We start from the raw sequence: 72,089 nt of genomic DNA on the forward strand, positions 1-72,089 counted from the left end.
AGAAAATGCAGTTTTCTGTAAAAGCTTTAGAAAGACAACTTTAAGCGCAGAATCTCATAATTACCTTCATAAAACACTTAGGGAGTGGTAAAAACATATTAGTGAGGCAAAGATAAATAAAAGATAAAAAGTTGAAGAAAAGATAAAAATCGAAGAAAAGTCTGTAAAGTTTTAATGACAGAAAAACAGACAGAGACTAGTGAACGAACTAGGGCAACATAGTTAGTCCTGGAATTGCGAATAGGGTTAGGTATTATATGAAAAGTTAAACTGTTTCAGTATAGACTTAATGAACCTATACTTGGGACAGACTAACTATTCATACCAAAATTTACATAAGCTTTAAATACATACGTTAAACAGAGAAATCAGAACAGAGTAAAGAAACACAGAGAATAGAGTAACCAGAGCAGAATAAAGGGATACAGAGAAAAGAGTAACCAGAGCAAAGTAAAAAGACAAAGAGAAAAGAGTAATGTGATAAAGAGAAATGGTTTGAGTTACGATGTTGTAAAAGTAAAAGCTGTAAAGTTTGTATAGCATGATTGAACAGAGAAAGAAAAAGGTACTGCATAAGAATGTGAAAGTGATGATGATAATGAGAATGATTATGTGATGATCTGCTGCGTGAAGGCAGTCAGATAGATGGTGGTACGACCACTGAGAGTGCTTTCCTGGGATACTTAGCTATAATGCTATTCTGTAAGTCAGAGGACTCTTACAGAGGTATCGAGAACACACGACTAGCATATACTCCTGTAAGTCAAAGGACTCTTACAGTGAGAGTGTGTGTGTATGCTCCTGTAAGTCAAAGGACTCTTACAGTGAGAGTGTGTGTATGCTCTTGTAAGTCAAAGGACTCTTACAGAGAGTGTGTTGGGCAGATATAAGTTAACTAGCTCCGCCATGCAAGTCAAAGGACTCTTGCAGTGGTTTGCCTCACAAGTCAAAGGACTCTTGCGAGGGACATTGCCAACAGGAAAGCCTTACCTGGTCAGAGGACTCCGGGTAACGTCGGGAGCGGGTATGTAACCGACAAATGAGCTCATTACCTGCGCTAGGGCTAGACATGCATCATACTTGGTAGTGCATTTCCTTTGTTATGATTGTGGTATGAATGTATGTTTTCCTTGTTTGTATTCTATTCTCTGTGTCTGTTTTGTATTTTCTTGTATCCTTCTGTTTGTGTTCTGCTATCTGTTTTCTCTATCTTCTCTATTTATCTGTATCTTCTATTTACTGTTTTTTTGTATTCTGCTATTTACCTGCTAAATAACACAGAATTAATGAACTTAACTAATAACCCCGACCCTACTAAGAACTCCCCAGTTCTTACCCCTTCTCTCTCCCTTCCCCCTTCAGATGGAAGCATGAGTACCCTTCCATAGTTCGCTGACGATCGTTCACAAAAAGGATTCCACTCTAAATAGTCTTCTGAGTCTAGAGTGAACTCCGTTACCTATTTATATGTATATACTATGAGGCCAGCCAACGTCTGCACTCTGCTTTTCTACAAACTTTAGCCTAAGTCCTCCGTACGATGTTGCTATTATGTGGCCATTCGATGAAGTACTTGAGAGACGCTCTTTGATGACATATGATCGTGCAGAGGAGTATCAGATGATGTTCTACCTTTTGGTGACGTTCCACCTGACTTGAGTTTTGAAGACTTAGAGCGTACTTTCCCTCGCTTTAGTAGTTTAGAGGGAATAGGTGAGTATAGAGTCTAGACTAGCCTGGGTGCCAGCTTAGGGACTTCTTGAACAGGTCAGGGCCTGGGATGTTGTATGTATATATATGTATATAGTTATTATCTAGCTATATCTAGGGGTGTTCTAACTAAAAGTCTATACTCTAGTAAAGGCTGGATCACTAAATGTTGTTAGTTGCTTGTGATGTATTTATGTGTGGTTGCTTATAACTGTTTTATCTGTTATTATTTGTGAATTGATTATAAATGATTCTGTTTATTAATTCAAACATTTTCAAAAAAGTAAAAAGTACCTCGCTAACTGGTGCACGAATTGTGAATCACACTTTTCACAACGCGTACCACTAACCAGCAAGTGCACTGGGTCGTCCAAGTAATACCTTACGTGAGTAAGGGTCGAATCCCACGGAGATTGTTGGTTTGAAGCAATCTATGGTAATCTTGTAAATCTTAGTCAGGAAGTCAATTATGTTTATCAGTTGAATTGTGAATAACCAGTAGAGCATAAATTAAAAGTTACTTGTTGTGCAGTAATGGAGAATATGTTGGAGTTTTGGAGATGCTTTGTCCTCTGAATCTCTGCTTTCCTCTGTCTTCTGATTCACGCACGCACGTCCTCCTATGGCAAGCTGTGTGTTGGTGGATCATCGTTGTCAATGGCTACCTTCCATCCTTCCAGTGAAAACTACGCTCACGCGCTCTGTCACAGCACGGCTAATCACCGGTTGGTTCTCGATCCGGTTGGAATAGGATTTACTATCCTTTTGCGTCTGTCACTAACGCCTAGCCTTCAGGAGTTTGAAGCTCGTCACAGTCATTCAATCATTGAATCCTACTCGGAATACCACAGACAAGGTTTAGACTTTCTGGATTCTCATGAATGCCGCCATCAGTTCTAGCTTATACCACGGAGATTCTGATTAAGGAATCTAAGAGATACTCATTCAGTCAGATACAGAACGGAGGTGGTTGTCAGGCACACGTTCATGGTTTGAGGAAGGTGATGAATGTCACGGGTCATCACCTTCATCACAGTTAAGCGCGAATGAACATCTTAGATAGGAACAAGCGTGTTTGAATGGAAAACAGAAATACTTGCATTAATTCATTGAAACACAGCAGAGCTCCTCACCCCCAACAATAGGGTTTAGAGACTCATGCCGTCAGAGAATACAAAGTTTAGATCTGAAATGTCATGAGATACAAAATAAGTCTCTAAGGTAGCGTTTGTTTTGAGGTACTGAGACAGAGACTGAGAGACTGAGACTCAGTATCGTGTTTGTTAGTTCAGAGACTGGTACTAAAATTTCTGTCTCTGTCTCTAAAATTTCAGTATTTCAGTACCTCCAAAAAGTAGGGACACAGGGGACTGAAATTTTTAGAGATGGAGATTGAAACTTTAATAACATTTTATACCTAAAATACTTTCATTTCAATTAATTAATTCCAATTTTACCCTTTGTGCAAATTAAATTAGAGTTTCATTCTTGTTTTAATTCCTGTCTCCCATTTTGCACCAAACAGAATACTGAGATTTATTTCAGTCACTGTCTCTTAGTCTCTGTCTCTCAGTCTCAGTCTTTTCGTCTCTGTCTCTCCACCAACAATGGGGTTTAGAGACTCATGCCGTCAGAGAATACAAAGTTTAGATCTGAAATGTCATGAGATACAAAATAAGTCTCTAAAAGTTGTTTAAATACTAAACCAGTAGCCTAGGGTTACAAAATATGAGTGGACTATGATGGATGATGGAGATCCACTTCTGGGGCCCACTTGGTGTGCTGGGGCCCACTTGGTGTGTGCTGGGGCTGAGACTTTAAGCAATTCACGTGCAGAGGCCATTTGTGGAGTTGAACGCCAGTTTTTGTGCCAGTTTGGGCGTTCAACTCCAGTTTTTGATCCTTTTTTGGCGCTGGACGCCAGAATTGGGCAGAGGACTGGCGTTGAACGCCAGTTTACGTCATCTATTATTGTGCAAAGTATGGACTATTATACATTGATGGAAAGCTCTGGATGTCTACCTTCCAACGCAATTGGAAGCACGCCATTTCGAGTTCTGTAGCTCCAAAAAATCCACTTTGAGTGCAGGGAGGTCAGAATCCAACAGCATCAGCAGTCCTTTTTCAGCCTAAATCAGATTTTTGCTCAGCTCCTTCAATTTCAGCCAGAAAAATACCTGAAATTACAGAAAAACACACAACTCATAGTAAAGTCTAGAAATATGAATTTTTCCTAAAAACTACTGGAAATAAACTAAAAACTAACTAAAACATACTCTAAACTATATGAAATTATCCCCAAAAAGCGTATAAAATATCCGCTCATCACAACACCAAACTTAAACTGTTGCTTGTCCTCAAGCAACTAGACAAATAAAATAGAAGACTAATAGGTTGAGAAGCAATAATATCTCAGAGTTTTTGATTGAAGCTCAGATCCTAATTAGATGAGCGGGACTAGTAGCTTTTTGCTTCTGAACAGTTTTGGCATCTCACTTTATCCATTGAAGCTCAGAGTGATTGGCATCTATAGGAACTCAGAATTCAGATAGTGTTATTGATTCTCTTAGTTCAGTGTGATGATTCTTGAACACAGCTTCTTTATGAGTCTTGGCCGTGGCCCTAAGCACTTTGTTTTCCAGTATTACCACCGGATACATAAATGCCACAGACACATAACTGGGTGAACCTTTTCAGATTGTGACTCAGCTTTACTAAAGTCTCCAATTAGAGGTGTCCAGAGTTCTTAAGCACACTCTTCGTTTCGCTTGAACCTTGACTTTAACCGCTCAGTCTCAAGTTTTCACTTGACACCTTTACGCCACAAGCACAAGGTTAGGGACAGCTTGGTTTAGCCGCTTAGACCAGGATTTTATTCCTTTAGGCCCTCCTATCCACTGATGCTCAAAGCCTTGGGATCCCTTTTATTTGCCCTTGCCTTTTGGTTTTAAGGGTTATTGGCTTTTTCTGCTTGCTTTTTCTTTTTTCTCTCTTTTTTTTTCTGCAAGCTTTGTTCTTTGCTGCTTTTTCTTGCTTCAAGAATCATTTTTATGATTTTTCAGATTATCAATAACATGTCTCATGTTCATCATTCTTTCAAGAGCCAACATATTTAACAGTCTTAAACAACAAATTCAAAAGACATATGCACTGTTCAAACATTCATTCAGAAGACAGAAAGCATTGCCACCACAATTAACTAATTAGAATTTCTCTTATTAAACTCGAAATTTTATTGCCTCTTATTCAAAAGATCTACTATTTTATTCATGTTTGCTGATGATGAGAAAAATAGACTATAACTTAATTGGGGATAAAATCAAACTAGACACTAATTACTACTAATGATCATGTAATGAAGACACAGACATAGATAAGCACTTATCATAGAGAAAGCGAAAAACAGAGAAAGCAAGAACAAGGAATGAGTCCACCTTAGTGATGATGGCATTTCCTTCTTGAGGCACCAATGATGTTCTTGAGCTCTTTTATGTCTCTTCCTTGCCTTTGTGGCTTGATTCCTAGTGATTCTTGGTATTTCTATCCTCAGTTGCTTCCAATAATTATGTGGAGGGAAGTGCATCCCCTGAGGTATCTCTTGATTTGCAGCCACATGTTCTACCACTGAGCTATAGATCCTTTACATAATTGTTTTACCACACCAAACTTAGAATGTTGCTCGCCCTCGAGCAAAAGAAGAGGGAATTGCACACAACTCTGGGCGTTCAGCGCCAGGTTGGTGCCCATTTTGGGCGTTCAACGCCCATTTACTAGCCATTTCTGGCGTTGAACGCCAGAACCATGCTCTGTTCTGGCGTTGAACGCCAGACAGGTGCTTCCTCCAGGGTGTGATTTTTCTTCTGCTGTTTTTGATTCCGTTTTCAATTTTTAATATTTATTTTGTGACTCCACATGATCATGAACCTAATAAAACATGAAAAATCATGAGAATAAATAAAAATTGGGTTGCCTCCCAACAAGCGCTTCTTTACTGTCCTTAGCTGGACTTTGCTGAGCTTTTAATCTAGCTTCAGCCTTGAGCATTCTTGCTCAGTGTTGCCTTCAAGATAATGCTTGATTCTCTGTCCATTGACAATAAACTTCTTATCAGAATCAATATCTTGAAGCTCCACATAACCATATGGTGATACACTTGTAATCACGTATGGTCCCCTCCACCGGGATTTCAGTTTCCCGAGGAATAGCCTGAGTCTAGAGTTAAACAACAGAACCTTCTGTCCTGGTTCAAAGATTCTAGATGACAGCTTTCTGTCATGCCACTTTTTTTATTTTTCTTTATATAGCTTGGCATTTTCGAAAGCTGTGAATCTGAACTCCTCTAGCTCATTTAGCTGGAGCAATCTTTTTTCTCCTGCTAATTTGGCATCAAAGTTTAGGAATCTGGTTGCCCAGTAGGCCTTATGTTCCAGTTTCACGGGCAAGTGGCATGCCTTACCATACACGAGTTGGTATGGAGAGGTCTCTATAGGGGTCTTGAATGCTGTTCTGTAAGCCCACAGAGCATCATCCAAGCTCCTTGCCCAATCCTTTCTACGGGTATTTACTGTCCGTTCCAGGATTCTCTTTAATTCTCTGTTAGAGACTTCAGCTTGCCCATTGGTTTGTGGATGATATGGTGTGGCCACTTTGTGGCGAATTCCATACCGAACCATGGCAGAGTAAAGCTGTTTATTGCAGAAGTGAGTGCCCCCATCACTGATTAACACTCTAGGGACACCAAACCTGCTAAAGATATGTTTCTGGAGGAACTTCAGCACTGTTTTAGTATCATTGGTGGGTGTGGCAATAGCCTCAACCCATTTTGATACATAGTCAACTGCCACCAGAATATAAGTGTTTGAGTATGATGGTGGGAAAGGTCCCATGAAGTCAATTCCCCATACATCAAACAACTCTATTTCCAAGATTCCTTGTTGAGGCATGGCGTAACCATGAGACAGATTACCAGCTCTTTGGCAACTGTCACAATTACGTACAAACTCTCGGGAATCTTTATAGAGTGTGGGCCAATAGAAGCCACATTGGAGGACCTTGGTGGCTGTTCGCTCACCTCCGAAATGGCCTCCATATTGAGATCCGTGGCAATGCCATAGGATTCTCTGTGCTTCCTCTCTGGGGACACACCTACGGATAATTCCGTCTGCACATCTCTTAAAGAGATAGGGTTCATCCCACAAGTAGTACTTTGCATCAGTAACTAATTTCTTCTTTTGTATTCTATTGTACTCCTTGGGTATGAACCTTGCAGCTTTATAGTTTGCAATATCGGCAAACCATGGTGCTTCCTGAATGGCAAATAGATGCTCATCAGGGAACGTCTCAGAGATCTCAAGAGAGGGGAGGGACGTCCCTTTCACTGGCTCTATCCGGGACAGATGATCAGCCACTTGGTTCTCTGTCCCTTTTCTGTCTCTTATTTCTATATCAAACTCTTGCAGAAGCAATACCCATCTGATGAGCCTGGGTTTTGAATCCTGCTTTGTGAGTAGATATTTAAGAGCAGCATGGTCAGTATACACAATCACTTTTGATCCTACTAAGTATGATCTGAACTTGTCAATGGCGTAAACCACTGCAAGTAGTTCTTTTTCTGTGGTTGTGTAATTTTTCTGGGCATCATTTAGAACGCGACTGGCATAATAAATGACATGCAGAAGCTTGTCATGCCTCTGTCCCAATACTGCACCAATGGCATGATCACTGGCATCACACATTAACTCAAATGGCAATGTCCAGTCTGGTGCAGAAATGACTGGTGCTGTGACCAGCTTAGCTTTCAGCATTTCAAACGCCTGCAGGCATGCTGTGTCAAACACAAATGGCGTGTCAGCAGCTAGCAGATTGCTTAGAGGTTTTGCGATTTTTGAAAAATCCTTTATAAACCTCCTATAGAATCCTGCATGCCCCAGAAAGCTTCTGATTGCCTTAACATTGGCAGGTGGTGGTAATTTTTTAATTACCTCTATTTTTGCTTGATCCACCTCTATTCCCTTGTTTGAGATTTTATGCCCAAGAACAATTCCTTCAGTCACCATGAAGTGACACTTTTCCTAGTTTAAAACTAGGTTGGTTTCTTGGCATCTTTTCAGAACAAGTTTCAGGTGATCAAGACAGGAGCTAAATGAGTCTCCATATACTGAGAAGTCATCCATGAAGACTTCCAGAAATTTTTCCACCATATCAGAGAAAATAGAGAGCATGCATCTCTGGAAGGTTGCAGGTGCATTGCATAGCCCAAAGGGCATCCTTCTATAAGCAAACACTCCGGATGGACATGTGAATGCTGTTTTCTCTTGATCCTGGGGATCTACTGCAATCTGGTTATAGCCTGAGTAGCCATCCAAAAAGCAGTAATAATCATGACCTGCTAGTCTCTCTAGCATCTGGTCTATGAATGGTAAAGGAAAATGATCCTTTCTGGTGGCTGTATTGAGCCTTCTGTAGTCAATACACATGCACCACCCTGTAACTGTTCTTGTAGGAACCAGTTCATTTTTTTCATTATGAATCACTGTCATGCCTCCCTTTTTTGGGACGACTTGAACAGGGCTCACCCAGGGGCTATCAGAAATGGGATAAATAATCCCAGCCTCTAGTAATTTGGTGACCTCTTTCTGCACCACTTCCTTCATGGCTGGATTTAGCCGCCTCTGTGGTTGAACCACTGGTTTGGCATTATCCTCCAGTAGGATTTTGTGCATGCATCTAGCTGGGCTTATGCCCTTAAGGTCACCTATGGACCACCCAAGAGCTGTCTTGTGTGTCCTTAGCACTTGAATAAGTGCTTCCTCTTCCTGTGAATTTAAAGCAGAGCTTATGATCACTGGAAAGGTGTCACCTTCTCCTAGAAATACATATTTCAAGGATGGTGGCAGTGGCTTGAGCTCTGGTTTAGGAGGTTTTTCCTCTTTCAGAAGAAAGTTCAGAGGCTCTTTCATGTCCCCTGAATCCTCCAAATCAGGCTGAACATCTTTAAAGATGTCTTCCAACTCTGATTCGAGACTCTCAGCCATGTTGATCTCTTCTACCAAAGAGTCAATAAGGTCAACTTTCATGCAGTCTGTTGATGTGTCTGGATGCTGCATGGCTTTGACAGCGTTCAACTTGAACTCGTCATCGTTGACTCTCAGGGTTATTTCCCCCTGTTGGACGTCAATGAGGGATCGTCCAGTTGCTAGGAAGGGTCTTCCTAGAATGAGAGTGGCACTCTTGTGCTCCTCCATTTCCAGCACAACAAAGTCAGTGGGAAAGGCGAATGGCCCAACTCTGACAATCATGTCCTCAATCACGCCTGATGGGTATTTAGTGGAACCATCAGCAAGTTGGAGACATATCCGGGTTGGTTTAACTTCTTCAGTTAAGCCAAGCTTCCTGATAGTGGATGCAGGTATTAGGTTGATGCTTGCCCCAAGATCGCATAAGGCTGTCTTGGTGCAATCACCTTCCAATATGCATGGTATCAGAAAACTCCCAGGGTCTTTAAGCTTTTCAGGAAAGCTTTTCAGAATGACTGCACTGCATTCTTCAGTGAGGAGAAATCTTTCTGTTTCTCTCCACTCCTTTTTATGACTCAAGATCTCTTTCATGAACTTGGCATAAGAAGGTATTTGCTCAAGTGCCTCTGCAAAAGGAATCTTTATTTCAAGAGTCCTTAGATAATCTGCAAAGCGAGCAAATTGCTTATCCTGCTCCTCTTTCCGGAGTTTTTGAGGATAAGGTATCTTGGCTTTATATTCCTCAACCTTAGTGGTTAAAGAAGCCTTTTTAGAGGGGTTGTTATCAGCACTTGTGTGTGTCTGATCCCTCACTGGCAATTGAGTACCAGAGTCAGAAGCTAGAGTGAAGTTAGACGCCAACTCACTGTCTGTTCCTGGCGCCTGAACGCCAGAAATGTGCCCATTTTGGGCGTTCAACGCTGGATTATGCCCCCTTTGGGCGTTCAACGCCAGATTCTGCCTTGTTTCTGGCGCTGAACGCCAGTTTTGGGCATGGTCTGGGCGTTCAGCGCCAGCCTTCCACCCATTTTCTGGCGTTTTAGTGCCAGAATTATTTTTCCCTGGGCTCTTACTGTCCTCAGGGGAATCTTTGGTGGGTCGCTCATTTCTTGAATTTTTGATGCCTTGAGGTGGGGTATTTAATGTTTTCCCACTTCTTAATTGAACTGCTTGGCATTCTTCTGCTATTTGCTTTGATAGCTGCTGCTTTGTTTGCTTAAACTGTTCGTCCATATGTATATTAGCTATCCTTGTCTCCTGTAACCTGTCTTTGAATTCAGCTAGCTGTTTTGTTAGAAAATCTAATTGCTGATTGAATTCAGCAGCTTGTTTTACAGTACTGAATTCAGCAGTTACTGTTTTAACCTCTTCATTCATGGAAGGGTTGCTGCTTAGATACAGATGCTGATTCCTGGCAACTGTATCAATGAGCTCTTGAGCTTCTTCAATTGTCTTTCTCATATGGATAGATCCACCAGCTGAGTAATCTAAAGACATCTGAGCTCCTTCTGCAAGCCCATAGTAGAAGATGTCTAACTGAACCCACTCTGAAAACATTTCAGAGGGGCATTTTCGTAGCATCTCTCTGTATCTCTCCCAAGCATCATAAAGAGATTCATTATCTCCTTGTTTAAAGCCTTGGATGTCCAGCCTTAGCTGTGTCATCCTTTTTGGAGGGAAATATTGATTCAGGAATTTTTCTGTCAGCTGTTTCCATGTTCTTATGCTGGCCTTAGGTTGGTTATTTAACCACCTCTTAGCTTGATCTTTTACAGAAAATGGAAACAGTAATAGTCTGTAGACATCCTGATCTATTTCCTTATCATGTACTGTGTCAGCAATTTGTAAAAATTGTGCCAGAAACTCTGTAGGTTCTTCCTGTGGAAGACCGGAATACTGGCAACTTTGCTGCACCATGATAATGAGCTGAGGATTCAACTCAAAGCTACTGACTCCAATGGAGGGTATGCAGATGCTACTCCCATATGAAGCAGTAGAGGGGTTAGAATATGACCCCAGAGTCCTCCTGGACTGTTCATTTCCACTTATGTCCATGATGGATCTATGGATATAACTTGGACTGATTTACCTTTTTATTTATTTTATTTTATAAGAAGTAAATACTTAAATAAAATAAAATAACTAAAAAGAATTTGAATTTTGAAGTAAAATTTTTTTTTTCGTAAAAAAAATAAAAAATAATTAGTTAAAAAAAAGGAAATTTTTGAAAAAGAGGGAAGATATTTTCGAAAATTAGAGAGAGAGAGTTAGTTAGGTAGTTTTGAAAAAGTTAAGAAACAAACAAAAAGTTAGTTAGTTAGTTGAAACAAATTTTGAAAAGATAAGAAGTTAGGAAGTTAGAAGAGATATTTTGAAAAGATATTTTTGAATTTAGTGAGGAGAGAGAAAAACAATAAGATAGTACAAGATTTAAAATTTTTAGATCTAATGCTCCTTGTTTTTGAAAATTTTGGAGGGAAAACACCAAGGAACACCAAACTTAAAAATTTTAAGATCAAGACACAAGGAAACTCAAGAACACTTTGAAGACTCACAAGAACACAAGAACATGAAGGAAGAACACCAAACTTAAAATTTTTAGAAAACCAAACCAAAATTTTCGAAAATCAAAGGGAACTCAACAAGAAAACACCAAACTTAAAGTTTGGCACAAGATTTAATAGAAAAAATATTTTTGAAAAAGAAGGTTTTGAAAAGAGTATAAAAGATTCTAACCCAATTACCAAGAACACAGATTAACGCTCTAGCCAAATGAGTTATGGGACCTTCAAAAATTTTAAGAAAGATTATTTTTGAAAACACCAAACTTAAAGTTTGGCACAGGATTTAATAGAAAAATTATTTTTGAAAAAGGTTTTAAAAAAATATGATAGCCAATTATCATGAACATAAACACCACGTTCTAAATAACTGAGCTATAAGTTTAAAGTATTTTAACAAGGGATAAATAATAAAAGACTCTAAACCAAAAAAAAGAAAGATTTTTCCTAATCTAAGCAACAAAATAATCCGTCAGTTGTTCAAACACGAACAATCCCCGGCAACGGCGCCAAAAACTTGGTGCACGAATTGTGAATCACACTTTTCACAACGCGTACCACTAACCAGCAAGTGCACTGGGTCGTCCAAGTAATACCTTACGTGAGTAAGGGTCGAATCCCACGGAGATTGTTGGTTTGAAGCAATCTATGGTTATCTTGTAAATCTTAGTCAGGAAGTCAATTATGTTTATCAGTTGAATTGTGAATAACCAGTAGAGCATAAATTAAAAGTTACTTGTTGTGCAGTAATGGAGAATATGTTGGAGTTTTGGAGATGCTTTGTCCTCTGAATCTCTGCTTTCCTCTGTCTTCTGATTCACGCACGCACGTCCTCCTATGGCAAGCTGTATGTTGGTGGATCACCATTGTCAATGGCTACCTTCCATCCTTCCAGTGAAAACTACGCTCACGCGCTCTGTCACAGCACGGCTAATCATCGGTTGGTTCTCGATCCGGTTGGAATAGGATTTACTATCCTTTTGCGTCTATCACTAATGCCCAGCCTTCAGGAGTTTGAAGCTCGTCACAGTCATTCAATCATTGAATCCTACTCGGAATACCACAGACAAGGTTTAGACTTTCCGGATTCTCATGAATGCCGCCATCAGTTCTAGCTTATACCACGGAGATTCTGATTAAGGAATCTAAGAGATACTCATTCAGTCAGATACAAAACGGAGGTGGTTGTCAGGCACACGTTCATGGTTTGAGGAAGGTGATAAATGTCACGAGTCATCACCTTCATCACAGTTAAGCGCGAATGAACATCTTAGATAGGAACAAGCGTGTTTGAATGGATAACAGAAATACTTGCATTAATTCATTGAGACACAGCAGAGCTCCTCACCCCCAACAATGGGGTTTAGAGACTCATGCCGTCAGAGAATACAAAGTTTAGATCTGAAATGTTATGAGATACAAAATAAGTCTCTAAAAGTTGTTTAAATACTAAACCAGTAGCCTAGGGTTACAAAATATGAGTGGACTATGATGGATGATGCAGAGATCCACTTCTGGGGCCCACTTGGTGTGCTGGGGCCCACTTGGTGTGTGCTGGGGCTGAGACTTTAAGCAATTCACGTGCAGAGGCCATTTGTGGAGTTGAACGCCAGTTTTTGTGCCAGTTTGGGCGTTCAACTCCAGTTTTTAATCCTTTTCTGGCGCTGGACGCCAGAATTGGGCAGAGGACTGGCGTTGAACGCCAGTTTACGTCATCTATTCTTATGCAAAGTATAGACTATTATACATTGCTGGAAAGCCCTGGATGTCTACTTTCCAACGCAATTGAAAGCACGCCATTTCGAGTTCTGTAGATCCAGAAAATCCACTTTGAGTGCAGGGAGGTCAGAATCCAATAGCATCAGCAGTCCTTTTTCAGCCTAAATCAGATTTTTGCTCAGCTCCTTCAATTTCAGCCAGAAAAATACCTGAAATTACAGAAAAACACACAACTCATAGTAAAGTCCAGAAATATGAATTTTTCCTAAAAACTACTGGAAATAAACTAAAAACTAACTAAAACATACTCTAAACTATATGAAATTATCCCCAAAAAGCGTATAAAATATCCGCTCATCACTAACTAACTACGCTTTTAACAACGAATCAGGCTCATATAATAAATAATAGATAATAATTAGGATGACAAATTGGTAGCACTCAGTTTCTGGTATGTCCTAGGCGTACTGAAAATTGGGTCGTTACAACGTACACGTCCCTGACGCGTGCGCGCCATTTTTAAATTCTGACCACCCACGCGTACGCATGGGCGACGCTTACGCGTCACATGGTTAATGTAGTTTTCACGCGCACGCGTGCCCTGCGCGCACGCATCGTGTCCCGTTTTTAATTTCCCTCCCTTTTATTCTATCTTCTCTCCTTCTTTCTTCCTCCTTTCTTACTTTCTTCTTCTTCATCCCTTTAACTTCTCATCCTTCTTCACTTCTATTCTATTTTTTTAAATTTATTTGCATACTTTCATACATTGCATTTTAATTTTGTGCATATTTTTATTTTCTTTTCTAAATTTATTATTTTTCCATTGGTGTTAAATGTCCTTATTCAACTGTTACATCTTTTCTTGAATTATTTTGGTGCTTCATGACTTGTTTTATTCTGATGGGGTATTATTATGCATAAGTCAATACTAATCTTTTATGATACTTGCATTCCATTTGTATTGCTATGCATTTACACTGTCTTTCATTGTCCACACTCTTCCCCCATTGTTGCAATTTTTGCACTGTTGATACGCCAATTGCTTTTACTGTTTTCTCACTTGCATGTTGTAGCTACCATGTAATTGAGACCCTTATTATTTGGCATTAACCCAACCATATTTTATTTGTTTCCTATCTTTGTTTTTGGGTTACTTTTCTTCTTTTTTTCCTCTTCTTTCAGGATGGCCACCAAGAAGGGAGAGGAAAAGCTTCTCAATGGGACGAGAGACAAGTCCATCTGCACATTCTTTGGAGAAAGGCGTCAGTTGTAGCAACCCGTCCACTTGCACATCTCAGCATGCACCAAGGACGGTGCAATCTTTAAGTGTGGGGAGGTCGATACTGACTTCCGTGGGTTAGTTACCTTCTTCTCAACACCAATGTTTTATTTTTTTTGTTTGTTCATTGTTGCATTTGAATGTTTGATTGCATATTTGTTTGATTTTGTGCATATTTTACCACCACTTGGTTAAAGTAATATTTTCTTTTTCAAGAAATTATTTTATAATATTTCACTAATTTAAATTGAAAATTTTTGATAAACTTGTTTGAAGGAATATTATACTAGAACATGGTTTAGAGCTCGAACACACAAAACCTGTGAGATTTTGAGCCTATTTGAATTGGTTGCATTTTATCAACCAATATTTTATTTTTGGTGTGTGTTTTTCTCTCTAAAATTGTAATCTTTGTCTTGCTTAATTCTATATTTCCATGGTTTGATGTATGCATGCACTTATATGATTGAGGCCTTTGTTTCACTGAGCTTACATACCCATATGGCTTTAACCCTTCATTATCTCTTGCAAACCAATTTGAGCCTATTTTACCGCTTTTATTCTTTATTTTAGCACATCATTAACTCTAAGCAAAAAATAATAATGTCCTTAATTTGAATCCTTGGTTAGCTTAGACTAGTGAGAGTGCTCATGAATTAAGTGTGGGGAAATTGGGTTTGCCAATATTTGGTTTGAGAATTGGGTGTTGTGTATTCTTGAGAAAATATGAACAAGAATGTTAAAGAACATGTTTATGCATTCAATACCTTAATCATATGCATTGAAAAAGAAAAAAAAATTAAGAAAAGAAAAATAAAAAAAAAAAGAAGAAAAAGAGAAAAAGAAAAGAAAAAGAGCAATTAAGTAAAAGGGGACAAAATGCCCCAAAGTAAATGGTGAAAGCAATGCATATGTGCTGTACTCGAAATTAGGATGCATGAATATGTGGAAAACATGGTTAATGGATAGTTAGATGTAGTATTATGATTACATGGATTGTCTAAAGTTAGGTGGAAAGTTTAAGTTAATTAAGGATTCAGATTTTAGTCCACTTGACCAAATACAATCCTACCTTGACCCTAACCCCATTACAACCCTTAAAAGACCTCTTGATATGTGTATTTGTGCATCAAATTAGTGTTGATTGGTAGAAGAAAAGCAAGTCTTAGAAAGCAAGATTAGTAGAAAATTGAGAGAATCGAACCTCAAACACCTGAGCGATTAGAGTGTATACACTTCCGGTGAGGGTTCGATGCTCGATTCCTTGTTCCCGGCTTTCATGAGCTATTTTCTTCTGCAAGTTTACTTGTTTTTATTTTATGATTTGAATTAGTGAAATCCAGTTCATATTTGTTCTTGAAAGATTTATTTACTTTTCACCAAGTAGGTAGAAGTATTTTTGCATTTAGCTGCATTCATACAGATAGGTTGCATTTCATGCATTCTACCATTCCTCTTCACTCTTATAGCTTCTCTTGAGCTTAGCATGAGGACATGCTAATGTTTAAGTGTGGGGAGATTTGATGCACCACTATTTTGTGGTACATCCTTGTACTTAATTGAGTGGATTTTATCCACTAAACTCACACTTATTCATAGATTTCGCATGTTTTACATTTTCCTTTCTGATTTTGTGCTATGATTGGAAACATGTTTCCTGGGCCTTTAGATTGCTAATTATTAATCCTATCTTATTACCATTCAATGCCTTGATATGTGTGTTAAGTGATTTCAGGGTTTATAGGGCAGGAATGGCTTAGAGGATGGAAAGGAAGCATGCAAAAGTGGAAGGAATACAAGAAACTAAAGGAACTGCTAAAGCTATCCAGCCTGACCTCTTGGTACTAAATCGACCATAACTTGAGCTGAAAAGGTCCAAATGAGGCGGTTTTAGTTGCATTGGAAAGCTAACGTCTGGAGCTTCGCAACGATATATAATTTGCCATAGCTGCTCTGAAGATAGGTGACACGCATGCGTGGATTACGCGGACGCGTGACCTGGAAAAAATGCAATCCGCACGAACGGGTGGACGACGCGTACGCGTGGCTCTACAGCGACCTGTACGTATCAGAAATCGCTTGAGGCAATTTCTGGGCTGTTTCTGACCCAGTTTTCAGCCCAGAACACACAGATTAGAGACTATAAAGTGGGGAAATCCATCCATTCATAAGAATATACAACAAACACAACATTCATAATTCACAATTTTAGGTTTTAGATGTAGTTTTAGAGAGAGAGAGGCTCTCTCCTCTCTCTTAGGTTTTAGAATTAGGATTCCTCTTAATTTTATGGTTATTTCTTCATTCCAAGTTCAATGTTCCTTTAATTTATGTTTCTCTTCTATTTTTATTTACTCTATTACTTTAGTTGCTCTATTTCTCTTGGTAATTATTTATTTAGCCAAATTGGCTTATGAACTCTTCATGTTAGATTTGAATTTATGTTTAAATGTAATTTGAGGTATTTCAGATTTATGATTTTAATTTAGCTTTTTTACATTCTTAGCTTTAATTGATGAATCGATTAAGAGGAGACACTTGAGTTGGAATGCTCAAGTGGATAGTTAATTTGGAAGTTGTTGGCTAGTTCTGTATTTACTAACGCTAGACCTTCCCAAGGGAGAGGACTAGGATTTGCGAATAAGAGTTAGCTCAATCATTTGACTTTCCTTTATTTAGTAAGGGTTAAGTAAGTGAAAATAACAACCTCTTTATACTACACTTGAGAGAATTCCAACAAGGATAGGACTTCCAATTAATCATTCTTTCATTCAAGGCTTTTTATTTTAATTACATAAATCTCTTGTTATTTTTCATTGCTTTAAATTATAATAATTTTTGTGCCCATTGCCCAAACTCCAAATTTTTCAGAAAACTCATAACCAATAATAAATACACCTCCCTGCAATTCCTTGAGAGACGATCCGAGGTTTAAATACTTCGGTTATAAATTTTATTGGGTTTTGTTACTTGTGACAACCAAAGTTTTTGTACGAAAGGATTCTTTGTTGGTTTAGAAACTATACTTACAACGCGATTATTTTCATAAAATTCTTTATGAGCAAGAATCTAATCGTCACTGGCTCTAAGACAAAGGCCAATGAAGAGCTAGTTGAAAAGAATGCTCCGGAGGAGAAGAAGGAAGAAGTGGAGCACGCCCCTCCAAAGCGTGCAGACAACCCGTTCCCTGACTCTCTTGACACGTACCCTACATTGCCAAAGACTCCTGAATACAAGCCAAAAATGCCATTTCCTCAGATGCTTCAGAAGGCTTCCAAAGAAAATCAATTCTCTAAATTTTTAGATGTCTTCAAGAAGCTACAGATCAATATTTCTTTTGCAGAGGCTCTTGAGCAAATGCCCCTTTATGCTAAATTTATGAAAGAATTGTTGACTAACAAGAGGAATTGGAAGGAACAAGAAACTGTGGTGTTAACCAAGGAATGCAGTGCTATTATTCAACATAAACTTCCTGAGAAAATGCAAGATCCAGGGAGTTCTGTGATTCCTTGCACCATTGGAGATGTCACCATTCAGAGAGCTTTATGTGATCTTGGAGCTAGCATCAATCTCATGCCACTTTCAGTGATGAAAAAGCTTCAAATTGAGGAGGTAAAACCCACTCGTATTTCTCTTCAACTTGCTGATCTTTCTATTAAATTACTTGTGGGTGTTGTTGAGGATTTACTTGTGAAAGTAGGACCCTTTATTTTTCTACTGATTTTGTTATATTAGACATAGAAGAGGATGTAAAATCTTCTATTATTCTTGGTAGACCCTTTTTAGCTACATGTAGAGCTCTGATTGATGTGCAAAAGGGTGAATTAACCCTGAGGGTCAATGAAGAGCAGGTAGTCCTTAATGTTTTTGAAGCTCTCAAGCACCCTAATGATTCTGAAGGGTGTATGAGAATTGATGTTGTTGAACCACTTGTTCAAGAAGTATTGGAAGCTGAGGTACTTGATGACATTCTGGATCCTATTTCAAAATATGAGTTAGTTGAATTTGATGATTCACCACCCCAAAAGGCACTAGTTCACACGCCTAAAGCAGAGGAGGAAGCCCCCAAGCTTGATCTCAAACCTTTACCTCCTTCTCTGAAATATATGTTCTTGAGTGAAAATGATTCCTATCCAGTGATTATTAGCTCTTCCCTGAAGCCTGAAGAGGAAGAGGCGCTTATTTCAGTGCTCAGGAGCCATAAAACAGCTCTTGGGTGGACCATTAGTGACTTGAAGGGGATTAGTCCAACCAAGTGCATGCATAAGATTCTTTTTGAAGATGTTGCTAAACCAGTTGTGCAACCACAAAGGAGACTCAATCCAACTATGAAAGAGGTGGTCCAAAAAGAGGTAATTAAACTATGGGAAGCAGGTATTATTTACTCTATTTCTGATAGTCCTTGGGTAAGTCCTGTGCAGGTAGTTCCCAAGAAAGAAGGGATGATAGTGATCAAGAATGAAGAGAATGAGCTTATTCCTACAAGAACAATCATCGGATGGAGAATGTGTATAGACTACGGGAGGCTCAACACTGCTACAAGGAAGGATCACTTTTCCTTGCCTTTCATTGATTAGATGCTTGAGAGGTTAGCTGGTCATGCATTTTATTGCTTTTTAGATGGATACTCTGGATATAACCAAATTATAGTGGACCCTCAAGATCAAGAGAAGACATCATTCACATGCCCCTTTGGAGTATTTACCTACAGAAGAATGCCTTTTGGACTTTCCAATGCTCCAGCAACTTTTCAGAGGTGTATGCTTTCAATTTTTCTGATATGGTTGAAAAGTTTATTGAGGTATTTATGGATGACTTTTCTATTTTTGGTAATTCTTTTGAATCCTGCCTTAAGCATTTATCTCTCATCTTGAAATGGTGTCAAGAATCAAACCTTGTTTTAAATTGGAAAAAATGTCATTTTATGGTTACAGAAGTTATTGTTCTTGGACACCAGATTTCAAGTAAGGGAATTGAGGTTGATAGAGCAAAGGTGGAGGTAATTAAAAAATTACCACCACCAACTAATGTTAGGGCAGTCCGGAGTTTCTTGGGTCATGCAGGATTTTATAAAAGATTTATAAAGGATTTTTCTAAAATTGCTAAACCACTAAGCAACCTATTGGTTGCTGATGTTCCTTTTGTCTTTGATTCTGATTGTCTGCATGCTTTTGAAACTCTGAAAGTAAACCTTACCTCTGCTCCCATTATAGCTCCCCCTGACTGGGATTTACCATTTGAATTAATGTGTGATGCTAGTGACTTTGCTATAGGAGCTGTTTTAGGACAGAGGCATGGTAAGCTTGTACATGTCATTTACTATGCTAGTCGTGTATTAAATGATGCCCAAAAGAATTACACAACTACAGAAAAGAAATTATTAGCTGTTGTGTATGCTATTGATAAGTTTAGGTCCTATTTACTTGGTTCTAAGGTTATTGTTTATATTGATCATGCTGCTTTGAAGTACCTTCTAACCAAATAGGATTCTAAACCAAGATTAATCAGATGGGTGTTGCGCCTTCAGGAGTTTGATATTGAGATAAAAGACAGGAAAGGGTCAGACAATCAAGTAGCTAACCATCTCTCCAGAATTGAGCTTGAAGCAGGCGTTCAACCACCCACAGCTGTGACTGAGACGTTTCTGGATGAGAAATTATTCCTTATTCAGCAGGCTCCAAGGTTTGCAGACATTGCCAATTATAAGGCCATGAATTTTATTCCAAGGGAGTACAGTAGCTAATAAGTGAAGAAGCTATTGACTGATGCAAAGTACTACATTTGGGAGGAACCATACCTTTTTAAGAGGTGCTCAGATGGTATCATCCGAAGATGTGTTCTAGATGAAGAAAAACAGCAGATTCTTTGGCAATGTCATGGTTCTGAGTATGGAGGCCACTTTGGTGGTGAAAAGATAGCTACAAAGATCCTTCAGAGCGGATTTTACTGGCCGACTCTCTTCAGAGACTCAAGAGCATTTGTGAAGCACTGTGACAGATGTGAAAAAGCCAAAAATCTCCCAGCCAACCGTGAAATGCCACAGCAGGGGATTCTTGAGATTGAGTTGTTTGATGTGTGGGGTATTGATTTCATGGGACCTTTCCCACCCTCACATTCAAACAACTATATTCTAGTGGCAGTTGATTATGTGTCCAAGTGGGTGGAAGCTGTAGCCCTGCCCACCAATGATGCCAAGGTAGTAATGAGCTTTCTTCAGAGATATATCTTTAGCCGGTTTGGTGTCCCAAGGACACTCATTAGTGATGGTGGAAGCTACTTTTGTAACAGACAGCTGGACTCACTTATGTAGAGATATGGAGTCCGTCATAAAGTGGCAACCCCCTATCACCCTCAGACAAGTGGACAGATTGAAGTTTCCAACAGGAAACTCAAGCGGATTCTAGAAAAGACCGTCAGTGTTTCAAGAAAGGACTGGTCTAGGAAGCTTGATGATGCTCTCTGGGCATACCGAACAGCTTACAAGACTCCTATTGACATGTCCCCTTATCAGTTGGTCTATGGCAAAGCCTGTCACTTGCCAGTTGAGTTGGAGCATAAAGCTTACTGGGCAATCAGATATCTGAATCTTGATTCAGAAGCTGCAGGAATTAAGCAGATGCTTTAGTTAAATGAGCTTGACGAATTCAGATATTCAGCCTATGAGAATGCCAAGATCTATAAGGAGAGAACCAAGCTACTGCATGACAAGAAGATTGCCATCAGAGTCTTTGAGCCAGGACAGAGAGTGTTTTTTATAATTCAAGGCTCAAACTCTTTCTCGGGAATCTGAAATCCCGGTGGTCAGGACCGTTTGTGGTTACCAGAGCTTCATCATATGGTTATGTGGAAATACAGGAGGAGAATTCTGATAGGAAATTTACAGTGAGTGGCCAGAGGTTGAAGTACTATCTTGGAGGCAAGATCGATCGCCAGAGGTCCGCTCATCTGCTGACTTAGCAGAACTGACCGTCAAGCTAGTGACGTTAAAGAAGCGCTTGTCGGGAGGCACCCCGATAATTTCCTATCCTTAGTTATTTTTCGTAGTAGTAGTTTTATTACCTAGTTGATTTATATTGAGTTTTTACTATTTTTCTGATCATGCAGCTATCTTAGAACAGGAGCCGGATTTATAATTTAAAAAAAAAAAGAGCACCCGACGCGCAAGCGTCGCTGACGCGTACGCGTCAGATGGGTGTGCATGAAAAATAAAAATGAAAAGAGAGTTGCGCGCGAGTGGCGCAGGAATGATTCCTTTCGCACAAACAAGCCCACGCGTATGCGTACCCCATGCGTACGCGTACCCCACGCGTACGTGTGACCTTAAAAATCGACGTAAATAAGTGTTTGGGCAGAGAGTTGTGCTGGCTTGGGGCTGGAAGTGTGCTAGAAGCACAAAACTAGTTCACGCGTACGCGTCCCTGACGCATGCGCGTCATCTATACAAATGGCCATCCACGCGTGCGCGTGCATGACACGCATGCGTGCGGGTGCATGGCGCGCACGCGTCGCATGAAATTATTGGTTCCCAAGCCACGCGAACAGAGAGTTGTGCGTGTGCGCGGCTGGCTTCACGCGAATCGCACAAATCATGGGCACGCGGACGCGTGCCTGGTGCACGAAATTGTGATCTCCAGGCTCGAACAAATCCTGGTAATGGCTCCAAAGCTTGGTGCTCTGATCTTAATTCATAATTGTCACAACTTCGATACAACTAACCAGCAAGTGCACTGGGTCGTCCAAGTAATACCTTACGTGAGTAAGGGTCGAATCCCACGGAGATTGTTGGTATGAAGCAAGCTATGGTCACCTTGTAAATCTCAGTCAGGCAGATATAAAGTGATAATGGTGTTTTCGAATATTATATAATAAAATAGGGATAGAGATACTTATGTAATTCATTGGTAGGAATTTCAGATAAGCGAATGGAGATGCTTTTTGTTCCTCTGAACCTCTGCTTTCCTGCTATCTTCATCCAATCTGTCTTACTCCTTTCCATGGCTGGCTGTATGCAAGGGCATCACCGTTGTCAGTGGCTACATCCCCTCCTCTCAGTGAATAATATGCTCACGCACCCTGTCACGGCACGGCTATTCATCTGTCGGTTCTCGATCATGCTGGAATAGGATTCACCCTCCTTTTGCGTCTGTCACTAACGCCCAGCACTCGCGAGTTTGAAGCTCGTCACAGTCATTCAATCATTGAATCCTACTCAGAATACCACAGACAAGGTTTAGACCTTCCGGATTCTCTTGAATGCCGCCATCATTCTAGCTTACGCCACGAAGATTCTGGTTAGGAGATCTAAGAGATACTCATTCTAGCTTAATTCATGTAGAACAGAAGTGTTTGTCAGGCACGCGTTCATAAAGGAGAAGGATGATGAGCGTCACACATAATCATCACCTTCATCACGTTCTTGGGTGCGAATGGATATCTTAGAAGAGAAATAAGAAGAATTGAATAGAAAACAGTAGTACTTTGCATTAATCTTTGAGGAACAGCAGAGCTCCACACCTTAATCTATGGAGTGTAGAAACTCTACCGTTAAAAATACATAAGTGAAGGTCCAGGCATGGCCGAGATGGCCAGCCCCCTAAAACGTGATCAAAGGATCATAAGGTAATCCAAAGATAGCATACAACTGATCAAAGATGCCTAATACAATAGTAAAAGGTCCTATTTATAATAAACTAGCTACTAGGGTTTACATGAGTAAGTAATTGATGCACAAATCCACTTCCTGGGCCCACTTGGTGTGTGTTTGGGCTGAGCTTGAGTGTGGCACGTGTAGAGGTCCTCCTTGGAGTTGAACGCCAGTTTTAGTGCCAGTTTGGGCGTTCAACTCTGGTTTTGGCTCCTTTTCTGGCGCTGGACGCCAGATTTGGGTAGAAAGCTGGCGTTGAACGCCAGTTTACGTCATCTATTCTTGGCCAAAGTATCGACTATTATATATTGCTGGAAAGCCCTGGATGTCTACTTTCCAACGCAATTGGAAGCGCGCCATTTCGAGTTCTGTAGCTCCAGAAAATCCACTTTGAGTGCAGGGAGGTCAGAATCCAACAGCATCAGCAGTCCTTTTTCAACCTCTGAATCTGATTTTTGCTCAAGTCCCTCAATTTCGGCCAGAAAATACCTGAAATCACAGAAAAACACACAAACTCATAGTAAAGTCCAGAAATGTAAATTTAACATAAAATCTATTAAAAACATCCCTAAAAGTAACTAGATCCTACTAAAAACATACTAAAAACAATGTCAAAAAGCGTATAAATTATCCGCTCATCACAACACCAAACTTAAATTGTTGCTTGTCCCCAAGCAACTGAAAATCAAAATAGGATAAAAAAGAATAGAATATACTATAAATTCCAAACTATCAATGAAACAGAGCTTCAATCATATGAGCGGGACTTATAGCTTTTTGCCTCTTGAATAGTTTTGGCATCTCACTTTATCCATTGAGGTTCAGAATGATTGGCATCTATAGGAACTTCAGATTTCGAATAGTGTTATTGACTCTCTTAGTTCAGTATGATGATTCTTGAACACAGCTTCTTTATGAGTCTTGGCCGTGGCCCTAAGCACTTTGTTTTCCAGTATTACCACCGGATACATAAATGCCACAGACACATAATTGGGTGAACCTTTTCAGATTGTAACTCAGCTTTGCTAAAGTCCCCAATTAGAGGTGTCCAGGGTTCTTAAGCACACTCTTTTTTTGCTTTGGACCTTGACTTTAACCGCTCAGTCTCAAGTTTTCACTTGACACCTACACGCCACAAGCACATGGTTAGGGACAACTTGGTTTAGCCGCTTAGACCAGGATTTTATTCCTTTAGGCCCTCCTATCCACTAATGCTCAAAGCCTTGGGATCCTTTTTATTTGCCCTTGCCTTTTGGTTTTAAGGGTTATTGGCTTTTTGCTCTTGCCTCTTGGTTTTAAGAGCTTTGGCTTTTTCTGCTTGCTTTTTCTTTTTCTTTCTATTTTTTTTTCGCCTATTTTTTTTTTCTGCAAGGTTTGTTCTTTGCTGCTTTTTCTTGCTTCAAGAATCATTTTTATGATTTTTCAGATTATCAAATAACATGTCTCCTAGTCATCATTCTTTCAAGAGCCAACATATTTAACATTCTTAAACAACAACTTCAAAAGACATATGCACTGTTCAAGCATACATTCAGAAAACAAGAAGCATTGTCACCACATCAATATAATTAAGCTAAGTTCAAGGATAAATTCAAAACTTCATGTACTTCTTGTTCTTTTGAATTAAAACATTTTTTATTTAAGAGAGGTGATGGAGTCATAGGACATTTATAACTTTAAGACATAGTTACTACTACTAATGATCATGTAATGAAGACACAAACATAGATAAGCACATAATATAGAAAACGAAAAAAACAGAAGAAATAAGAACAAGGAATGAATCCACCTTAGTGATGGTGGTGTTTCCTTCTTGTCCTTGAGCTCTTCTATGTCTCTTCCTTGTCTTTGTTGCTCCTCCTTCATTGCTTTTAGATCTTCTCTGATTTCATGAAGGATGATGGAGTGCTCTTGATGTTCCACCCTTAGTTGCTTCCAATAATTGTGTGGAAGAAAATGTATCCCCTGAGGTATCTCAGGGATCTCTTGATTTGCAGTCAAATGTTCTACCACTGAGCTATAGACCCTTGATGGAAGCTTTTGTCTTCCCTTTCCTCTTTCTAGAGGTTTCTCTGGCCTTAGGTGCCATCAATGGTTATGGAAAAAAACAAAAAAGCTATGCTTTTACCACACCAAACTTAGAATGTTGCTCGCCCTCGAGCAAAAGAAGAAAGAATAGAAGAAGAAGAGGATATGGAGGAGATGGATGGCTGTGTGTATTCGGCCATATGGGTGGGATTAGGTGGGGAAGAGATGTTGAATTTTTGAAGGTAAGTGGGTGTATGGGTGTGAGTGGTACATGGAAGACAGAAGGGATGAGTGTTTATTGGGAATAGAGGATGATTGAGAAGAGAGAAGAGAGTGGGTGAAGGTAGGTGGGGATCCTGTGGGGTCCACAGATCTTGGGGTGTCAAGGCATTTACATCCCTGCACCAATTTAGGCATGCAAAATGCCCTTGCACAAAACTCTGGGCGTTCAGCGCCAGGTTGGTGCCCATTTTGGGCGTTCAACGCCCCTTTGCTGCCATTTCGGGCGTTGAACGCCAGAACCATGCTTGTTCTGGGCGTTCAGCGCCAGAACTATGCTCTGTTCTAGCGTTTGAACGCCAGACAGATGCTCCTCCAGGGTGTGATTTTTCTTCTGCTGTTTTTGATTCCGTTTTTGATTTTTTTTTGTTTATTTTGTGACTCCACATGATCATGAACCTAAGAAAACATGAAAAACAATAAAAATAAGAATTAGATAAACATTGGGTTGCCTCCCAACAAGCGCTTCTTTAATGTCAATAGCTTGACAGTGGGCTCTCATGGAGCCTCACAGATGTGCAGAGCTTTGTTGAGACTCTCCAACACCAAACTTAGAGTTTGGATATGGGAGTTCAACACCAAACTTAGAGTTTGGTTGTGGCCTCCCAACACCAAACTTAGAGTTTGACTGTGGGGGCTCTGGTTGACTCTGCTTGGAGAGAAGCTTTTTCTGCTTCCTCTCCATAGTTGCAGAGGGAGATCCTTGAGTTTTAAACACAAGGGAGTTCTCATTCTATTGAAGGAATATTTCACCTCTGTCAACATCAATCACAGCTCTTGCTGTGGCCAGGAAAGGTCTTCCTAGGATGATGGATTCATCCTCTTCCTTTCCAGTATCCAGGACTATGAAATCAGTAGGTATGTAAAGGCCCTCAACCTTTACTAATACATCTTCTACTTGTCCATAAGCCTGTTTTCTTGAGCTGTCTGCCATCTCTAGTGAGATTTTAGCAGCTTGCACCCCATAGATTCCCAGTTTCTCTATTACAGAGAGGGGCATGAGGTTTATCCCTGAACCAAGGTCACACAGAGCCTTAAAGAGCATGGTGCCTATGGTACAGGGTATTATGAACTTTCCAGGATCCTGTCTCTTCTGAGGCAATGTCAGTTGATCCAGATCACTTAGTTCATTGATGAACAAGGGAGGTTCAACTTCCCAAGCATCAATGCCAAACAATTTGGCATTCAGCTTCATGATTGCACCAAGAAACTTGGCAGTTTGCTCTTCAGTAACATCCTCATTCTCTTCAGAAGAGGAATACTCATCAGAGCTCATGAAGGGCATAAGGAGGTTCAATGGAATCTCTATAGTCTCTAGATGAGCCTCAGAGTCCTTTGGTTCCTCAGAGGGAAGCTCCTTATTGATCACTGGATGTCCCAGGAGGTCTTCCTCCTTGGGATTCACGTCCTCTCCTCTCCTCACAGGTTCGGCCATGGCGCTTATGTCAATGGCCTTGCACTCTCCTTTTGGGTTCTCTTCTGTATTGCTTGGGAGAGTACTAGGAGGGATTTCAGTGATTCTTTTACTCAGCTGGCCCACTTGTGCTTCCAAATTTCTAATGGAAGATCTTGTTTCATTCATGAAACTTACAGTGGCCTTAGATAGATCAGAGACTAGAATTGCTAAATTAGAAGCATTTTGTTCAGAGTTCTCTGTCTGTTGCTGAGTTGATGATGGAAAAGGTTTGCTATTGCTAAACCTGTTTCTTCCACCATCATTAAAGCCTTGTTGGGGCTTTTGATCCTTCCATGAGAAATTTGGATGATTTCTCCATGTTGAGTTATAGGTGTTTCCATAAGGTTCACCTAAGTAATTTACCTCTGCTATTGCAGGGTTCTCAGGATCATAAGCTTCTTCTTCAGAAGATGCCTCTTAAGTACTGTTGGATGCAGCTTGCATTCCATTCAGACTCTGAGAAATCATATTGACTTGCTGAGTCAATATTTTGTTCTGAGCCAATATGGCATTCAGAGTATCAACTTCAAGAACTCCTTTCTTCATAGGCGTCCTATTACTCACAGGATTCCTTTCAGAAGTGTACATGAACAGGTTATTAGCAACCATGTCAATGAGTTCTTGAACTTCCGCAGGCGTTTTCTTTAGGTGAATGGATCCACCTACAGAAGTGTCCAGTGACATCTTTGATAGCTCAGATAGACCATCATAGAATATATCCAGGATGGTCCATTCTGAAAGCATGTCAGAAGGACACTTTTTGGTCAACTGTTTGTATCTTTCCCAAGCTTCATAGAGGGATTCACCTTCTTTCTGTCTGAAGGTTTGAACATCAGCTCTAAGCTTGCTCAGCTTTTGAGGAGGAAAGTACTTGGCTAAGAAAGCCGTGACCAGCTTATCCCAAGAGTTCAGGCTGTCTTTGGGTTGAGAATCCAACCATAATCTAGCTCTGTCTCTTACAGCAAAAGGGAAAAGCATGAGCCTGTAGACTTCAGGATCTACTCCATTAGTCTTAACAGTATCACATATCTGCAAGAATTCAGTTAAGAACTGAAAGGGATCTTCAGATGGAAGTCCATGAAACTTGCAGTTCTGCTGCATCAGAGAAACTAATTGAGGTTTCAGCTCAAAGTTGTTTGCTCCAATGGCAGGAATGGAGATGCTTCTTCCATGTAAATTGGAATTAGGTGCAGTGAAGTCACCAAGCATCTTCCTTATATTATTATTATTATTTTCGGCTGCCATCTCCTTTTCCTGTTCGAAAATTTCTGAAAGGTTATCTCTGGATTGTTGTATTTTAGCTTCTCTTAATTTTCTCTTCAGAGTCCTTTCAGGTTCTGGATCTGCTTCCACAAGAATGTTCTTATCCTTGCTCCTGCTCATATGACAAAGAAGAAGGCACAGAAAAATAATAATAATAATAGAGAACCTTTATACCACAGTATAGGGATCCCTTTGTGAGTGGAAGAAAAGAGGGGGAGACAAAGAATGTGATGTAAAGGAAGAAGCACAACTATACGAATGGAAGAGATGTGAGATGAGATGTTAGGATATGAATGAATAAATAGAATAGGATGGGGGAGGTATAATTTTCGAAAATTATTTTGAAAAAGAGTTAGTGATTTTTGAAAATGGTTTTTGAAAAATGTTAGTAATTTTCGAAAATTTTTGAAATCAAAAATAAAAAATAAAAATAATTAGTTAATTAAAAAGAAATTTCTGAAAAAGAGGGGAGATATTTTCGAAAATTAGAGAGAGAGAGTTAGTTAGGTAGTTTTGAAAAAGTTAAGAAACAAACAAAAAGTTAGTTAGTTAGTTGAAACAAATTTTTGAAAAGATAAGAAGTTAAGAAGTTAGAAAAGATATTTTGAAAAGATATTTTTGAAAAAGATAAGATAAGAAGATATTTTTGAAAAGATATGATTGAGATTAGTTTTTGAAAAATATTCGATTTTTAAAATCACAATTAATGACTTGATTCATAAGAAATCACAAGATATGATTCTAGAACTTAAAGTTTGAATCTTTCTTAACAAGCAAGTAACAAACTTCAAATTTTTGAATCAAAACATTAATTGATTATGTTATTTTCGAAAATTTGGTATAAAAATAAGAAAAAGATTTTTGAAAAATATTTTTGGAATTTTCGAAAATAACTAATAATTTTGAAAAAGATTTGATTTTTGAGAAAGATTTTGAAAAAGATAAGATTTTCAAATTGAAAATTTGATTTGACTCATGAGAAACAATTTGATTTTAAAAATTTTTGAAAAAGTCAATCCAAATTTTCGAATTTGATGAGAGAAAAAGGAAAAGATATTTTTTTGATTTTTGAAATTTTTATGATGCAAGAGAAAAACACTAAAAAGATGCAATGCATGAAATTTTTAGATCAAAACATGTGATGCATGCAAGAATGCTATGAATGTCAAGATGAACACCAAGAACACTTTGAATGTCATGATGAACATCAAGAACATATTTTTGAAAAATTTTTAATGCAAAGAAAACATGCAAGACACCAAACTTAGAATTCTTTAATGCTTAGACACTAAGAATTCAAGAATGCATATGATAAATATGAAAAGACACAAAACAAAAAATCATCAAGATCAAACAAGAAAACTTACCAAGAACAACTTGAAGATCATGAAGAACACTATGAATGCATGATATTTTCGAAAAATGCAAGATGCATATGCAAGTGACACCAAACTTATAATGTGACTCAAGACTCAAACAAGAAACAGAAAATATTTTTGATTTTTATGATTTTCTAATTTTTTTGGATTTTTATTTTATATCTTTCGAAAATTATTGTGAAAAATAAAAATAAGGATTTCAAAATTTTTAATATGAATTCCAGGAATCTTGCCATGTTAGTCTTAAAGCTCCAATCAAAGGGTCAGGCATGGCTTAATAGCCAGCCAAGCTTTAATAAAAATATGAGTGTAATTCAGACATGACAAGCCTGACATACCCTATCCAGAAGGATTGGGCATGACTCCACTGAAGTGATTAGCCAATCCCAAAGCAGTTTGGGCATGGCTTTACAGCCAGATAGGCTTCAACATGCTTCATGAAACACTAGAATTCATTCTTAAAAATTTTGAAGCCATAGAATAATTTATTTTTGAAAACATTATTTTTAGTAAATTTTTTTTTTTCGAAAACAAGTGAGGAATTTTTGAAAGGTTTTTGAAAAATTTTTTTTGAAAAGAAAACAAAAAGAAAATTACCTAATCTGAGCAACAAGATGAACCGTTAGTTGTCCAAACTCAAACAATCCCCGGCAACGGCGCCAAAAACTTGGTGCACAAAATTGTGATCTCCAGGCTCGAACAAATCCTGGTAATGGCTCCAAAGCTTGGTGCTCTGATCTTAATTCATAATTGTCACAACTTCGATACAACTAACCAGCAAGTGCACTGGGTCGTCCAAGTAATACCTTACGTGAGTAAGGGTCGAATCCCACGGAGATTGTTGGTATGAAGCAAGCTATGGTCACCTTGTAAATCTCAGTCAGGCAGATATAAAGTGATAATGGTGTTTTCGAATATTATATAATAAAATAGGGATAGAGATACTTATGTAATTCATTGGTAGGAATTTCAGATAAGCGAATGGAGATGCTTTTTGTTCCTCTGAACCTCTGCTTTCCTGCTATCTTCATCCAATCTGTCTTACTCCTTTCCATGGCTGGCTGTATGCAAGGGCATCACCGTTGTCAGTGGCTACATCCCCTCCTCTCAGTGAATAATATGCTCACGCACCCTGTCACGGCACGGCTATTCATCTGTCGGTTCTCGATCATGCTGGAATAGGATTCACCCTCCTTTTGCGTCTGTCACTAACGCCCAGCACTCGCGAGTTTGAAGCTCGTCACAGTCATTCAATCATTGAATCCTACTCAGAATACCACAGACAAGGTTTAGACCTTCCGGATTCTCTTGAATGCCGCCATCATTCTAGCTTACGCCACGAAGATTCTGGTTAGGAGATCTAAGAGATACTCATTCTAGCTTAATTCATGTAGAACAGAAGTGTTTGTCAGGCACGCGTTCATAAAGGAGAAGGATGATGAGCGTCACACATAATCATCACCTTCATCACGTTCTTGGGTGCGAATGGATATCTTAGAAGAGAAATAAGAAGAATTGAATAGAAAACAGTAGTACTTTGCATTAATCTTTGAGGAACAGCAGAGCTCCACACCTTAATCTATGGAGTGTAGAAACTCTACCGTTAAAAATACATAAGTGAAGGTCCAGGCATGGCCGAGATGGCCAGCCCCCTAAAACGTGATCAAAGGATCATAAGGTAATCCAAAGATAGCATACAACTGATCAAAGATGCCTAATACAATAGTAAAAGGTCCTATTTATAATAAACTAGCTACTAGGGTTTACATGAGTAAGTAATTGATGCACAAATCCACTTCCTGGGCCCACTTGGTGTGTGTTTGGGCTGAGCTTGAGTGTGGCACGTGTAGAGGTCCTCCTTGGAGTTGAACGCCAGTTTTAGTGCCAGTTTGGGCGTTCAACTCTGGTTTTGGCTCCTTTTCTGGCGCTGGACGCCAGATTTGGGTAGAAAGCTGGCGTTGAACGCCAGTTTACGTCGTCTATTCTTGGCCAAAGTATGGACTATTATATATTGCTGGAAAGCCCTGGATGTCTACTTTCCAACGCAATTGAAAGCGCGCCATTTCGAGTTCTGTAGCTCCAGAAAATTCACTTTGAGTGCAGGGAGGTCAGAATCCAACAGCATCAGCAGTCCTTTTTCAACCTCTGAATCTGATGTTTGCTCAAGTCCCTCAATTTCGGCCAGAAAATACCTGAAATCACAGAAAAACACACAAACTCATAGTAAAGTCCAGAAATGTGAATTTAACATAAAATCTATTAAAAACATCCCTAAAAGTAACTAGATCCTACTAAAAACATACTAAAAACAATGTCAAAAAGCGTATAAATTATCCGCTCATCAGTGCCTGATGCTCACGCATCATTAAGGAAAATTCGCGACCCACGCGTACGCGTGCCGCATGCGTATGCGTCGCCTTCGCCGCACAACTACACTAGTTCGCCGCCCAGTTTTAATTTTCTTTCTCTCTCTCCCAATCCTAATTCTCTGTTGTTCTTTTATTCTTTTATTCTTCTTTCATCATAATAGTTGTTTCTTTCTGTTTTCAGTTCTTCTTTGCTTGAGGACAAGCAAACTTTTAAGTTTGGTGTTGACGCTTTGCTTAGAAGTTTTCTGTTTATTCTTATGACACCAAAGGGAGGCGAATCATCTTGATAAGAGGAGCACAACCTGAAGAATAAAATGACCACTAGGATAACTAAGGTGGTTGAGTTCCTTTCATTCTATATTCCTTCCCACTTTACTGTATCATGTTCCGGTTTTCTGCTATTTTGCTTTGTTTGTTGCATGATCCTTTATTAGTTAGAATCCTAGGCCTAGTTTAGTTTTCTCTTAATTGCTTTAATTCTGAAAAGATGTCTCATGTATTACTCACTGAGCTTGAATTCAAATAAAAAATACAGAAATGATGTATTGCATGAGAAAGTGAGTTTATATTGAAGAATAGTCTTATTTACTTAGATGTGGTGGTATTTTCTGTAACTCTAAATGCACCATGCATATTTAAATTTGAATCAAAGAATACTGGTGTACTAGGAACAGGGATTTAGATAATTATTATGACTTCTCTTAAATAAGTAAAAAGTTTAATCCTTGAAGAAAAAGAAACAGCAAAAAAAAAAACCAGGTCCAAGGCTCTGATCATCGATGACTAGGGAGGTCAGACATGATTAAAAGCTCAAAGAGTTGTTTCCCTAATTACATGCTTGTGGTGTTCTTGTGTCAAGTAATTCTTGAGACAAAACATTTAGAGTCGAGATCAACCGCAATTAGAAGAGTATGCCAAAGGCTTTGCGCACCACTGTCTGGGAGTAGCTAAAAGAAAAAATCAAAACTTCAAAAGAGTTCCCCAGTTAAGTGCTTGTGGTGTTTCTGTGTCAAGTAAACTTGAGACAAAACATTTAAAGTCACGACTAGGCTCAAGGTGCAAAGCACCAAAGAAAAGAAAATAGATGTGTTCACGGGTTAAATTAAGTTACAAAAGATCAGCGAATTCATAATATTATCCGAATTCTAATTCCGAATGACAGTAACATTCTTCTAATTCAAAGGAGAGTGAGATGCCAAAATTATTCAGGATTACAGTTGTAAACCCCACTATAAGAAGAGACATGAGCTTAATTGAACTCTCATTCTCATGCAAATTCACATCCTAAGCATATATTAGTTATGGTTGCTTGAGGACAAGCAACAATTCAAGTTTGGTGTTGTGATGTGTGAGCATCTTTCCTATCTTTTCCTAGTGAATTTGCATCTAATTTGTTGAGTTTAATAAAGAATTAATTATCTTTTAGCCAATATGGATGCTACTTTGAGTCTTTTTCCATTTTTTTTATTTTAGGTAGCATTCGACTGGATTTGATGAAGTTTCTGTAGCACAAGAACAAAAGGAGATGGCAGCGAGGAGCGACGCATACGCGTGACTGACGCATGCGCGTGATTTGGCGCTTTCCATGGCGACGCATGCGCGTGACTGACGCGTACGCGTGATTTGAAGATTTGCTCAACGATGCGTACGCGTGACTGACGCGTATGCGTGACATGCGCCACGTGCAGAAAACGCAGAAAAATGCTGGGAGCGATTTCTGGGCTGTTTTGACTCAGTTTTCAGCCCAAAAAACACAGATTAAAAGCTGTAGAATGGACAAAATAAGTGGTCCCCACCCATCAACTGAAGACTTGTTAATTAATTCTAATTTAAATTTAAATATTATTTTTAGGAAAAGATATTATTTTAGTTTTAGAAGATAGATTTTAAATTAATTAGGATTAGAAATAAAAAGGGGATTCCAACAGGGTGATTTGAAGACAACATTATTCCAATTCGCAATTTACAATCCTAGTTTTCTCCTTTGGACCATGAGCAACTAAACCTCCATTGTTAAGGTTATGAGCTCTGTCTATTTTTATGGATTGATTTTATTGCTTTTTCTATTTTAATTCATGTATGGATTTATAATTTAAGAATTGTTTTCGCTCTTTATCTTATGAATTTGGATGGAACGGAAGTATGACCCTCTTTCTATTTGAGTTCTTGTATAACTTGGAAAAGCTCTTTACTTGAACAACAGCTTGAAAACATATTCTCCTAAATTTCAATTATCTGGATTTAACGGGATACGTATTTTTGGGTAATTAGAGTTTTTGTGGCATATAAACTGGAATTTGATCATCACCCTATAATTGGAATTAATTGACCAAGAAATTGGCTGTTGATGAATTTTAGAGGAGACTAGAAAGGTCTAAGAAATTAGGGTCTAGTCACATATAATTTGCCATAAATTAAATCCTATATGATTGAAATAGTTAGTAAGAAAAGTTAATCTGGAAAAATAGATAACTCTGAAACCTTAACTGCCTTCTCCATACTTTACTCCCAACCCATTCACTTTACTATTTTAATTTCTGTACGATTGTTTAATGCTCTTTGAATATTGAAACACTTTTTTTTGCTTGCCTGACTAAGTTCATCAATCAACCATTGTTGCTTGATCCATCAATCCTCGTGGGATCGACCCTCACTCACCTGAGGTATTACTTGGTACGACCCGGTGCACTTGCCAGTTAGTTTGTGGTTAGAAATACCGCACCACCTATCCCGGCAATATAAAGTTATTATTTTATTAAAGCGGTTTTACGTGAAAACTCCAGTTTTTACATTAACAAAAAAAATCTTACTCTAGTTTCGCCCTCCGTTATCCTTACCACGCATAGTTTTCTATTTATTTGTAATCACTAATAAATAACTTATGTAACCACTAATATAACCACTTATATAACAACCCTATCTAACTTAACAATGGTAAATAATGATTACCATTATAACAAACAAAAGGCAAAAATATAAAAATAACACATTAAATCCTATTTTAAAAGGAAAAGTTCGCACTAACCTCTTCATTGATGATACCAGCTATATCGGTGACCCCATCCAAAAGATAAAGTCGGTCCGGGTTATCCCCCATCAGCTGAATATTCTGTTGAACACTTTGTTGGAGTCGTAGAGAAAGAGTTTTCTCTGGAATATAGTGGGGCAGGGGTTTAAGATGATAGTTCAAATGAGCTTAATTCGAACTCTTTTTATAGGGAAAGGCTTTGTAATTCGAATGGGTGCAATTCAAATTACCATGGGTATCCTAAACCGTGTGTAATTTGAAACAGCCTATTTCGAATTACTATGTGCACCAAACCAGGGCTAGTTTGAATTAGGCTGATTCGAGCTAGCAGGGAGTCGTGTGTGTGTAGTTCGAATCAATATGATTCGAATTGCCATTATGAAGAGCATTCATGCATAATTCGAATGTAAGTGATTCGAATTACTATTGGTTTGTGTAATTCAAATGAACCTCATTCGAATTATATGAAATTGTCATTTTAGTAGATCCTTGTTACGTTTTTCTTTTTAGTAGAATCGTGTGATTTCTGCCTCTATTTAATTTAATTATGTCATTTTTACTATTATATATTTATATAAATTAGCTTATACTCTCTTTGATTCGCAGTTTCATTTTGATATTTTTTTAAGTATATTCATAAATTAATATATTTAAATAAGTTGTAACGATGATTATGAATAAAAGATAGAATAGAAATCACTGAATTAAGGCAAGGGGAGGAAAAAATTACAGGAATCAGCTAAATCAAAAACTGGTTCATGGATCAACCAAGGCACATTTCTATATAGTTTGAATCAGCCTAATTCAAACTTCATTTCCATGTAATTCGAATCACACTGATTCAAATTACACACACATGCACACATCTACTAATTCGAATCAACCTGATTCGAATTACTCACACACAGTAATTCAAATCAGGGTGACTTGAATTACACCCACGCATGCGTTTCTAAGTAATTCGAATTCAGCTTATTCAAATTACACAAGCTATAATTCGAATTAGACTAGTTCGAACTATACTGGGCCAGACATGTATAAATATGGTGTGAACGTGAATTGATCTCATTAGAGTAAGAAAATGGCTAGTGAGGAGAGTTTTATAGTGTTGGTTCATCACAAAGGATCGATTAAGAGGAAAACACGATCTGGTGTGAAGTTCATTAATAAAGATCCTCTCAGTATTTTTATCAGGCCTACAACGAGCTATGATGAGTTTGTGAATTCTATACTATAGAAACTTGGTCTGCAAGGCATGAAACGGGTTCACAAGTTATTCTATCGTATTCCGATCTTAGTGCTGCAAGAAATAGTAGAGGTGGAGAGGTTGGAATAACGGATGTTGTGCCGACTTCTTTACAGTGTGCTGCACCGGCTGGTCTGGGCGATGCATTGCTGGATGATGTTGACGATGATGATGTGGAGCCGAATACCATTGCAGATGGAAGTGGCGATGATATTAGAGCGAGTGATCCAGCTGGGGCTGGAGGTGGTTATAGCTCTGGCACACAGTAGTACCCTCCGCACTTTTCATCGTTGGACTTGGATGCCATGACACAGGAGGGGGTTCCTGGGGAGCCTACTAGATTTGGTGCTAGAGATGGCCAGGGGTCTGCAGGTCTCACAGAGTTTCAGGTTGGTCAGCAGTTTTAGGATAAAGATGAGGCTGTGTTAAGTGTGAAGACGTATAGCATCCGACGCGGGGTACAGTACAAAGTGGTAGAGTCTGACTATTGCCGGTATATTGGGAAGTGTTTTGAGTTTGGGAATGGGGGTGCACATGGTTGATTAGGCTAAGTCTCCGGCAGCATAAGGGTATTTGGTAGGTAAAACGGTACAACAGACCACATACGTATCTTGCGACGTCCATCTCTAGCGACCACAGGAGTCTGGATTATCATGTGATCTCGGAATTCATCATGCCAATGGTTAGAGCTGATGCATCCGTCAGCATCAAGGTGCTCCTGAATGCGACGGTGGCACACTTTTGGTTCAGGTCGACGTATAGGAGGGTTTGGTTGGCGAAGCAGAAGGCCGTTGCCCACATCTATAGTGATTGGGATGAGTCGTACAACGAGCTCCCGTGGTGGGTGTTAGGAGTTTAGTTGACGATGCCTGGTACTGTTGCAGTCCTTAGGACCAGTACTGTTCGAGTTGGGGGCCAGGTCGACAACTCGCAGGCTTATTTTCACCGGCTCTTCTGGATGTTTTCACCATGTATTGAGGCATTCCATTATTGCAAGCCGTTGGTGAGTATTGACGGCACCCACCTGTATTGTAAGTATGGGGGTACGTTGCTCATCGCGATTGCACAGGACGGGAACTCCAACATACTGCCTGTTGCATTTGCATTAGTTGAGGGTGAGAATGCGGAGTCCTGGTCTTTTTTTCTTTCCCATCTCCAGCAGCACGTGACCCCGTAACCGGGTCTGCTAGTTATATCAGATAGGCGCAACATCATCAAAGCTGCGCTTGAGGCTCCTGACGGAGGCTAGCTACCTCCTGCTGCCTACCGTGTATTCTGTATTCGACATGTGGCATCAAATTTCGCCCTGACCTTCAAGGGCAAGGACGCAAGGAGGCTTCTTGTGAATGCAGCTTATGCTAAGACTGAGGTGGAATTCGATTACTGGTTTGATATTCTGCGATCTGAAGACCCTGCCATGTGTGAGTGGGTGAACCAGATCGAGAATTAATTGTGGACCTAGCATCGGGATGAGGGTAGGAGATTCGGTCACATGACGACAAATATCTCCGAGTGTGTTAATTCAATTATGAAGGGGGTCAGGAATCTCCCGGTGTGCTCGCTAGTGAAGGCTACTTATGGGAGGTTGGCAGAACTATTCGTTCACAAGGGGAGAGAGGCAGAGGCCCAATTAGGCACTGGACAACAATTCAGTCAACATCTGGTGAAGTGTATAGAGGCCAATCTAAAGATGGTGAGGTGCTTCACGGTGACTTTGTACAACAGAGATAACTCGGAGTTCACCGTCTCAGAGACGACTCCTACTGGTTCGTTCTCACTTGGTAGCTACAGAGTCTCACTCGGGTCTCAGACATGTGACTGCGGATATTTTCAGGCACTTCATTACCCGTGTCCTCACGCCTTGCCATGCTGTGCCTATGCACGGCTTACTTGGCAGCCGTATGTCCAACAGGTGTGTCATCTTAGCTCCGTTTTCAGTGTATACCAGATAGGGGCGGGGCTGTACTCCACCAAACTGCGGTAGCACCTGATCAATCTGGTGCCACTCTACGACGGCAAAATATATCAATGCCGTCACACACCGCCATAACGCCGTATGCCGAGGCTCCAACACCTCCGGATGCACAACCTGACGGACGTCGGGAGAGCTATACGGCATCCAAATAAACTGCAAGTATATAGCATCAACGTTAGGCCATACCGTGATGTGAACTATGAAAGATTACTTAATTAAAAAAAGTGGTTCGTATACTTACATCTCCAGCCTGTAGCAGGTTTATCCTCAGCCTCCACATCTGCACTCGAGGTCCCTTTTCGCTAGCAGAAGGATTGTGACCTGACCACCTGTAACTCACATCGGTGGTATAAAGAAAGCAAGGTATCACACATAGTATTACATTATAAGCAGACACGGAATAAAATAATTTTAGACGAAATAAAAAAATAATAACAGTACCTCGAGGCCAAGGGCCAGCTGAACGTATCATACCCAGCAGGTCTAAACCCAGGAATGCGCCAGAAGATCCAAGACTGAAGTAGCTGTAACGGACCGGCTAGCTTCACCACATGTCTGTTGGCCACTCGGCACATGCACCGGTACAACCACGCGGGTGCTGCCGACCCCCAGCTGTAGCCACCCATATCCTCAAGCCTAGCCACGTAGGGTAGCCACCTAATGTGAATACGGTTGCCAAACTTGTCGGTAAAGAGCTGAGTGCCTAACAGAATCATGATATACGCCCGAGTATAGCGCCTGACTGTCTCCTTGTCGGCTCCCTCAGGGCACTCTCCAAACGTCTCCTGGAACCAGCTGCAGTCTGCAAACTTCTAGATTTGGTTCATAGGAGGTAACACACAAAGCAACTCATGGAACCACACCTAAGCTGGACGGCCACCCTGGATGTATGTCTGGAAATCCGTCAAGCAACCACTGACATAACGTCCGTCGACCGGCAACCCCAACGGGTACGTTACGTCCTGCAGTGTGATCGTGCACTCCCCAAACGGCATGTGAAATGTGTGCGTCTCCGGACGCCACCACTCAACGAAAGCACTCACAAGGGGTTCATCCAATCTAAACCATCTCTCATTCAGTCTCGCAAGATGGTATAATCCCGCCATCAGCAAGTACGGAACGTACCTCTCGTCTAATCGCATGCTCAAGATGCATCGTTGGGGATGCACATATAATGGACCAGATAATTAAAACCACTTACAAAACCAATTACAAAACCACTAACAAAAACCACTAACATAAAATCACTTGCAAAACCACTAACAAAACCACTAACGAAACCAGTAATATAAACCACTTGCAAAACCACTAACAAAACCACTAACATAAACCAATAGCATAAACCACTAATATAAACCACTTGCAAAACCACTAACAAAACCACTAACATAAACCACTAGCAAAATCACTAACATAAACCACTTGCAAAATCACTAACAAAATCACTAACAAAACCACTTGCAAAATCACTAAGAAAACCACTAACAAAATCACTAACAAAACCACTAACAAAACCACATACATTATCACTAACAAAATATAAAAAATCGGTCACATACAATGTTACCAACGTCATTTACCATCAAAATCACTAACATAGCGTACATAAACAAACGAATAAGTTACCTAATCCTACTTTAAAAAAAAAAAAGATTACGTACTAACCTCCTCGTTGATGACCCCGACTATATGAGCTACTCTATCCAAATGATATAGTCTATCCGGATTATCCCCCATGGGCTGAATATCCTGCTCGAGCCTTTTTTGGAGTCGTGATGGGTCCTTTTCTCTGGAATTTGGTAGGGTATGATAATGGAAAGGTGGTTCGAATGAGATTGGTTCGAACTCCTTTTATAGCCGAAGCAAAAGTAATTCGAAACACCCCAATTCGAATTACTACTAAAGACAAAAATTGAGTAATTCGAGTCAGCCCAATTCGAATTACTTAGAAATGCGTGCGTCTGTGTAATTCGAATCACCCTGATTCGAATTACTGTATATGTAATTCGAATCAGGTTGATTCGAATTAGTGGGTGTGTGCGTGTGTGTAATTTAAATCAGTATGATTCGAATTACATGGAGATGAAGTTAATTAGGGTGATTCGAACTATATAGAAATGTGAACTGGTTGATTCATGAACAAATTTTTTATTTGGCTGATTCGTGTAATTTTTTTCTCCACTTGACTTATATAAGTGATTTGCCCGATAGAATATATATAATAGTTTTGCCAAAGGTTAATTTGTTAAAACTCTTAAAAAATGTTAATTAGTCACCCTTCTTGTCCTAGTTCCTATTAATGTATTGAATTCAGTTAAGAAACAATATTAGATATATTTCATATAATTCGATATAGGATTTATTTGCGTAAATTTTTACGAAAAGATATTTTTTAAGTGATTTTTTTAAAAATTTAAAAAAATAAAAATAATTTTATGTTTGAATATTTTATATAAATTTTTTTTATTTAACAATTATATTTAGATACCACAATATAAAAATTTTTTTTGTTATTTATAATGTTAAAATCATCTTTTTTTTAGTAAAAAGATTTTTTAATAAAAAATATAAATTATAATTTAAAAAAAAAGAATTTTTTTAGTATTTTTATTAACTAAAATTTTGTTAAATACATTAAAAAATAAAATAAAAATTTATTAAATTATTTTTTTAATAACTTAATGACACTTAAATAAATTTATAATCTTTAAAAATTTTACAAACAAATAATAATTGGGACCAAAAAAATTTTTGACCAGATTCTGTACATTGATGGCTGGCAATTTTTATCACTTTACATACTTTTCAATTAAATTAAGTACTCATAATACATAAAGAAAATAGCATCCGGTGACATATTCAGGTAGGTTGTTTATAAATAGATAGAGAAGTAATATATCCTCTTTGTATATTTCTTGCACATCAATCACATCATGTTAGAACCCACAAATCCCTTGACTTAATTCTCTTTAAACTTTCCCTGCAAAATGGACAAGATTTTGATCTTGTGTTCCTGTAAGAGCAAAAAAAAAAAAAGTGAAATGGAAAAAGACGGGTTGACATTTAAAATTAATTCCACGTGTTTATTCTTATAAAAATTAAAGGATTTAAGTGTACCTATTATATTTGAAAAGTTAAAATATTGTACCAATTTATATTTAATCTAACGAAAAATTGAATAATGTTTAGAATGTTAGGGAGCTAATAGTTTGAGTAAAAAAAAATATAGAATTTATGTTGGTTCAAATATAAATTTTAAAATAAAATAAAGAAAAGTGTTAATCACCTAACATTTTCTTAAATTAATAGAATATTTCCTATAACTTATAATAAAGTAATGTAATTTTGAACACATAACATAATTACCAATCATTGTAGCAATTTATACACATGGCATGGCAGCAAGCAACTAGGTAAAACTATCTTGGTGCAAGGCTCTACTAGGCAAATGCCACATTCATTTTCTCTCTCCATGTCAGAATCATAAGGTTTTCTATTATCTTCAGTACTACTATTGATGCTTCCCATTTGGTACCCTTTCCTGAGTAATGTCAGCATCTACTAAATCACCCGGAAGTTGCATGAGAGAAGGTAATATAACACCTGTAGTTATGGATTTGATTTGTGCAGATTTGTGCAGCCTAGTTAGTAGCAAAGACCGGAGACTAATACAGAATGCAATTTTTGAATATAAAATAATATTTATGGAGTTTAAATTAGTAAAAGGGTATATTAGACTGAGTTCTCTTTGATATTAGACAATACTTATTACATATTACACTTTTCTAGAAGTATATACTAACATGTCATTTAAGTTATATAACATTTAATTGTCTTGTATTTTAAAAATGCAACACTAAGTCACTAGCCTTCCTTGTAAATAAGATATTTATCTATGTAACTCTGACCAATCAAATAGTAAGATGTATATACCACTTCATCTCAGAGAAAGTAAAGGACATCTTCCTCTATAAAAATGGTGCCTTCTATGGTATCCAACATGAGTTGTCAAACTTATAAAAAAGGATTAAAATTTTATTATTTTCAAAAACAAAGTAATGAGCCCACATTTACAACATTTTCAAAATGATAAAGAAGACAAAATTTAGGCAATTTCGACATTAAAATAAAAGACAATAGAGAATTCTCCTATGAAAATTGATGGTGTCAACTAGTTAGAGTAAAGTAAAATGCAGAAATATGAGGGTTGCATGGCATCAAATATAACCCTTAGCTTTATGTTATTTAGAGAAGTTTGAGTAACAAAGAGGTACATAATTAGTACTAGGGATAAGTACTTTTTTCGTCCCCAAGGTCTGGAGTCAAAATTAAAATCGTCCCCGATCTTTTTTCATTATTAAAATCATCCTCAACGTTCAAAAGCGCTTTAAAATCATCCTTTCCCGAATTCTTGGACCAAAATACCCTCATCATCATCATTCTCCTCTTCACCTTCCTCACCCCACCACCTCCACTGCCACCAACATTACCACCACAACCACCACCAGCACCAATACCCACACCAACACCACCAACACTAACACCAACACCAACACCAACCAACACCAACACCAAGAACACTAAACAATAGCAACAACACCAAACAACACCAACACCAAGAAGCAGAAATAGAAAGTTAGAAAGCAGAAACAAGAAAGCAGAAAAGCAAGAAAGCAGAAGTAGAGGCGGAGGCGGCGAGGCGGAGGCGGCGAGGCGGAGGCGGCGATAGTGGCTCCCCTCCCCCTCCCCCCTTTCCCCTTCCCCCTCCTCCTCCCCCACCCCCACCCCGCGTCCTTTCCCCTTCCCCACCCCCACACGCGTCCTTTTCCCTTTCCTCCTTCGCCAGTGCCATCCCCCTCCCCATTCCCCTCTCCCTTTTCCCTTTTCCCTTCTCCCTTGCCCCATTCCCCTCTCCCTTTTCCCTTCTCCCCTGTCCCCTCGCCCTTCCCCGTTTCCCTTCCCCCCTTCCCCCTCATCCTTTTCTTTTTTTTTAATGATGATGAGGGTATTTTGGTCCAAGAATTCTGGAAAGGATGACTTTAAAGCGTTTTTAAACGTTGAGGATGATTTTAATAACGAAAAAAGATCGGGGACGATTTTGATTTTGACCCCAGACCTTAAGGACGAAAAAAGTACTTATCCCTTAGTACTACTTATAGTTAGTTCTTACAGTAGAACTCCTTTATGGTTGTTTTCCTTCCATGAGAATAGATACTGGATTTCTCAATGGTGGAAACCTGAAGAAAGGAATAAAAGTTATGAAATTGCAGAGGAGGGATGCTATAAACTAATTTGTAGAGAAAGAATAAGGAGCAGAGACACAAACCTTAAACACAATCATATGAAAAAGTTCCAATTAACTGATAAGTAGGCATGGACAAACACATTCCATCCATCCCAATACACACAGAAAAATTGGTGCCAATTTATTGTAAACTAACTTCATTTGAAGGCAGGCTTTGTTGCCATTTTCCCTTGGAATAGAGGCTGCCCTACAATATACAGTTTCAGATTCAATTCATTATGCCTTGTAAATTGAGAGGCATAATCAAATAGCCCAAATAGTCCCATCTAATTTTCAAGAGTTACTTTTAAGGAGAAATAAAGAATATAATTACATTGATATCCATTGTATGTAGGTGTCGTCTCTAGTGGTATGGTAAATTTGGTGGTTAGACTAGCTATACCTACTAGGCATTGACATACAATAGTGTGTAAGTGATGAGCGGATATTTTATACGCTTTTTGGGGTTAATTTCATATAGTTTTTAGTATGTTTTAGTTAGTTTTTAGTTTATTTTCATTAGTTTCTAAGAAAAATTCATATTTCTGGACTTTACTATGAGTTGTGTGTTTTTCTGTAATTTCAGGTATTTTTCTGGCTGAAATTGAGGGAGCTGAGCAAAAATCTGATTCAGGCTGAAAAAGGACTGCTGATGCTGTTGGATTCTGACCTCCCTGCACTCAAAGTGGATTTTCTGGAGCTACAGAACTCGAAATGGCGTGCTTCCAATTGCGTTGGAAAGTAGACATCCAGGGCTTTCCAGAAATATATAATAGTCCATACTTTGCTCAAGGATAGACGACGTAAACTGGCGTTCAATGCCAGTTTTCTGCCCAATTCTGGCGTCCAGCGCCAGAAAAGGATTAAAAGTTGGAGTTCAACGCCAGAAATGGATCCAAACCTGGCGTTGAACGCCCAAAATGGCCTTATGCACGTGAATTGCTTAAGTCTCAGCCCCAGCACACACCAAGTGGGCCCCAGAAGTGGATCTCTATGCCATCTGTTATAGTTTACTCAATTTCTGTAAACCTAGGCTACTAGTTTAGTATTTAAACAACTTTTAGAGACTTATTTTGTACCTTATGACATTTTTAGATCTGAACTTTGTACTCTTTGACGGCATGAGTCTCTAAACTCCATTGTTGGGGGTGAGGAGCTCTGCTGTGTCTCGATGAATTAATGCAAGTATTTCTGTTTTCCACTCAAACACGCTTGTTCCTATCTAAGATGTTCATTCGAGCTTAACTGTGATGAAGGTGATGATCCGTGACACTCATCACCTTCCTCAAACCATGAACGTGTGCCTGACAACCACCTCCGTTCTATATCCGATTGAACGAATATCTCTTAGATTCCTTAATCAGAATCTTCGTGGTATAAGCTAGAACTGATGGCGGCATTCATGAGAATCCGAAAAGTCTAAACCTTGTCTGTGGTATTCCGAGTAGGATTCTGGGATTGGATGGCTGTGACGAACTTCAAACTCACGAGTGCTGGGCGTAGTGACAGATGCAAAAGGATAGCAGATCCTATTCCGGTATGACTGAGAACCTGCAGATGATTAGCCGTGCGGTGACAGCGCACTTGGAATCTTTTCACTGGAAGGATGGATGGTAGCCATTGACAACGGTGATCCACCTACACACAGCTTGCCATAGGAGGACGTGCGTGCGTGAATCAGATGACAGAGGAAAGCAGAGATTCAGAAGACAAAGCATCTCCAAAACTCCAACATATTCTCCATTACTGCATAACAAGTAACTTTTAATTCAGGCTCTCTTGTTTATTCGCAATTCAACTGATAAACATAATTGACTTCCTGACTAAGATTTACAAGGTAACCATAGATTGCTTCAAACCAACAATCTCCGTGGGATTCGACCCTTACTCACGTAAGGTATTACTTGGACGACCCAGTGCACTTGCTGGTTAGTGGTACGAGTTGTGAAAAGTGTAATTCATAATTCGTGCACCAAGTTTTTGGCGCCGTTGCCGGGGATTGTTCGTGTTTGGACAACTAACGGTTTATTTTGTTGCTTAGATTAGGAAAAATTTCTCTTTTTGTTTAGAGTCTCGTATTATTGTCGTGCTAAAACTTTAGAATCCTTATTTTCTTGTTAAAACCTTTTTCAAAAATAATTTTTCTATTAAATCCTGTGCCAAATTTTAAGTTTGGTGTTTTCTTGTTGATTTCTCTGTGTTTTTCGAAAATTTTAGTTTGGTTTTCAAAAAATTTTAAGTTTGGTGTTCTTCCTTCGTGTTCTTGTGTTCTTGTGAATCTTCAAAGTGTTCTTGAGTTTCCCTTGTGTCTTGATCTTAAAATTTTTAAGTTTTGTGTTCCTTAGTGTTTTTCCCTTAAAAATTTCCGAAAACAAGGAGCATCAGATCTAAAAATTTTAAATCTTGTGCTATCTTATTGTTTTTCTCTCTCCTCTTTAAATTCAAAAATATCTTTTCTCTCTGTTTTAAAAGCAAATTTTAGAAATCTATTTCTAAAATTCAGATTTTTATTTCAAAATTTAAAACCTTTTTCAAAAAAAAAAATCATCATATCCTTTTCAAAACTTCCTAACCACTTTCTCTCTCCTCAGTTTTTCGAAATTCTTCACTCAATTTTTTTATTTATTTTATTTTATTTCATTTTTGAAATAAATAAATAAATAAAAATATTTTCTCTATTTTACATCATCTCCCTTTCTCCATCATGGACATAAGCGGAAATGAACAGTCCAGGAGGACTCTGGGGTCATATTCTAACCCCTCCACTGCTTCATATGGGAGTAGCATCTGCATACCCTCCATTGGAGTCAGTAGCTTTGAGTTGAATCCTCAGCTCATTATCATGGTGCAGCAAAATTGCCAGTATTCTGGTCTTCCACAGGAAGAACCTACAGAGTTTCTGGCACAATTTTTACAAATTGCTGACACAGTACATGATAAGAAAATAGATCAGGATGTCTACAGACTATTACTGTTTCCATTTGCTGTGAAAGATCAAGCTAAGAGGTGGTTAAATAACCAAACTAAGGCCAGCATAAGGACATGGAAACAGCTGACAGAAAAATTCCTAAATCAATACTTTCCCCCAAAACGGATGACACAGCTAAGGCTGGACATCCAAGGCTTTAAACAAGGAGATAGTGAATCTCTTTATGATGCCTGGGAGAGATACAGAGAGATGCTACGAAAATGCCCCTCTGAAATGTTTTCAGAGTGGGTTCAGTTAGACATCTTCTATTATGGGCTTACAGAAGGAGCTCAGATGTCTCTTGATTACTCAGCTGGTGGATCTATCCACATGAGAAAGATAATTGAAGAGGCTCAAGAGCTCATTGATACAGTTGCCAGGAATCAGCATCTGTACCTAAGCAGTGACCCTTCCATGAAAGAAGAGGTTAAGACAGCAACTGCTGAACTCAGTCCTGTAAAACAAGCTGCTGAATTCAATCAGCAGTTGGACTTTCTAACAAGGCAGCTAGTCGAATTTAAAGATAGGCTGCAAGAGACAAGAATGGCAAATATACACATGGACGAACAGTTTAAGCAAACAAAGCAGCAGCTGTCAAGGCAAATAACAGAAGAATGCCAAGCAGTTCAACTAAGAAGTGGGAAAATATTAAATACCCCACCTAAAAGTAGCAAAAAGCTAAGAAATGAGCAAACCACCCAAAATTCACCTGAGGACAGTAAGAGCCCAGGGAAAAGTAATTCTGGAACTAAAACGCCAGAAAATTGGTGGAAGGCTGGCGCTGAACGCCCAGACCATGCTCAGGACTGGCGTTCAACGCCAGAAAACAAGGCAGGACTGGCGTTCAACGCCAGAAATAGGCAAGGATCTGGAGTTGAACGCCCAAAATGGGTAAGATCTGGCGCTGAACGCCCAAAATGGGCACAGTTCTGGCGTTCAGACGCCAGGAACAGACAAGGAGCTGGCGTCCAATTTCACTCCAGCTTCTAACCCTGGCACTCAATTGCCAGTGAGGGATCAGACACACACAAATGCTGATAACAACCCCTCTAAGAAGGCTTCTTCAACCACCTCTGTAGGCAATAAACCTGCAGCAACTAAGGTTGAGGAATATAAAGCCAGGATACCTTATCCTCAAAAACTCCGGAAAGAGGAGCAGGATAAGCAATTTGCTCGCTTTGCAGATTACCTCAGGACTCTTGAAATAAAGATTCCATTTGCAGAAGCACTTGAGCAAATACCTTCTTATGCCAAGTTCATGAAAGAGATCTTGAGTCATAAAAAGGATTGGAGAGAAACAGAAAGAGTTTTCTTCACTGAAGAATGCAGTGCAGTCATTCTGAAAAGCTTTCCTGAAAAGCTTAAAGACCCTAGGAGTTTTCTGATACCATGCATATTAGAAGGTCAATGCACCAAGACAGCTTTATGCAATCTTGGGGCAAGCATCAACCTAATACCTGCATCCACTATCAGAAAGCTTGGCTTAACTGAAGAAGTTAAACCAACCCGGATATGTCTCCAACTTGCTGATGGCTCCACTAAATACCCATCAGGCATGATTGAAGACATGATTGTCAGAGTTGGGCCATTCGCCTTTCCCACTAACTTTGTTGTACTGGAAATGGAGGAGCACAAGAGTGCTACTCTCATTCTAGGAAGACCCTTCCTAGCAACTGGACGATCCCTCCTTGACGTCCAACAGGGGGAAATAACCCTGAGAGTCAATGATGATGAGTTTAAGTTGAACGCTGTCAAAGCCATGCAGCATCCAGACACATCAACAGACTGCATGAAAGTTGATCTTATTGACTCTTTGGTAGAAGAGATCAACATGGCTGAGAGTCTCGAATCAGAGTTGGAAGACATCTTTAAAGATGTTCAGCCTGATTTGGAGGATTCAGAGGAGATGAAAGAGCCTCTGAAATTTCCTCTGGAAGAGGAAAAACCTCCTAAACCTGAGCTCAAACCGTTACCACCATCCCTGAAATATGAATTTCTGGGAGAAGGTGACACTTTTCCAGTGATCATAAGCTCTGCTTTAAATCCACAGGAAGAGGAAGCACTTATTCAAGTGCTAAGGACACACAAGACAGCTCTTGGGTGGTCCATAGGTGACCTTAAGGGCATAAGCCCAGCTAGATGCATGCACAAAATCTTATTGGAGGATAATGCTAAACCAGTGGTTCAACCACAGAAGCGGCTAAATCCAGCCATGAAGGAAGTGGTGCAGAAAGAGGTCACCAAATTACTAGAGGCTGGGATTATTTATCCTATTTCTAATAGTCCCTGGGTGAGCCCTGTCCAAGTCGTCCCAAAAAAGGGAGGCATGACAGTGATTCATAATGAAAAAAATGAACTGGTTCCTACAAGAACAGTTACAGGGTGGCGCATGTGTATTGACTATAGAAGGCTAAATACAGCCACTAGAAAGGATCATTTTCCTTTACCATTCATAGACCAGATGCTAGAAAGACTAGCAGGTCATGATTATTACTGCTTTTTGGACGGCTACTCAGGCTATAACCAGATTGCAGTAGATCCTCAGGATCAAGAGAAAACAGCATTCACATGTCCATCTGGAGTGTTTGCTTATAGGAGGATGCCATTTGGGCTGTGTAACGCGCCTGCAACCTTCCAAAGATGCATGCTCTCTATTTTCTCTAATATGGTGGAAAATTTTCTGGAAGTCTTCATGGATGACTTCTCAGTATATGGAGACTCATTCAGCTCCTGTCTTGATCACCTGAAACTTGTTTTGAAGAGATGCCAAGAGACCAACCTAGTTTTAAATTGGGAAAAATGTCACTTCATGGTGACTGAAGGGATTATCCTTGGGCATAAAATCTCAAACAAGGGAATAGAGGTGGATCAAGCAAAAATAGAGGTAATTGAAAAATTACCACCACCTGCCAATGTTAAGGCAATCAGAAGCTTTCTGGGGCATGCAGGATTCTATAGGAGGTTTATAAAGGATTTTTCAAAAATCGCAAAACCTCTAAGCAATCTGCTAGCTGCTGACACGTCATTTGTGTTTGACACAGAGTGCCTGCAGGCGTTTGAAACGCTGAAAGCTAAGCTGGTCACAGCACCAGTTATTTCTGCACCAGACTGGACATTACCATTTGAGCTAATGTGTGATGCCAGTGATCACGAAATTGGTGCAGTGTTGGGACAGAGGCATGACAAGCTTCTGCACGTCATTTATTATGCTAGTCGCGTTTTAAATAATGCCCAGAAAAATTACACAACCACAGAAAAAGAATTACTTGCAATGGTTTACGCCATTGACAAGTTCAGATCATACTTAGTAGGATCAAAAGTGATTGTGTATAATGATCATGCTGCTCTTAAATATCTACTCACAAAGCAGGATTTAAAACCCAGGCTCATCAGATGGGTGTTACTTCTGCAAGAGTTTGATATAGAAATAAGAGACAGAAAAAGGACAGAGAACCAAGTAGCTGATCATCTGTCCCGGATAGAGCCAGTAGAAGGGATGCCCCTCCCCTCTCTTGAGATCTCCGAGACTTTTCCGGATGAGCATTTATTTGCCATTCAGGAAACACCATGGTTTGCCGATATTGCAAACTATAAAGCTGCAAGGTTCATACCCAATGAGTACAACAGGATACAAAAGAAGAAATTAATTACTGATGCAAAGTACTACTTGTGGGATGAACCCTATCTCTTTAAGAGATGTGCAGACGGAATAATCCGTAGGTGTGTGCCTAGAGAAGAAGCATAGAGGATCCTATGGCACTGCCGTGGATCACAATATGGAGGCCATTTCGGAGGTGAGCGAACAGCCACCAAGGTCCTCCAATGTGGCTTCTATTAGCCCACACTCTATAAGGATTCTCGAGAGTTTGTACGTAACTGTGACAGTTGCCAAAGAGCTGGCAATCTGCCTCATGGTTACGCCATGCCTCAACAAGGAATCTTGGAGATTGAGTTGTTTAACGTATGGGGAATTGACTTCATGGGACCTTTCCCACCATCATACTCAAACACTTATATTCTGGTGGCAGCCGACTATGTATCAAAATGGGTTGAGGCCATTGCCACACCCACCAATGATACTAAAACAGTGCTGAAGTTCCTCCAGAAACATATCTTTAGCAGATTTGGTGTCCCTAGAGTACTCATCAGTGATGGGGGCACTCACTTCTGCAATAAACAGCTTTACTCTGCCATGGTTCGGTACAGAATTCGCCATAAGGTGGCTACTCCATATCATCCACAAACTAATGGGCAAGCTGAAGTCTCTAACAGAGAATTAAAGAGAATACTAGAACGGACAGTAAGTACCCGTAGAAAGGATTGGGCACGGATCTTGGATGATGCTCTCTGGGCTTACAGAACAGCATTCAAGACCCCTATAGGGACCTCCCCATACCAACTTGTGTATGGTAAGGCATGTCACCTGCCCGTGGAACTGGAACATAAAGCCTACTGGGCAACCAGATTCCTAAACTTTGATGCCAAATTAGCAGGAGAAAAAAGATTGCTCCAGCTAAATGAGCTAGAGGAATTCAGATTCACAGCTTTCAAAAATGCCAAGCTTTATAAAGAGAAATAAAAAAAATGGCATGATAGAAAGCTGCCATCTAGAATCTTTGAGCCAGGACAGAAGGTTCTGCTGTTCAACTCTAGACTCAGGCTATTCCCCGGGAAATTGAAATCCCGGTGGAGGGGACCATACGTGATTACAAGTGTATCACCATATGGTTATGTGGAGCTTCAAGATATTGATTCTGATAAGAGGTTCATTGTCAATGGACAGAGAATCAAGCATTATCTTGAAGGCAACGTTGAGCAAGAGTGCTCAAGGCTGAAGCTAGACTAAAAGCTCAGCAAGGTCCAGCTAAAGACAATAAAGAAGCGCTTGCTGGGAGGCAACCCAGCCATGGGGCATCAATCCTCTAAGCATTTTGCCCTATTTTTATTTTTATTTGTTTATATAAAGTTCACTGACACTAAGGTAAGAAATCATTTGTATAAGTCCACAGAGTTACAGAAGGACTCAGCGCACAAAACAGAGAAAAAGAGCTCACTGGCAAGAAAACGCCAGTAAAAGTGTATTTTGGGCGTTCAACGCCCAAAATAGGCATCCACTGGGCGTTGAACGCCAGTAATGGTAGCAATCTGGCCGTTCAACGCCAGAAATGGGCACCCACTGGGCGTTGAACGCCAGTAATGGCAGCAGCTGGGCGTTGAACGCCCAGGAGAGCAGCATTTGGGCGTTGAACGCCCAAAACAGGCAGTGTTTGGGCGTTCAAACGCTAGGATGGCAGGGAGGAGACAAAACTCATTTTTATTCAATTTTTTTCATTCTAAATCTTAATTTTCATACTTCAATACATGATTTCTTGCATAAACATGTTAAGAACCTTGATTTCTAAATTCCATAATTTCTAAAAACCCTACCCTAAAAATATCAAATGTATTTTAATCCATAAACACCAGGCCTCTTTGCAAATTCAATCCAACTCTTTTCAAAACTGTTTTTACAAATCTATCTTTTCAACTCATCAATATCTTTTTCAAAACCTCCACTTTATCTTTTTCAAAATCTAAATCTATCTTTTTCAAAAATCTTTCATATCCTCTCAATTTTAAACTATATCTTCTCTTATCATATCTTCTATATTATCTTTTCCAAATAAATCTTTTTATCATATCTTTATCTCTTCTTTTTCGAAAACCCACCCTCCCTCCCTATAAATTTGAGTTCGGCCTCCCTCCCCTCCCATCAACAATTGCACCTAGCTCTCCTTCTATCCCTCTCCTTTCTTTTCTTTCGCTTGAGGACAAGCAAACCTCTAAGTTTGGTGTGTTTATCCGAGATCACTAAGATCATGGCTCCTAAAGGAAAACAACCCACTCCAAGAGGCAAGAAAGAGAGCGTTCCAAAACCACTTTGGAATCAAGAGAAGTTCTTATCTAAAGAACATTCAGACCATTATAACAAAATAATGGGTCTGAGATCAGTGATCCCGGAAGTTAGATTCGATTTGAAAGAAGATGAATATCCGGAGATTCAGGAGCAAATTCGAATCAGGAACTGGGAAGTCCTAGCTAATCCTGAAACGAAGGTGGGAAGGAATATGATCCAGGAGTTCTATGCTAATATGTGGCAGACTGACAAGCAAAAACTATCTGGAACTGCCTTCTATGAATATCGGACCATGGTCAGAGGAAAGATTGTTCATACCACGCCTGACAAGATCAGAGAGATCTTAAAGCTACCTCAGCTGAAAGATGATCCAGATTCCTTCAACAGGAGAATGATGAGGACAGACAAGGGTCTGGATAAGATTCTAGAGGATATATGTATCCCTAGAGCCAGGTGGACCACCAACACAAAGGGTGTCCCAAATCAACTCAAGAGAGAAGATCTCAAACCAGTCGCCAGAGGATGGCTGGACTTCATTGGGCATTCTCTGTTGCCTACTAGCAACCGTTCTGAAGTCACTATTAAAAGGGCAGTGATGATCCATTGCATCATGATGGGAAAAGAAGTGGAAGTCCATCAGCTGATCTCAGCTGAACTCTACAAAATTGCTAACAAAAATTCTAAAGAGGCCAGGTTGGCTTATCCAAGCTTGATATCGCTGCTCTGCAAGGATGCTGGAGTAAGGATGGGAATAACTGAGTACATCTCAGTTGAGAAGCCAATCACCAAGGCATCAATGGAAAAACAACAAGCACAGGATGATCCCATCAAAAAGAAAACGCAGGAATTCCTCCCAGAAATCCCTCAATCTGAATATTGGGAGTATCTTGAGACGTCTGTTACCAAGATACAGGAAGCTATGGAACAAATCATAAAAGAACAAAAGGAACACAGTCAAATTCTTACCTATATGTTTAAAGAACAAGAGGAGCAAGCGCGTGACTTAAGGGACTTGAAGCGCCAGAAGTTATCTCTTGCAGGACCAAGCACCCCAAAGATCAGAGGAACCCCCGTTCTCCCAGAATAAAGGTTGTTAATTTCCAATTTCTACCTTAATTCTGTGATAGTGTCCTTATAGAAGTTTACCTTAGGAGTCATATAGTAGTAATTAGTGTCCATTTTGATTTTATCTCCAATTAAGCTATAGTTTATTTTTCTCATCATCAGCAAACATGAATAAAATAGTAGATCTTTTGAATAAGAGGCAATAAATTTCCGAGTTTTAATAAGAGAAATTCTAATTAGTTAAATGTGGTGGCAATGCTTTCTGTCTTCTGAATGAATGCTTGAACAGTGCATATATATTTTGAATTTGTTGCTTAAGACTGTTAAATATGTTGACTCTTGAAAGAATGATGAACATGAGACATGTTATTGATAATCTAAAAAATCATAAAAATGATTCTTGAAGCAAGAAAAAGCAGAAAAAAAAAGCAGAAAAAGCCAATAGCCCTTAAAACCAAAAGGCAAGGGTAATAAAAAGGATCCCAAGGCTTTGAGCATCAGTGGATAGGAGGGCCTAAGGGAATAAAATCCTGGCCTAAGCGGCTAAATCGAGCTGTCCTTAACCATGTGCTTGTGGCGTGAAGGTGTCAAGTGAAAACTTGAGACTGAGCGGTTAAAGTCAAGGTCCAAAGCAGAAAGAAGAGTGTGCTTAAGAACTCTGGACACCTCTAATTGGGGACTTTAGCAAAGTTGAGTCACAATCCAAAGGGTTCACCCAATTATGTGTCTGTGGCATTTATGTATCCGGTGGTAATACTGGAAAACAAAGTGCTTAGGGCCACGGCCAAGACTCTTGAAATAGCTGTGTTCAAGAATCATCATACTGAAATAGGAGAATCAATAACACTATCTGAATTCTAAGTTCTTATAGATGCCAATCACTCTGAGCTTCAATGGATAAAGTGAGATGCCAAAACTGTTCGGAAGCAAAAAGCTGCTAGTCCCGCTCATCTAATTAGAATCTGAGCTTCACTCAAAAACTCTGAGATATTATTGCTTCTCAACCTATTAGTTTTCTATTTATTTGTCTAGTTGCTTGAGGACAAGCAACAGTTTAAGTTTGGTGTTGTGATGAGCGGATATTTTATACGCTTTTTGGGGTTAATTTCATATAGTTTTTAGTATGTTTTAGTTAGTTTTTAGTTTATTTTCATTAGTTTCTAGGAAAAATTCATATTTCTGGACTTTACTATGAGTTGTGTGTTTTTCTGTAATTTCAGGTATTTTTCTGGCTGAAATTGAGGGAGCTGAGCAAAAATCTGATTCAGGCTGAAAAAGGACTGCTGATGCTGTTGGATTCTGACCTCCCTGCACTCAAAGTAGATTTTCTAGAGCTACAGAACTCAAACTGGCGTGCTTTAAATTGCGTTGGAAAGTAGACATCCAGGACTTTCCAGGAATATATAATAGTCCATACTTTGCTCAAGGATAGATGACGTAAACTGGCGTTTAACGCCAGTTTTCTGCCCAATCTGGCGTCCAGCGCCAGAAAAGGATTAAAAGTTGGAGTTCAACGCCAGAAATGGATCCAAAACTGGCGTTGAACGCCCAAAATGGCCTTATGCACGTGAATTGCTTAAGTCTCAGCCCAAGCACACACCAAGTGGGCCCCAGAAGTGGATCTCTATGCCATCTGTTATAGTTTACTCAATTTCTGTAAACCTAGGCTACTAGTTTAGTATTTAAACAACTTTTAGAGACTTATTTTGTACCTTATGACATTTTTAGATCTGAACTTTGTACTCTTGGACGGCATGAATCTCTAAACTCCATTGTTGGGGGTGAGGAGCTCTGCTGTGTCTCGATGAATTAATGCAAGTATTTCTGTTTTCCACTCAAACACGCTTGTTCCTATCTAAGATGTTCATTCGCGCTTAACTGTGATGAAGGTGATGATCCGTGACACTCATCACCTTCCTCAAACCATGAACGTGTGCCTGACAACCACCTTTGTTCTATATCTGATTGAATGAATATCTCTTAGATTCCTTAATCAGAATCTTCGTGGTATAAGCTAGAACTGATGGCGGCATTCATGAGAATCCGGAAAGTCTAAACCTTGTCTGTGGTATTCCGAGTAGAATTCTGGGATTGGATGGCTGTGACGAACTTCAAACTCACGAGTGCTGGGCGTAGTGACAGACGCAAAAGGATAGCAGATCCTATTCCGGTATGACTGAGAACCTGCAGATGATTAGCCGTGCGGTGACAGCGCACTTGGAATCTTTTCACTGGAAGGATGGATGGTAGCCATTGACAACGGTGATCCACCTACACACAGCTTGCCATAGGAGGACGTGCGTGTGTGAATCAGATGACAGCGGAAAGCAGAGATTCAGAAGACAAAGCATCTCCAAAACTCCAACATATTCTCCATTACTGCATAACAAGTAACTTTTAATTCATGCTCTCTTGTTTATTCGCAATTCAACTGATAAACATAATTGACTTCCTGACTAAGATTTACAAGGTAACCATAGATTGCTTCAAACCAACAATCTCCGTGGGATTCGACCCTTACTCACGTAAGGTATTACTTGGACGACCCAGTGCACTTGCTGGTTAGTGGTACGAGTTGTGAAAAGTGTAATTCACAATTCGTGCACCAGTAAGCCAAAACCTAGTTAAACTTTTATATCTGACAAGTGTCACTTGTTAATATGCAGGTCAATCATTAGCCACCAGAGTCATGGGATTTCATATATTGACATAACAAAAATTTTTAGACTCTCACTAAATTAAACACAACAATATATACATCAAAGAATTTTGAATGAGAGAATCACAGGACGTTGGCATGTTGAATGTCAGCCTCAAGTGCCTTAAGGGAGTCTTGAAAAGAGGGTGCTGCATCAAGCATTTGGTATTGGTATCTCAACATTTTTCTTTACCTTAGAATTATGATCCTTCTTTAGTAGAGATGATAATGAGAGAAACAAAGCAGAAAGGAAAAATGGGATTGCCAAAAGCACAACAATGCCATGAGATTTTGTGTAAGGGAGGTTGTTGAGTATTGACCGGGAAGGGGTGTGGAAAGGTCTATTTTATTCTTGAAGACCTTCAAGTTTTCCATTGTTGACTAGCTCTACGGTTCCAAACTCAACTTTTATATATATTTTTTTCATTAGACACAGCGCTAATTCTCATTGAATAATAATGTAATGAGATCAAGACAAGATTTCTTTTTGGTGAAAGTTTTACTTTTTCTTGTTAGAATAGTACTTGTACTTTAAGCTTCTTGCACAATCCACAATAATCCTTATCATTATTTGGTCTTCAATGTCCATCTTTGACAGAGTACACTTCTTTTCACTTGTTTGATGCTCCCAATTGGAAACTTCTTTCTTGACTTTTCCATAGACTCTTTATCATGCATTAGGGATATCAATAGGATGGGACGGGATGGGAGATGCCTCCCTGTTTTCTGTCTCTGTCCTCAGAATTGATCTCTATCCCCACCTCGATCCCCGCTATGGAGATAATTGTCCTTATTCCTATTTTTTTCGTTTCTGTGTTTTTTGTGGGTGTTCATTTCCCGTCTCTCTATGTTGAACATTTATATGAAAATTATAGTAAAAAATTAAAAAAATTACAAACATTGTTACAAACACAAAAACATATCATATCTAAGATTATAAGTCTAAAAATACAACATAGCAAATCATAGTCCATAAAATAAAATCTTAAAATACAACTTCCATTCTAAAAAAAAGGCCATAAAATAAAGTCTTCAACATCAAATATTCTTCCATTGTCAGCATATAACTTCTAACAAACAACTCCATGTTCTCTGTTAAAACAATATAAACATGAATATATTAACATACATCATAAACAAGAATACCATATATTAAATAAAAATTTGACATAATAGAAAAATAATTACCTAAACTCCTAAATCCCCCATATTCATCTCATAGTCCCAAGGAATTGAAATTTTCGACCCTGATTTATCTATATTATATCAATCAACAAGTCACGCGAGTTAAATTTGACATGAGATTGAACTTTAATACCAGATAAAAACTTGAGTTATTAATACTTTTACCTGAAAAGTGTATCTAATGCTGAGCGCAAATTAATGCCTCAACAAGTTCATAATGCAATTTATTGTAATGTGGATGTAAAACTCGACCACCGGTACTAAAAGCAGACTTTGAGGCAACAGTAGAAATGAGAATGGCTAAAAAATCTCTTGCAATCTTTTGTAAGGTTGGATATTTCACTCCAATATTTTTTCAATAGTCCAAAATGTCAAATTTTTTCAAACTTGTTTTATCTGCCATAACACTCTCTTCCAAATAGAAATTCAACTCAGTTTTTGCAACAGTCTTCAGATGTATCTTCCACAAATTGTAAGTAGATAGAACTAAATTTTCTCTTTCAAGTGATCTTCTCCAACATTCAAAGTAAAAGTTAAACTATCATCATTTGGAGCTCTTCTTTTAACCCTAGTCTTAAGTTGATATTCACATACTAATTCTTCCATCATTTTCTTGACCTTGCTCAATTGAAACTCACTTTGAGATCCATATATTCTAGAAAAAAAACCTTCAACAACTTTATCTTATATCTAGGGTCTAAGATAGCTCCCACAGCCATGACTTCATTAATTTGATCCCAATACTTTTCAAACTTACTAATTATATTTGTTGTCATTTTATGAATCATGTCATTGGAACTAAGCATCCATTCATTCAATATCAATCTCATTTAGCAAGGAGAAGGAATAACCAGATTGAGTCTTTAGTGATTAATAGAAGGTTGGTAATAAATCATGCACGGATTAAGGTTACAATTAGAGATTTCTACAGGAACTTATACCACCAGGACGAGTCACCAAATACCAGTTTTCGAGATGGGTTAGTTAATCGCTTGGAGATGGAGGAAGCTCAAGCACTAGAGGTGTTACCGACAGTGGAGGAAGTAAAGAAGGCAGTATGGGACTGTGAATCATCTAAGGCTCCGGGCAGCGATGGATATAACATGAACTTTATAAAAAGATGTTGGAAGAAGATTGGAGTGAAATTCACTAAAGCTGTGATGAGCTTCTTCGAGACAGAGAGACTACCAGGAAACTCCAATATTACTTGGGTAGCGTTGGCTCCGAAGTTTGTGGGTGCAAAGGAGATAAAGGACCTTAGACCGATTAGTATGGTTAGTTGTATTTACAAGGTCATATCAAAAGTGTTGACAAGAAGAATGAGGAGCGTAATGCCAGGATTAGTGGGAGAATCACAGAGTGCATTTGTCAAAGGCAAGCGAATACATGATGGAGCATTAATCGCCTGTGAAACTGTACACTGGCTAAAAATGAAGAAGAAGGCATCAGCTATCATCAAATTGGACTTCCAGAAAGCCTATGATAGAGTCAAATGGAATTTGTTGACATTGAATTAGAAAAGATGGGGTTCGGTAGAAGATGGAGGGCATGGATTATAGAGTGCATTAGATCAGCTTCTATATCTGTAATGGTTAATGGGGCTCCTTCCAAGCCGTTCAAGATGGAAAGAGGGCTTCGACAAGGTGACCTGTTATCACCTTTTCTATTCATCCTCGTTGTAGATGTGCTGAACAGGATGATAGGTGAGGCGGTAAGAAACAGGAGGATAGCTCCTCTATTAGTAGGCAGGGACAATGTAGAGCTATCTCACCTCCAGTTTGATGATGACACTATTTTGTTCTGCCCACTAGAGGAAGAGACAGTTAGAAACTACAAGAGACTCCTGAGGTGTTTTGAGGTCATGTCGGGATTGAGCATCAACTTTGACAAGTCTAGTTTGATACCGGTAAATTGCAGTCAGGAGTGGGCCAGTCAAATGTGCAGGTTGTTAGGATGTCAGGCGGCGAATCTACCAGTAAAGTATCTGGAAATTAATCTAGGTGCAAACCCCAGGCTGGTAAAAACGTGGAAGCCATTGATAGATAAGGTGGAGGAGAAACTGAGTTTGTGGAAAGCAAAGGTGCTAAGCAAAGCGAGAAAGCTGGTTCTCATCAAATTCGTGATCAATAGTCTGCCTACGTACTATTTGAGCTTGTATAAAATGCCAGTTACGGTGGCAAAAAAAATCTCATTGCAAAGAAGATTCTTTTGGGGAAAGGACGACGGACAACCTGGATTGGCTCTTGTAAAATGGGAGATGATACAGGCATCGAAGAAATTAGGGGGACTAGGTGTGGGAGATGTGATGATTCGTAATACCGTATTGTTGTTTAAATGGTGGTGGAGATTCTCTAAAGAAGAGTGTCCTCTATGAAAAAAGGTTGTGTGCTCATGCAATAATCTAAATCCTGGGCAGTTATTGTCTACTCAATGTATACCAGCGAAAGGGAGTCCGTAGAGGGTTATTTGTAACTTGCAAATCAAGGAGCAACATGTAAGACAGAAGATGATTAATGGGTTGGCTATGGAAGTAGGCGATGGCTGACTAACCAGATTTTGGAAAGATACATGGCTACAGTCAGGAAAGCTGAAAGACTCCTTTCCAAGACTCTACTTGATTTTAGATAATAAGGGATCCGTGATTGGGGAGTGTAGATTTTGGGATGGGATAAAGTGAGTTTGGAACTTCCATTGGAGGAGGGAACTCCGACAATGGGAGACCGACAGTTTGAACCAAATGCTTGAGACCTTGCAAGCTGTGAGACTGATAGCAGACACACAAGATAGAGTGGTGTGGAAATTTGATAAGGAAGGCATCTATACTACTAACTCTTTTGTGCAGGCTTTGCAGGTACAAACATTGACAGATGATGTCCTCAACTATAAGTTCACAAATGGAATATGGAAAGGAATTGTTCCACCGCGGATAGAGTTGTTTACTTTGTTTGTACTTGTAGGCCGAGTGAATACAAAGGATCGCTTGAGTAGATTAGGCATCATTAAACAAAGTGATAACATCTGATTATGTGTAGTAAGGAAATTGAAACTGTACAACATTTGTTTGTTACGTGTGAATTTTCTTGGCAAGTGTGGTGCGCATGGATAGGTCATGTGGGTCTTGCTTGGAGCTTCCCAGGTTCCAGAAAAGAACATTTTGAGAGCTGGAGGACGATGAATTTGAGAAAAGATGTGCGGAAAATATGGCTAGTGGGTTTCTTCTCAGTTATATGGAACATCTAGTTATGTAGGAATGAGGTGATTTTTCAAAATAAAGCAGCGGCAGTGGTAGATTGTGTTGCTAAGATGTTTTGTTGTTTTAGAGAGTGGTGCAAAAGGTAACCCATGTTGTTGATGGCTATGCCGAAGATAACATAGGAGTTGCAGAACTATATTTTTTGTTCTTGTATGCTCCACTAAATGTGTTGAGCTCCCTTTTCTTTAAAAAAAAATATATCAATCTCATTTCACACACTTTGGAAAAGTATAAATTTTTGGTTGGATATAAAGTACCAGAAAACAATTCAGTCACACTATAAAAGACTTCTAATTTATCAACATGTTCATTTGCCATTTTTTACTCATCATCAGATGGTACATATTTATACAGAGATTCATGGTATCTTAAACACTCAAAAACTTCTCTATATGGCAATGCAGAAGCAAGCATTAGATAAGTTAAATTTCATCTAGTTCTACAATCAAATACGAGCTTTCTCCTATAATTAATATTAAATTGCCTACAAGTCTCTTCAAATTTTTTTCCTTTTCTGTGTTGCAACCCAAAAAGAAACACTCTTTCTGTTTTTTCAATGAAAAAATATATTGCATTCATGCCATCTTTCACAATCAAATTAACAACATGAGCATAACAACACATGTGAAAAAACTCTCCTCTCTTAATAAAGTTATATGGTGAAATCTTTTCAAGCACAAGATGAATTATGACATCATTTGTATTATAATTATCAACTGTTAAAGTTGACAATTTTCTATCTATGTTCCAATCATACAAGAAAATCACCAAAATATCACTAAGAACCTCAGTAGTATGGGGTGCAGGCACGTATGGATGCAAACCTAAAGTAATGTAAATATAATAAATAGTCATGACATAAAAAATTCAAATATATAAAAGATACTAAAAGCACAAATGAATTAGAATAATACCTCACAAGTCGACATTACAAGTTCCAATCATCATCAATAAAGTTAGTTGTAATTGACATATAACCTTTGTTTTGACAATCAGCACTTCACATGTCAGTAGTTATAGCAATACAGTTTGAATTTTTTTTCAACAATTTTAGAAGCTTTTTCTTTTCAGCTTCATACATCTTCTTAACATCACTTTACAGTGTATTTCTTGTATAAAATTTGAACAAAGATTGAGTCTCAGCTATAAACTCATGAAAACCCTTTTGCTCTACAAATGACATAGGGTGCTCATTCCTAATAACCTATTCTATAAGTGCTCGTTGTGTTGCCTCTTGACTAAATGTGAAGTTTCCAACCAAAAGTGAATCTGTTGACTTTTTTGTTCCTGTCGAACCTAATGATTGTTGCACTGTTTTCAATATTGATTACTTTGGTCCCCTAATTGTACGAATCGGACAAATTCTAATGTGATCATGCAAGTGCTTAGTTCCTTGCTTTGTGTCACCTCCAAACATTCTTTCGCAATATTTACATATTTTCTTCTACTTTCCATCTATTTTCTCCCTCCTAAAATGTTTCCAAGCCTCGGAAGTTAATCTTTCTTGTTAGGACTGCTTTGTATGCTTTGGCTAACTTCTTGTCCTCCCTCTTGTGTTTCTTCCTGTCCTTCCTCTTGTGTTTCTTAGATATGTGCTTCAATTGCTTGACCCTCATCATCTTGAGTTGGTTCTGTCTCATTATTATTTTCAATAGGAGTCGAGCTAAAATTATCCATCTTGTACAGTAAAATTTAATACAGAAACACTAAATTAAGATTCAATACAGAAACACTAAGTTAGATTTTCAACTTCAGATACAAAGAGAAAATTCAAAAAACAAAAAAATTAAATCCAATACAAAAGAATACATAATAAATCAGCAAAACGGCAAAAATAGAGAGGGATAAATTATAAACTATAATAAATCAGCAAAAACAAACACATAATAGAAAAGATTATACAAAGAACACATAATAGAGATTATACAAATTAAGATTTTAAACTGTAATAAATCAGTAAAAAGGGCAAAAAATACAGAAAAGGATAAATTATAAACTACAATAAATCAACAAAAGAACACATAATAGAGCGTATTATTCAATATTCAGAATTCAAAAAACATATAACAAAGATTATACAGAGGAGGAGTATCAAATCATAACTATTTCATAATTATAAACCCTATATGTCTAATTGCTTCAGATACATAGAAGGAGAGAAATTTGAAGTCAAGTGGATGGAAAGGAGGAAGAGAACTGGAAGAGGGGCAACCGGTGGCTGCTGCCACATCAGCAGTGATGCTCTCCAATAGACGACGGGCAACAAAGAGATGGCGGAGCAGTGGGATGCAACGGCAGAAAGGGGAGAATGGACACGGCGACAGTCACGAGAATGGATGCAATCACACAGATGCAGGAGTGGAGAGGAGAAGGACGCCGCACCTGAAGAGAGAGAACAACACGGAGAAGCTGTGAGGGTGACAGCGCGGTAACGATAAGCACTGACCAGGAGGAGTGGCCGGTGGCGACTAGCGAGGGGGTATGGTGCTATGGCTGTGACTGTAGACACAGCTATGGGAGTTTTGAACTTTTGGGACTGGAGAGTTGGGGCTGGGGGACGACGCAGTAAAAAAGTGTAGTAGGAGAGAAGGGAAGACATTCAATAAAGTAGGGTTAGGGTTTTTAATATGTGAAATTACTAAAAAGTCCCTATATTAGAAATAAATTAAGGGTATTTAATTAAATTCAAGAATTTCGAGACATTATCGGGGATAGGGCGGGAATCGCCGCTCGGGTCCCCTGCTTGTCTCGAAAAAATTTTAGTCCCTATCCTCATTTCTACGAAAAAATTTTCTGTCTTTGGATTCTTATTTGAGGCAGTCCCTGCAGGAATTCTCGCGTTTCAAAAAATTTTGACACTCCGAATATATCATAACAGAATTCATCATGATACCCAGGAATTGATTCAATGCTTTTTGAAATTTTAGAGTATTAAAACTCTTTTTAAAGAGTTAAAAAAGCTAACGTTTATATTTATTTTATATTTTTTATTTAAAATTTGTTTGGGCTAAAATTATTATTTCAGTTTAGACCAATTTAAGTTTATTATGTGTTTGGATTAATATTATTCATATTAGATTATTATAATACTTTTTAAGATTAAATTTATTTAATTTAAATTAAAACTTAATTTAATTTAAAAAGAGTACAACTCATTTTAGTTTAATTATAGAAGGATAAAAATATATCATTTTACGATTATAGTTGTTTAATTATTTTAAAGACTAAAAATTTATATTTGAATTTAAAAAAATAAAATTATTTCTTTTTAAGATTAATTTTTTAAAATTTTAAAATATTTATTTAAATATTAATAAAAATCCAAAAATATCTTTTTAGTATTAATGACTTAATGTTGTTTAAATGTATTAAAAAACTAAATTTGAATTTAATATAAAAAAATAAAATATTTTCTTTAAGATTAATTTTGGAGTTTCTATATTTTTTAGGTCAGGGCCAGGTGTAACCATACACACACACCTAGGTGCAACCTCCACAATAAACCCACTTCTATTACTGTGGCTTTCTTGGTTCAGCAACACTTCTGCTCCTCCCTAGTTTAACCTGAACTCATTGCTTTTCCTTCTCCTCAGTGGTGCCATTTTACTACGCCATCACCTCTACTCCTTCTTGGTTTCAAACTGCTCCGCATGAGTTCGGGGTTGATATCTAAAATTTTGGGTTAATGTCGGATGGAAGAAATCAGAGTCTCTGTCTCAGGATGGCATTGTGGCAGGGTGTCAGTGTGTTAGTGTTGTGGCAAGTGGTGGGACTGTATGGTGGCAGAGGTGCGGCATTTCGAGACAGCAGTGAGAGAGTGATGTTCAATGATGTGACAAGAGGAGAGGAAGAGACAAAAGTAGGTACTTGATTTTTTAGATAAAAAAATAATTAAAATAAAAGTTAAAATAGATTTAGATTTTTTATTTTTTTATTTAAATTTCACGAAATTTCAAAACTCCAAACCGTAGGGAAGTATTGTAACAGCCAGTCATAGACAAAAGAAGAGAAGAGAGCCACTTTATTGTTTGTTGGACTTATAAGATTAAATGAAAATGATAAAATTAAAAACTTCAGAATACATTAATCATAAACATTGCAAGAGTTTTGTAAATGTGTCTTAAAAATACTGTCAATAAAGAGATAAGTATTGTTTTGGTCCCTAACGTTGAGGGTCAGAATCGAAATCATCTCCAACGTAATTGTCGATTTAGAATCATCCTTAACGTTTTTTTCGTATTAAAATCGTCCTTTTAATTTTTTTGGACAAAAATACCCTCACCACTACTAGCACCAGTGATGGGAAAATTTGTGGAAAAACGAATTTCCAAAACACCCAAATCTCACCGGCAAGTGTACCGGGTCGCATCAAGTAATAATAACTCACGTGAGTGAGGTCGATCCCACAGGGATTGATGGATCAAGCAATTTTAGTAGGTGATTAGTTTAGTCAAGCTAACATTGAGTGATTTGAGTGACAATTGAAGCCAACAGAATGTAAATTTGCAGGAATTATAAAGTGCAGAAAGTAAAATTACAAGTAACTTAAAGAGCAAGAAAGTAAAATAGCTGAAACTTAAATTGCAAGAAATATAAATTACATGAAATTAAAGGGGAGTGGATGCTGGAAATTAAAAGAAAGCAGTAGATCAAGTAACTGAAAAGTTAAATTGCAAGAAGAATAAAGGAAATTGGGTACTGGGATTCATGAAATCAAACACGGAAGTGTAAATAACAATCAAACAGAGAAGTAAAAGATGCAGCAGGTTCAACAGATTTGGAAAATCACTTTAAAATCAAAACAGAGAGCAGCTTGGCTCAATTTCAAAATCTCAATGAGAAATTGAAGATCTCAGGGGATCAATGAGACTAGAAAACAAGTCTAGATCTCAAGTCCTTCCTTGATCCAATAAAGAACAATTTGCAAAAGAAATGAAGATAAAAGCAGTAAACAGAGTGTTGATTCAAATCCTTAATTCACTGAAATTTTGTAGAAGAAGAACAAAGAGAATTCTCAAGGTGAGATTGAAACAGAATTTCTTCAATTCTCAACCCAAGATTCAAAACAAAAATGAAAACTAAGAAAGGGAACTCTCAAATCCTAATGCTCCCTAGTGCTCTCTGATGGAGCCAACCCCTATTTTCTCTATTCGGGCCTTCCTTCTAAAATGAAAATGATGCCTTTTTATAGGCTTTTACAAACATGACAAATGAAAATGAAATTGAAAAGCAAATTACAAAGAAAATGAAATTCCTAATCAAATTGTTTCTTGTGCCTTTGAGTGATGTCAATTGGGCTTTTGGCCTTGATGGAATTGGGTTGAAAATAGCCTCTGTTGATTGCTCTTGACCTTGGAAAATATTTAAGCTTTGAACCGGACCATGAACCCAAAAAAGTTTGAGTCAAAGTTTGAGGCAAACTTTGACTCAAGCTTTTTGTAGCAGCTTGCTCTTTTTGTTGTCATCCACGTTTGGCTTAAAGTTTGAGGTCAAACTTTAGCTCAAACGTGGATCCTCCCTTGCATGTCTTGTGGCACTACTTTGTCCTCTTGTCAACGTTTCCAATTTTATGCCAACTATAGACTATTATATATGGTTGGAAAGCTCTGAATGTCAGCTTTCTAACCCACTTGGAATCACCTCAATTGGACATCTACAACTCAAGTTATGCTCCTTTGAAGAGGACAAGGTCGCTGGCTTTGGTGTGCAGCGTTTGAGGCGACGTTTGCCTCAAACGTGGTCGAAAACGCCAGATTTTGGAGACTCAAACACATTGTTCACCCCATACTATTATACATTGTTGGAAAGCCCTGAATGTCTACTTTCCAATTCCGTTGGAAGCGCATCATTTGGAGTTCCACAGCTCGAGTTATACTCTGTCGAAGGTGCAGAGGTCAGTTGGCCTCACTGTAAGTTGCCACCATGTTCGTTTATGCACATTTCGGGGCAGTTTTCTCCCTCAATTTTAGTGTCCACCATGCAGTGCCATATATTCTTGGAAAGCTCTCGATTCCTACTTTCCATTGCTTTTTAAATCACCTCATTTGGAGCTCTGTAGCTCAAGTTATTCATGTTGGAAGTATACCCCTTCAGGCTGTTGTGGCGTGTGGCGCCAACGTTTGCCAAAAAGCTTGAGGCAAACGTTGGCGCAAGCTTTTTCCTCCAGGGTGTGCAAGTGTGGCACCAACGTTTGCCAAAAAGCTTGAGGCAAACGTTGGCGCAAGCTTTTCTCCTCCAGGGTGTTTTCAATTCTTCCAAAAGTTTGAGCTAAAGTTTGAGGCAAACTTTGGCTCAAGCTTTTTTTCTCTAGGGTGTTTTCAACTCTTCCAAAAGTTTGAGCTAAAGTTTGAGGCAAACTTTGGCTCAAACTTTTTGTTCTCTCTTGCTCCTAGCCATTCCTTCTTCCTTCAACCTTCTTCAAAACTCTTTTCACCTATCATCAATCAACCAAACACATCAAAGCTATGCTCAAAATCATGAGTTTGTTATTCTTTCATAATATATGACAATTATAGCATAAAATCTCATGAAATTGCATTAATTCATCCATGGTTGATTGAATCAAAGGAAACATGGAAATCTACCCAATTGGCTTGCTTATGGCTCAAGAAAGTGCATAAAACCTATTGAAAACAAAGGAAAAATCATAGAAAAACATGACATGGTGACATGTCATCACAACACCAAACTTAAACCTTGCTTGTCCCCAAGCAAGAAAAGAATCATGCAATAGAGATTGACAATCCAAGGTAAGAATAATAGCAACTCAATGTTCATGGCAAGCTAGTTTTCTATGCATGCTACAATTACAAAAGAGATGTAAATGATTGATGCTTCTCTCTAGCTCAATTTATGAAATCTTTCTTTTATATTTCTTCCTTGAAACAAGCTTTTGATTTTTTTATTTAGCTTCTCCTTTTGGGTGCTTTGCCCCATGAGTTGATAACAAAGCTACGACTTCTAAATGCTTTGTTTTCAAGTATTACCACTTGATACATAAGCACCACAAGCATTTGATTAGAGGACTTCATTAATCTCATTTTTTCTTTTCTTTTCTCGACTCTCTAATCATTGATGCTCAGAGCCTTGAGCTTTGAGGGAGTGCTTTTGCACTTTGAGCCTAACCTTGACTTCTAAATATTTTGTTTTCAAGCATTTGGCTTGATACATAAACACCACAAGTACTTAACAAATAAATTGCCATTGGTACTCAGAGCCTTCAGCTTTCTCATTCTTTTCCTTTTTCTTTTCTTGCCCTTTTTTTGCTTTTTCTTTCAAGGTTTTCATGATTTTCAAAAGATTTCACAAAATGTCCTAGATGAAAACTTCAATTAAATAAAATCCAATGCAATTAAGCAATAATTAATCATACTAGCTTTCCAATACTTGTATGCACATGCTAAACTCTTCTTTAATTCCTTGTTTGTTTATGATCATGATGCTTTACTGCTTTTGAATTCACAAAACTCAAGTTGGTAATCATAATGGCACAGCACCATGTTGCAATTTAGAAATCAAACTATGCCTTTTCATACACACATGCATACAGAGAAGGTAAAGACAATCATGCAGTTTATAGTGCTTGAAACAAATGAGAGGAAAAGGAACTTTACAACCTTGTAGTTCATCTTCTCTATTGTTGTCATTTTCCTCCCATTCTCCTCCTTCCCATACCAAACTCAGAATGCTTGCTCATCCTCAAGCAACTATTAGAACCGTGGCTATGGGGCTAAGATGGATCATGAATGTCTTACACAAGAAATGTTAGTAGTACATGTGTTTCAAGCAAGCAAAATTAAAGATAATAATCAAGTCACAAGAGACAGAGACATTGTGACTGCATATATAAGAAGGTGAGCATAATACTTTGCATAAAGAATAAGTGGCACACCAAACTTAGTGTGACACTTTCACTTGGAATTGATGCAAGTATCTTGTAAGGATTAGAACCAAATTTTGTTGCATAGCAACACCAAACTTAGAATGCAACCACATGTCAATTTTTTTTGAACTAAAATTAAGCAAATGAAACTGTCATTTGTTAAATACAGTCACCAAGTGAAGAATCTGTCATGAATAAGGATTTCTTGATGATGTATACAAAAACAGTTAAGAAGCAAAATAAGTGAAAGCATTAAAAACAAAGAAATAACTAAAGTAAACAGAATAACAAAGTGTCAAACCAAAAGAAAATTAACACTACAAAGGCATTGTGGTTATGCAGACAAGTGGTGCTGCTGGATGACTTGCATAGAAAATTAAGTGGCACACCAAACTTAGAATCTTAGTGTGACACTTTAATTTTTGATTTGATGCAATCATCCAAAAAGATTGAAAGTAATTTGTTGCAAGGCAACACTAAACTTAGAATGTAACCATATGCCAATTTATTGAATTTAAACAAAACAAAGAACGAAAACAAAGCAGAGAAGAGAAATTATACCTACGGTTGACATGTTGTTCACTTTCTTCCTCTTCTTCCAGTTTGTTAAGAGGAATGACTTCAAGAGAGGAGAAGATTCAGCTATTACCCCTTATCTTGGTTTCCTCTCAGCAAGCTTTCTTTTGTACATGGCTTGATTGAGCTTGCTTGCTATTAGTCCAGGGGTTGGATTGCTTGTGGTTGACCTCCTCTTGAATGTTGTCCTTGGCAGCTTGGTCACAATCCTCTTCTTGGTGCTTTTGTTAATTGCCTTCACTTCCTTGAATCCAAGTCTTGGTGGTTGTGTGTGTAAGACCCAGAACTTTGAAAAGTCTTATTATGATCAAGTCTCAAACCATATAGTTAATTATAGCCTTAATTTCGGAAATCATTTTATTAAAGATAATTAAGGCAAGTTTTGATTTATTGAACTTGAGATAAGTTATGATTATTATCCAATTTTATGATTATTGGATTATTTTCTATATTTAAATTATAAAATTGATAGTTATGAAACAATAAGAATTTTATATGATTTGGACTAAGTAATTAATATTTTAAATATTAATACTGCTATTTTGGAAAATGAAGAAATTAAGTATGTTATTTCTAATTTTTTAGATTTGGGCATTTTATTGAAAATAATTTGTGAAATTGATGAGCAAATAGTATTTTCTATATATAATTAGTGTTGGATTTGATTTGGGTTTCAACTATTATATTATTCCCAATTTTAAGTGAAATTACCATAATGTCCCTAACCCTAATTTTCAAAAATAAAACCCTAACCGTGAAAACCCTAATCCGACCCGTTTCCCCCACAACCCAGCATCTGTAGCCTCTCCTTCCCAAATCAACGCGCACAGCTTCCCTCACCCAGCAGCAAGCAATGCACTTTTCCCTCTTTTTTTTTCCAACAGAACGCAACACACACACAAGACTGTGAAAGAAAGATGAAATCGAAGGGGGAGTGGGGTGAGGAATCCACGGAGAAGAAAGAAGAGCCCCTGATCTCAGAGTGTTGAACGGAAGGGAGCGAAGGGAACCTCATCGCCGTGCTCAACCCGCTGCGTGCCCTGCCGCGCATCGTCGCCGTTCCGTGTAGTCCGCCTTGGTGCCGATCAAACAGGGGTGAGAGAGAGGTGTCGAGAGTGAGACGTGATGGAGGTGAGAGGGTAGAGCTGCCATCACCACCGTCCTGTCTGTGGGGCTTGAGCTCGCGTCGCCGCATTGATCTTCAGCGCCATCGCAGATGAGACTGGAGCAGTCACCACCACAGAAGGAGTGTCGCGCGTCACCGTGAGCTGCGAGCCACTGACCGAGAAGAAGCTTCATCCTCGTTACCGTGCTAGAGTCGTCGCCGCCAGTGCCGTGCACCGCCGTCACTGCTGTCGTCGACGGGAGCTTGCTGTCGCAGTTCTATCACCACCGAGCCTGAAGGGGAGCACCATTGATATCACCCGACAGCAGCTCTCCTGCGTTCCCAAACTCCATTCTTGGAACAGTAACACTTTAAACCCTGCTCTAGTTTCAGTTTTGTTCCTCTGTTTTCTTCCTGGCCTAATTATAGGACTGTGGATTACTGTTTTAGTCGTTGCTGGTTTATCATTCGAAAAAGGCATAATTGAGGCTGAGGTCGTTGTTATTCTTGCTCCGAGAGAACTGATGCCACAATTGCTGCCGGGTTAATCCGGAGTTTCGGTTGTTTCGTTTTGACGTTACAGTAAGTACCTCTGTCTCAGGACCCTCGCGGTGGTTTTCAGTTATGTGTTATTAAGGTTTTCGCATTGTTAATGTTTAGGATTTAGTTATCGGGGCCACACGTTGCGGGTAGAGTCGTTGTGGTTGCTGAGAAAGCGGTTTGGAGCTGAGCTTGCGGCTGCCGCAGTTGCGGACCGAGCGAAAGTGAGTTGTGATGCGTTTTAGGGCTTTCGAGTTTCGACGTGTTGAGGTAGGGGCGCTTTCCAAAAACTATGCTTTATGTATTGGAATTATTACATATGGATACTGTTGTGAGAAAATGTGTATTTGGTGATTGTATCGGCCTTATGTATAATTTGATTGTATCGAATGATTATGAATGTTTGTTTGGCTGAATTGTTGTGCGGCTTTGTGAAATGTAATCTTTGGAAGTTGATTCTTTAAAGATTTGAAATGAGTTTAATCCGTTGAGGATTGGTTTGAATTGAGTCAATTATTTGGGTGATGTGAAAGATAGAACACTTTTGATTTCAGCCTGGTTTACTTTAATTGACTTGGTTTCGGACAAATGATTTATTGCTTAATCGATTCTTTAAAGCTTTGGAAATGAGTTAAATCGATTGATATTGAGTTGATTTTAAAATAGTATCCTTGAGATACGCCACTGAGGCGATTGTTGGATTTAGCTTGATTTGAATTGATTTCTGATTTTGTGTTGTTGAAAAGGAACGAGGAACGGTTTAGTTGGGACCCGAACCGGGTGGCAAAAGTCCAAGTTTTAGGGGAGGTGCTGCCGAAATTTCTATAAAATCTTAGTCTTGTTTGAAAGGTTATTTAAAAGGTTTGAATTTGAGAAATTGTATTATTTGATTTATTAAGAGGATATTTATGCTTTCCAGCTTAATTTATTTGATGAACCTTATACGTTGAGTTCGGCTTATTTAGAACTGAACTATTTTTACCGTTTGAATCACTGAAGGAAATAATGATGCTCTAATATTGATTTCAATATAAAAAGGAGTTTTTAGTGATTTTTAAAGGAATCTATACTTTTGATTGAGTAATCAAGTTTGAGGCATTTCGGAAGAGTTGAAAAAATGGGTTCCAAAAAGAACTCTGAAAGCGGTTTGATTCAAATGAACCGGTTCCGTTTCAAATGAGTTGATTTTTGGACCGGGTTGGAACTTGTGATTTTGTATGGTTCGGTTTCATAATAAATTCAATTTTATTTACTTGAACCGAGAATCTATGATTTTAAGAGTTTCAATGAATTTAAGGAATTGATATAAGTTAACCTTCCCTAAAGACTTGTGACTCTGCCGAGGAACTTTTGTTATAAAATCCCATTGTTGGGTGGGTGATTTTGAATGTTCCCAAAATGAATCCTTAACTTGCCATGGTTTTGGAAGTCTTGGAAAGAGGATGCCGAGAGCGGCTTTGTTTTAAAAAGGGAACTTACTTTGAGTAAAAGTGGCTTATGAGCCTGAGATGATTTGAGAAATGAGATCTTTAAAGCCAAGGCTGAAAAGAGTTGAAACTTGATTTCAAAGTGAATGAATTGAGAAAAGTGATTTATGGCTTAAATGCCGATATATGAATTTGATGATGTTGAGTGGTGGAAGTGCTATTTTGTTGTGAGCCGGAATGGCTGTGTATGCTATTGAA

General features: G+C 38.6%; 1 protein-coding gene, 1 long non-coding RNA gene, 1 other non-coding gene and 1 pseudogene across 4 annotated transcripts in view; 2 read left to right on the plus strand and 2 right to left on the minus strand.

Annotated features, from left to right (window-relative positions):
- Positions 1 to 27,430: 27,430 nt before the first annotated feature.
- On the plus strand, positions 27,431 to 27,538 carry LOC112724596 (small nucleolar RNA R71). The gene has a single exon (XR_003163751.1). It is a non-coding gene; the product is annotated as a small nucleolar RNA R71 (small nucleolar RNA).
- Positions 27,539 to 37,968: 10,430 nt separating this feature from the next.
- On the minus strand, positions 37,969 to 39,094 carry LOC140176137 (protein MAIN-LIKE 2-like). The gene is made up of 4 exons (XM_072206024.1): positions 38,873 to 39,094; positions 38,394 to 38,764; positions 38,194 to 38,281; positions 37,969 to 38,085 (listed from the first exon to the last, which is right to left on the minus strand). The coding sequence occupies exons 1-4, from the start codon at positions 39,092 to 39,094 to the stop codon at positions 37,969 to 37,971; spliced, it is 798 nt and encodes a 265-aa protein (XP_072062125.1).
- Positions 39,095 to 40,761: 1,667 nt separating this feature from the next.
- Positions 40,762 to 56,046, minus strand: LOC112721439 (E3 ubiquitin-protein ligase AIRP2-like; annotated as a pseudogene).
- A 13,498-nt stretch (positions 56,047 to 69,544) lies between these two features.
- The window catches only part of LOC140176537 (uncharacterized), a 3,742-nt gene continuing 1,197 nt past the window's right edge, over positions 69,545 to 72,089 (plus strand). The window contains exons 1-3 of one of the 2 annotated variants that reach the window (XR_011868152.1): positions 69,545 to 70,227; positions 70,315 to 70,446; positions 70,525 to 70,674. This is a non-coding gene — a long non-coding RNA (uncharacterized lncRNA). Of the gene's footprint in view, positions 70,228 to 70,314; positions 70,447 to 70,524; positions 70,913 to 72,089 lie in introns of those variants that run through there. The other variant, XR_011868151.1, reaches the window with a different exon arrangement.

The sequence above is a fragment of the Arachis hypogaea genome, chromosome 11, assembly GCF_003086295.3.
Source record: "Arachis hypogaea cultivar Tifrunner chromosome 11, arahy.Tifrunner.gnm2.J5K5, whole genome shotgun sequence".
Taxonomy (NCBI): Eukaryota; Viridiplantae; Streptophyta; class Magnoliopsida; order Fabales; family Fabaceae; genus Arachis; species Arachis hypogaea.

What these genes read in the sequence shown, in the direction of transcription:
- LOC140176137 (XM_072206024.1), bottom strand. Translation starts at nt 39,094, where the DNA reads ATGCGATTAGACGAGAGGTACGTTCCGTACTTGCTGATGGCGGGATTA. An exon ending in TGCCGGTCGACGGACGTTAT is followed by an intron (nt 38,765 to 38,872) that starts GTCAGTGGTTGC and finishes AACCAAATCTAG; the next exon opens with AAGTTTGCAGACTGCAGCTG. An exon ending in AGCTGGCCCTTGGCCTCGAG is followed by an intron (nt 38,282 to 38,393) that starts GTACTGTTATTA and finishes TGTGAGTTACAG; the next exon opens with GTGGTCAGGTCACAATCCTT.